The sequence below is a fragment of the Colobus angolensis genome, unplaced genomic scaffold (assembly GCF_000951035.1).
Source record: "Colobus angolensis palliatus isolate OR3802 unplaced genomic scaffold, Cang.pa_1.0 Scaffold52, whole genome shotgun sequence".
Classification (NCBI taxonomy): domain Eukaryota; kingdom Metazoa; phylum Chordata; class Mammalia; order Primates; family Cercopithecidae; genus Colobus; species Colobus angolensis.
The window spans coordinates 8,655,278-8,721,447 of record NW_012118710.1 but is presented as its reverse complement, the minus strand read 5'-3'; the positions used below and the strand labels follow the sequence as shown (position 1 = coordinate 8,721,447).

Sequence of the window (66,170 nt, the reverse complement as noted above, 5' to 3'; positions counted from 1 at the left end):
TGAGCAGTGGTTTGTAGTTCTCCTTGAAGAGGTCCTTCACATCCCTTGTAAGTTGGATTCCTAGGTATTTTATTCTCTTTGAAGGAATTGTGAATGGGGGTTCACTCATGATTTGGCTGTTTGTCTGTTATTGGTGTATAGGAATGCTTGTGATTTTTGAACTTGATTTTGTATCCTGAGACTTTGCTGAAGTTTCTTATCAGGTTAAGGAGATTTTGGACTGAGATGATGGGGTTTTCTAAATATACAAATATTGCCTATGCTTGGAATTCTCTTAAAAGCGAGACTTTCAACAGGACCAAGAATAAATTCAATGCATTTTTGTTTCTAAAACATCTCTTGATGAATTAGAGTTTGAGCTGAAAATAATAATATATAAGTAAGAGCCAGATGAGGGTTTAAATCTACTCATTGCTCAGGCTACACATAGCTTAGGTCTTAATTTGCTCAGAAAAATGGCTGACTTTTTCTAATTTTTATAACGATGCCATTGACTTGTCAAATGACATTCCCAAGTGTCCTCTTTTACCTAGAAGTCCACACACAGGGGAAAGTTTTTCTAATTTGCTTGAAGGTATTGTGCATTTAAATGCAGTTAATCATTTTTGAATGATACTTTATCACAATTACTAACTCAGGGAACAGAAAGTAGGAGAGATTGAAACACATCATGGGATTTAAGTGACACACTATGCAGCATTAAAGAAAGAACAATGCTTCCAATGCTGATGCCTAGAACTGATACAAAGGAAAACAAATGCTAGAGAAACGAACTCTGGATAAAGATCAGTTTGTTTGTTTATTCAATAATTTATTTGGAAGGAAGGTGTGATTGGCAGAGCCCTTTAGAGGTTACCTGGGTAGAAGATGGGACTGGGAGAAAGCAAGACCATGCAGATTCTAGCACCTAAATTTTATATCTCAGTTAATTCATTTCTATATGTGGCTTCTAACACTTAAAGAAACTTCTATGGCTAAGTTACATTTATTATATAATTACAATTATATAGTTATATAGCTATATTTGAAAACAACTATCTCAGAAACTTGATTATAGCTATATTCATTGTGTATTTGCTATGTGACAGGTAGTCACAAGTATTAACAATTTGATCTTCACAACAGCTCATGTAATCTTATCATCCTCTTTCTATACACGAAACAGTCTTGGAAAGGTTAAGTAACTTGCTTAATATTACCTAGTCAATGACAAGGCTAACATTTTAATGACATCTGACTTTCTTCAAAAGAGTTACTACTAAGAAATTCCATACAGTAGTTTAGCTTGATTGTAATAAAAATATACTGAATTAAGCATCTATTTTTATAAAAATAATAAAATTCTTATTAAAAAACACAATCACAAGAAATAATTTGATATCAATATAATTTCAATTAATTTGACTATAAGAGCTTTATTTATAGCTTCCTGTGGAGATTATTGATCCACATTTGTCTAGCTGTGCTTTTGTTTTTTCGACAGCATCTCCCTCTGTTGCCCAGACTGGGGTGCAGTGGCATGATCTCGGCTCACTGCAACCTCCACCTCCCAGGTTCAAATTATTCTCCTGCCTTAGCCTCCTGACTAACTGGGATTACAGGCACATGCCATTGCACCCAGCTAATTTTCATATTTTTAGTAGAGACAGGATTTCACCATGTTGGCCGTAGTTGGCCATGCTGGTCTCGAACTCCTGACCTCAGGTGATCTGCCCACCTCGGTCTTCCAAAGTGCTGGTATTATAGGCGTGAGCCACTGCACACAGTCTCTAGCTGTGCCTTCTGCCATATCACATGCAAACCTGACCCTCTGATCCCATTGAAAAACTCAATAATCTTGAAACAAGCATTTCATTTCACAAGGGTGCATTTTTGCAGTATGTTTCCTACAATAATCTCTCTATTGCCTCTCATCTGGAGAACTTTCTTACCTTCGCTGACATCTCTAGCAAGTCTATTTAGTTTCCTCCTCTTCTGTCTCTGTAGCATTTTGAATGAAAATTTTAATTATTTTGCTATATAGATACAAATATAAAAATATGACACAATTATCACTTTATATGTCTGTTAGGGAAGGATTATATATGATTCACCATATATACCCTAACATATATTGGACCTGCAGTGAAAGTTGCTTCAGTAAATGAATAAATGAATGAATGGCAACTACTGAAAATTTCCACAACTTGAAAGGGTGAGCAGTTAAATATGGTTTAAAAACAGTCTCCCCACATGGCCCATTCTTCTGTTTCCAGATCCAAGAGGACACTTTACCAACAAGGAATGCCCCAGGAGATGACTGAAGGCCAGTCCTACCTCTCTCTCTCTGGTTCATTCTTCAGCAGGTTCATACCTTCATGCTTCAGGCCTTAGCATCAGGAAGGTTTTGGCCTTTGAAACTTGGAATGACTTTCTGTTGTTGATTGACATTTACCCCTGCACGGTTCCAGTTGGAATATTAGCACAAAGGAAGCACTGGAAGTTACCAGAGAGATTCTGCACTTCTTTCCTTTCCCAATATTATTCACTCCCTTACATTATTTATATTTGCATGATTTTTGTGTTTGTCTTACTATATAATAAGTTTCTTTGGTGATGGGTACAATATCATCACCTTATTTCCTAACATCACCATTCCTTACTGGCACCTTCATGCAGGACTCAGCAAGATGTTTTGTTCACAGTGCAATCCCTGAGGCTATTAACTAAATGACTATCTTTGGTAAATATCCTTACAATATGCAATAGTGCTTACCAGTGCATTGCATTCCCCGTGGTACATCAGGCAGGACTGTGTAAGCAGTAAGTTTCAGTCTCTATTGTTAGAAGGTTTACTTCAAGTTAGTAAGGAGGTTTTTTTTGTTTAGTTTAGTTTTGTTTCACCAGGCACTTGATTGCATAATGTGCTTTTCACATGGATGACCTCACTTGAGATAAGTGGTCATGGTTATTTGCTTGCACATGGGGTGTCATACTCAGTCATGTGATGCTGTTACACTAACTCCAGTTTTTTGGATGAGAAGATCTAGGGTATACTGAAAAGTTTGGTCAGTTATCTATGAGGCAATGTGGTCAGATAATTTCAACCAATAATACTGAATAGTGACTACTTGATTCAGTTAGGTCTTTTTTTTTTGTTCTTTTACAGAATTAGGAATACAAGTAACAGAGACAGAGAAAAATGGTAGAAAGGGTTAAAAGCAGTCTTAGTAACCTTGGAGATGTGGGGAGAAAATTAGAAGAGAGAAGCAGAAATAAGAAGGCCCTGAGTCACAAGTAAGGAGAACCTCTGGAATGAAAGTAATGAAAACCAGCATTTGAATGGGCAAGACGAAAAACAGAGTGACTCTCAGTCCTAAGCACAATGGTTGAGTTTTGGACAGTAATGGCAGACTTTCCAGTTCTCCATGAGGTTTGCCCAGATGTTCCCATTATACTCTCTTTTCTCCTGTTTTTGTAGTTCATAGATTTGTTTCTCACTAGGTTACCTAAATGCCTTAGGCTTTTTCAGGTTTCTTTGTGAAATGTTATTCTGTCAATGAGCTTTTAGTTTAACAATAACAACAACAAAATTAAAGTTAATAATTTTTCAGTTAATTAAGAGCTCGCCTTCTAGTGGAAGACTTTGTATATGAGCTGAATTTGAATTTAAATAGTTCAGTATATTTGGTTAGTGTTTATGACTCAAGTAACTAACACTGAAGATGTGTGTAGAGATCCTCATTTCTAAGTCTCATCTCCGTATATCCTATGTGTTGCCATTTTTCTTAAGGTCAAATAATAAAATTTGTATTTAGGGACCAAAGAATGTCCAAGGGGATTAAAGTCAATTAATATATTTATTGTAAAAAGTGTTAACAGAGTTGGAAAGTTTCAGTATTCAATCTCAAAAAGCGAAATCTATTATGTGACTTCGGTGTGATAGAAGAGGCATGAAATATTTTTTTCAGTCCCAACAAAGAAATAGGTATATTCTTAGATATATGTATAATTTGCTCTTACTTACTCAGCTTATAGCAAAAGTTCTTGACAAAATGGTGATCAAGTACCAAAACAGTCCATTTAAGGTGTTATGCAGAGTCCATGCCTTATGATTTTTTAAGTGGGAATTACAACCATGTCTTTGATGGTTTGGATATGTAACTATTTAAGGCAGTGGACCGGATAAAATTACTTTTTGGAGATCCTCTTCTAAGCTATAATTCTGTGATCATTTATGCATTTTGTATAGCAGATGTTAAAATGTGAATACATGCAGTTTGAACAATGAAAACATTTTATCAATTGCCCTGTAGATGTGTGTTTCAATAGCTTTGTGACATGTAGGAAGCGCTTTACAGTATTAGGAAAAAAATGATACAGTATCATTAGAAAGTATAGTAATCATAGATGTGATTAAGAAAGCCCTGTGTCATGGTTGACAATAATCATCTGAATAAATTGCTATTGCTATACAGTATCCATTCTGTGCAATTATCCTGCTGGTTTCATTGAGTCTGCAGATAGTTCAAATAATCTGCAACAACAAGCAGGACAAAGGTCACTTGAATGAAGGGCACTACAAGTACAGAAACTTCATAGAAAAAGTCAGAGTTGCCCTGGCTAAGGCATCATAGCATTTCCCGCACACAAAAACTCTTCTCCCAAACCACTTGGGTGTCAACACACTTTGAAAAAGCCATTAACAATGTAAATGCTTTATTACCTCTGAGTTTTGTGAAACAAAACAAAACTCCTAGAAGGCTTTTTATTTCCTTCCTCAGTTTTCCAAAGGGGCACATACACAAATAGCCAAGATGGTCTGAAGACATTTGAACCAGTAACTTGAGGTCCCTTGGGAATGTGCGCTCACTCTGATTTACTTTCGTTTCAAATGAGAAGCAGGGGAAGATCTATTCCCATGAATGAGTTGTTAGTGACCACACCTGTTGCCTCTCCCTCACGGTTCATCTGATAATTCACTCACTCATTCACTCACTCACTCACTCACTCACACTACTCATTCATTTATTCAATGGATCCAGGTTGAGTGTATAATATATGTCAGCCTTGTATCAGATACTGGACAACTCAGAACCAGAGGGAGCTTTGACAAGAGCGAAGATTATCTTCTATAGAGAATCGTCAAGAGTTATCCTTGTAAGTAATCATTCATAAATCATCACTAAGGGCAATTGTTTAAAAAGCCAAACTCGAAGTGGTGAAGAACTTAGAGCCTGAAATGAGTGTTTCAAAGGAATATTTGAAGAAGTTCATGAAGTACCTAGACCAACAGAATATGTTTATTGAGTGGAAGACAAATGATATTCTGAGAAAACTCTGTCTGGGACCTATGGGCAGAAAACAGAAGGCCAACATAATTTTGATTGAAATAGAGATGTCCTCTTTTCTAGAGCCTCATAGCATACTAACCAAGTTTAAATTTTAAGGACATTTTCTGAGTGTTTTTTTTTTTTCCTTTTGTTCCTCTGTGATGTCGTCCCATGGGAGAAATATACATTATTAACAGTATATTTTTGCCACCGGATTCATCTTATGGATCACTGGTGCTCACACCACTAAAAGCCACTTCTTCTACACTTGTACTCAGTTAATAGTTCCCTAGTTTGTAGTTATAGTTCTGTGCCACAGGCACTAACCACCATCTCTGAATCAGGAGCTGACAGATAAGAGAAAAGTATGAACAAAACCTAAAACCTCATCGAGAGGAAAAACAGCTTCCCAGAGTCATTATAATAAAGTAAGAGTCCTCACCAACAATAAATATCATTTATTAAAAACAAAATCTATACAAAGCTTTTTGTTGGACAGTTTTCATACATTATTTCACTGAATGCTTTTCCTCAGCCCACAAGGTAGAAAGTATTTCTCTTCTTTTATAGATGAGGAAACAAGCTTAAATTGAGTAGTTTGTTTTAGACCAACCACACAGCTAGTGAGTGGGTTTAAATGGAGATTTGTCTTACCCCTCAAACCTGAATTCTTACTGACTTATGTGGTGGTAAACATCTGCTGGTGACTGAGTACTGAGCCAGGAGCACTGGAGTTATAAGTCACAGGACAGAGAATACAAAATGGCAGCCAGGAGAGGCTCTAGATTCCTCTGGAACTAACTCAAGTCCTGTCCATAGCACTTATGAGCTGTGTCACCCTAAATAAACCTTCTGAACAATGGTTTTTTTCTTGTTTAAATGGGGGTCCACAGTTGTGTAAATCTCCCAGGATCCTTGTAAATTTTAAATGAGGTGATGCACATTGCATAAGTTTCCTGTTGGTGCTTTAACAAATTACCACAAGCTTAGTGGTTTAAAACAACACAAATTGATTATATCATAGTTTGGTAGTTCAGAACTCCAAAACGGACATAGTTGGCTAAAATCAAGATGTCAGCAGAGCTGCATTTCTTCTGGAGGCTGCAGGGAAGAATCTGTTTCCTCGCTTTTCGAGCTTATGGACAATTTCCACATTCCCTCCATCTTCAAAGCCAGCAATGGCCTGTTGAGTCTTTCTCACATCTTATCGCTTTGACATTGACTCTTCTTTTGCCTTCTGCTTTTGCTTTTAAGCACCCTTGAGATTACATTGGGCCCGCCCAGATATTCTATAAATGTCTTCCTATTTTAAAGTCAGCCAGTTCCCCTTTAATGCAACCTAATTCCCCTTTGCCATGCAACAAAACATATTCCGATTCTAGTCATTCAAATGTGGACATCCTTTTTCTTTTTGTCCAGGGGTGGAGGCATTATTCTGCCTGGCAAAAATATAAAGTATCTTGTGCTTGTAGAGAACTCAATATACAATTTCTGATGTGATTATTAGTATTATTTCAATATGCAGATAATATAATTTATGAATCCATTATCCTTATGAAATGCTCAAACAGCTCAAACACACACACATAGTTATGTATATAGTTATCTGTATAACTATATACATGTACACATATATCATTATAGTTCCAAATTCCTGAATTTTACTCCCTCCAAAGGTAACATTATTAAGAGTTTAGCATGCATCCTAATATAGAGTTTTCATTATTTATTCCAAACATACAAATATTCATATATATATAAAATGTGAAATGGCATAATATGAGGTTGGTGCAAAAGTAATTGCGTTTTTTTGTTGTTACTTTTAATGCAAAAACCACAATTACTTTTGCACCAACCTAATATCATTCATATTATTTAGTAACTTGCACAATAGTTCCCCTCAGTAAGTGTATCTCTACTGTATTCTTTACTCTATGGTGTCTTACAGTGGAAATATGCTATAATTTATTAAACCATTACCTTCATGGTTTAAGGTTTATATCATTTTTGGAATTATAAACAATGCTACAATGAGCATCTTTGTGTAAATTTGCAAATGTAATCACTAGAAGAGATTTCTTGAGTAGAAAGGATGTGCTAGCTTAAAAATATTATGTAATCTATTTTCCACACACACGTACATTTCCATTGAATATATAAGTGCAATCAAATTGTACACCCCTCATCCTCTCTCATCTGCTCATATCCTCACTCTAACTACCACATTACTTCTCCATGCTAGTAACATGTTCCATCTCCAGTCTGTTGCTAAGCTTAGGTATATAGATTATAATATAATTCACTGTTACTTTGACTCATGATTCCTTGCTCATCAGCTATGTTAAACCACTATCCATATGTTTATTGGCCACTTAGATTTGCTTTTTGGTAAATTGTTCATACTGCTCACCTATCATTCTTTGAATTGGTTGTCTTCTCATTATCAATATATAAATGCTTTTTATTATAGAGACTAAACCTATGTCATCTGTGCTACTTAAACATTTTATCAGTCTATTAATCTTCTACTGACCTAGCTTTTGATATATCTTGCATTTTTTTTCTACTTTATGTTGTCCACCCTATCTTTCCTTTCTTACTGAGCTACTAGGTTTCTAGTCTTCATTAAGGAGGTCTCTTATGCAATTAGATTAGTAATATAGCTTTCCAATTGCTCAACATAGTTTAGTTTGTTTATAATATCATCCTTTCTGGAACTTATTTTTATATGTGGTGTAAAATAAAAATCCAAATATATTTTCTATGCAATATACAAGTACCATTTATTAAATAATATACCATTAAGCCTCTAAATTTAAACTATCACCATTACTGTATATTACATTTTAAAATACACTAAGATCTACTTTTGAATTTTGTTCTGTTCTACTAGGATACTTCTCTATACCACTATGAATACTATAATTCTATTTTAATGGATTTATAGTATGTTCTGATATCTGATAAGATGACTTGCCTTTATTTTTTTCCTTTTTTTGACAATTTACTTAATCTTAGACATTCTTCCATTTAAAAAGATTATTTTTATTCAATTCAAAACAAACATAATATAGTAACAAAATAAAAAACAAATAATATACCAACATCTTATTGGGAGCACAAATGAAATTGCATTCAATTAATATATTTGTTTTAAGAAAGATACTTATTTTCCCTCTTCCTTAGCCACACAAGCCTCAAATTTGAGCTAGGCGCATGGCTACTTGGAGTAAAGTCTGTGTTAACAGCCTTCTTTGCAGATGAGTGAACTCTGTGCTTAATTTCTGGTAATGTTCTCCTTACTCTCTGCAAGCATCTTGCCTAGATAGGATAAAATGGGTGATGAGAAAAAGTAGCTATGACTATTAACTTAGAGCTTGTGACTGGCTCTGGAAATGAGGACCTTTACAGCTATGGTTTATGTTCATCAATTATTTATTTCTTCCCTTTATTCCTAGTAATTTATTTAAAATACAATAGTAGGCTTAGTTCAAATCTATATCACTCTGCTGTTGAGACCCTATGTAAAAGACATTTGTCACCTGGAAAAGGGAGAAAGACACTAACGGGCACACATCATTGTCTGTGTAAATAAGTTCTCTCTGTCTCTTCGTATTCCATTCCATGTTTTTCCTTCCCAACAATTGCCCTGAGAAGCTCACTCATCTGCAAAAAGGCTATTAATACAGACTTTATTCCAAGTAGCTATGTGCCCAGATCAAATTTGAGGGTCGTGTGGCTAAGAAAGGAGGAAAATACATATCTTTCCTAAAATAAATATATTAATTGAATGCAATTTCATTCATGCTTCCAATGAGATACACCAATGAACGTCTCTCATCTCTATTTTCTTGTTTGGCTCACTCTGTGTAGACACTATCAGGAGATTAGAGGAAAGGAGAAGACATCTGCATTTATGTTGCTCAGAGTTTTTCAATGATGGTTTTATCTTAAGTTAGCTGCAACCCTCTGCTGAAGTACACTGCTCCTGCAAATAATAGCATTTTCTGTACAGCTACTCTCTGAGTTCTAGTATCTACTCCATATCCTTGCCCCTTCAGACCTAGAAGTGGTAATGGCTCCTGCCGTTGCTGTTCCTGGAATACTGCCCTATCCTTTGTTCATTTCTTTAATGTTCATTTTTTTTTTTTGAGATGAAATCTCGCTCTGTCACCCAGGCTGGAGTGCAGTGGTGTGATCTCGGCTCACTGCAAGCTCCGCCTCCCAGGTTCACGCCATTCTCCTGCCTCAGCCTCCCGAGTAGCTGGGACTACAGGTGCCCACCACTATGCCCGGCTAATTTTTTTTTTTTAAGTAGAGATGGGGTTTCACCATGTTAGCCAGGATGGTCTCGATCTCCTGATCTTGTGATCCACCTGCCTTGAAGTCCCAAAGTGCTGGGATTACAGGCATGAGTCACCACACCCGGCCAATGTTCATGCATTTTAATGGGCCATTTTACTAAACTCTTTTTAATTATCTAGTTTGAGTGTGCCATTTTTTTATTGCCAGGTTCCTGACAATACACGCAATCTGCTACAGAGAGCACCCACCCTGTGCTGATCTTGGTGCCTTCAAATACAGGTCCCTGTAAGTATCTCAGCCTCTCTTAAAGGTCTTCCTTTGGTTGGTGTATAGTTTTTTATGGTTGAGTAACAAATTAAAATAATCATTGGAAAAGAGTTCTCTGGGTAGCCTTGGAGAAATTCAACTCTTCTCCCTCTTTCTCACTTGCAGTTCTCAATGTAACTGTGGAATGTACTGGGAATGGAACACCTTGATGTAACGAGGAACTGGTAGGATCAGCCTAGAGTCTGTTCCAGTTCCCCCATAGAAACAGGACATCCTTAAGAGGGTCAGCCCAGCCAGTCTTGTGACCCTGAGGTATAAAGCCCAGGGTGGGCTGGCTGCAAGAGAGGCACATAGAGATGAGAGTCCATCCACCCTAGGCAGCTTTCCTGAGCTTTAGGGGCATGACATTCATTTAGGAGCCTGGCTCAACTTGAGTCTTAGGCTTCTATTGTTTCTTGCTGCCTATGTATAATTAACAAACCTGCTTCGTGTAACCTTGTGTGTGGGTGTTATATCTCACCTGACTCAGACTAGTCGGTAACCTGCACCCGGTGAATGCGCTTCACAATGATAGCAGTTTAATGTCCACCTATTCATTATCTCACAGTTCTGTAGGTCAGGAGTCTGGCCTTGGCATAATTGGCATAATAGTCTTCTGCTCAGCTTCTCACAAGGTCAAAATCAAGGTGTCCTCTGGCTGTCTTCTTGGGAGCTTGGGATCTTCTTCCAGGCTCATTCAGGTTGTTGGTGGAATTAAATGCCTTGTGGTTTTAGGCTGGGGTTCCATTTCCTTGCTGGTTGTTGGCTGATCCTAACCCTCTCACGACATAGTAGCTACTTCTTCAAAGCCAGCAGGGGAATTTCTCTCTAGCCCACTAAGAGGGAGTTGTAAAAAAGATAATGTAGTCCCAGGAGAGACCCTCCCATCATATTTACCACACAAGGTGACTGATATAGTTTGGGTATTTGTTTCTGCCCAAACCTCATGTTGAAATTTAATCCCCAATGTTGGAAATGGGACCTGGTGTGAAGTGTTTGGGTCATGGGGGCAGATCCATGACCCTGCTGTGATCCATGGGATCACAATGAGCGAGTTCTCATGAGAGCTTGTTTAAAGTGTGTGGAACCTTCCCCACTCTCTCTTGCTGCTGCTCTCACCATGTGACATGCCTGCTCCTGATTCACCTTCTATCATGAACGCCTCTTCAGGAGCTGAGCAGATGCCAGCACCATGCTTGTACAGGCTACAGAATGATGAGCTAATAAAATCTCTTTTCTTTATAAATTACCCCATCTCAGATATTTCTTTATGGCAATGCAAGAAGGACCCAATGCTGTTACTTAATTAAGGGAGTGATATGCCATTATATTCACACATTTTCCCCAAACTCAAGGGAAGGGACTATACAGAGTATGTGTGCCAGGGATGGGAATCCTGGGGGTCATTTGAGATTCTGCCTACTATAGTGGTGAAGGGGGTTGGGGGTATCTAACTGCTTCAGATATACCTACAACTAACTTTCCTATTTTCTTCATTATTGTACCCTCAACTATCTAAGATACCTTTGTCTCAATTACTCAGCCTTACTGTAGTTCTGTAGTATCAAATGATCTGTTGATAAGCTTTCCCAATGGTTGGCTTAGATGCAGAATTCTTGGGTCTGATAAGACTTAGTGATTTAGTTTGTCTTGAGATAAATTTTCCAGTCTCCTGCCTGAGAGTGTGGTGAGTTTACACCAGCTTGTGTCTCTTCTGTGTTTGACTGAGGAAAGAAAGCTGGAGGCCTAATAATCATCAAATAGGCAGACTTTAACTTAATCATTCTGCCTTCAGAACAGCACTTACCTTAATGATCTGCCGATAACTCCAAGTCTCTCTGGTTTATTATTTTTTTTCCAGAAAAATGACCCCTTTTCTCCTATGAAGATAGTGCAGGATGTTGCTTTTCTGCTCCAAGTGGTGTTGGAAGCTGGGATTTTCACTGTTCTCTTGTTGTCTGTAAATCCAGACTCACCCTTTTGATGTCCCACCTTGTTTTTCCACTTCAGTCTTCCCCATGCCCAGTTTCTCAGCTGCTGGGGGATTCTGCAAACAAAACCTGCTTGTTTATCTTCAGATTTACATGTTTGGGAATGAGCTCTCTTGACAACTCCTTTATTATCCTTGACTAACAACTTTTAATTTTCATCTATTGTGCTTTGAAGTTACCTCATTTCCTTGAATATAATGCTTTTGCTTCTGTGTCTACTATGATTATTGCTTGAGGATGAGTCATTTTCAATTAGAAAAGGGGACACGTGGTTTTACTCTACCACAAATACCAAAGACCAATATTATAATAATAATTACTATATTATTATTATTTTTATTTATTTATTCCTTCTTTTTGCGACAGAGTCTCACTCTATCGCCAGGCTGGAGTGCAGTGGCACAATCTCAGCTCACTGCAACCTCTGCCTCCTGGGTTTAAGTGATTCTGCTGCCTCAGCCTCCCTAGTAGCTGGGACTACCTACAGGCACCTGTCACCGTGCCCGGCTAATTTTTGTATTTTTAGTAGAGTCGAGGTTTCACCATGTTGGCCAGGATGGTGTCGATCTCCTGACCTTGTGATCCACCTGCCTTGGCCTCCCAAAGTGCTGGGATTAGAGGCGTGAGCCACTGCACCCAGCCTGGTTTTATTTTTTACTTTATTTTTTGACTGGTAACAGTGGAACTTACTCAAATGTGCCTTAACATAGGCACTGGGGCTTGTCCACGGTCCTCTTGATAATAAGACCTGGACATTCTGCCAGTTTTTCTTGAGCAATGACACCAGGAAGTTGACAGCCAGGTGAATGTTATACACAAGTTCATCGTCTGTCATCTTCACGTGACCAACAGCCACAGCCAGAGGTAACACCTTCTTCATTTGGAACATCATTGTAAACTTCACCTCGTCCACTTTGGCCACCATGTTTTCCTTGTGTGTGAGTAAGGAAAGGAACTTTCCTGCCTTATTTAGGCCTGGGCCGAGGATTCGTGGGATCTGCTTGATCAGAGACTCTGAGGCCAAAATTGCATCATACTTCTTGGCTAGCTTCTTGACCAGTTTCTTATTCTTGTTTAGTTTTTTCAGTGCCTTGATATCCATGTGGGGAATATCCACGACCTTGGGCTCCTTGTTGCTTCCCCAGGACCCACACGGAGAACTTGGGACGGGGAGTGGACTTAAGTGTGACTGTGCCTGAGAAGCGCTTGTCCTTCTGGGCATAATTCTTCAAGATGATTTGCAACTACACCGTATCCAGGAACTTGAGGCGTTTGTGCTGGTTCCGGTGCACAACTTCCCGCACTGCCTCATAAATGGTGTCGCGAGAGACTTTGCTACTCACGGCTTCTCAAGCCGAACTAACTGGAGAAGAGTCTATTATTATTTTATAATAAAGTTCATATAGCATGGCATCTACTCTGGAAGTTTGGGCTGTTCTTATGGAAAGAGGCTTAAACCCATTGTCTCTGAAGAAGTAAGAGTGCTAACAGGATGGCTCTTCATACGAGTGAAACTGAGAATTTGCATGGATTACTTGTGTTGGTTTGTTAGTCTACCTGCCCTCTGCAATGCGTAAAATCACTTTGCCAAGTTAATAAAGGCCCCTGGAGTTGCTGGAGTGATGATTAGATGGGTTTCTGCCTGCAGAGAATTCATATCAGCAATAGATCTGCTGGCAGCATTTGTGTTGTTCAACTTTTAGAAAAAAAATTAAGTAATAAACTTAAATATCAGTGGTTTGAATAAGAAATGTACAGTATGGTATTTAGGGGAAAGAATTAGCATTAGATAAATTTTCTGTGTTTCCAAAGGTAGAAATATTCTCACCATCCTCCCACTTTAATCAAGCCACCAATTGCCATTTTACCTATTTAATTACAGGCTTCCTTTCGAAAGATTGGCTGCTGAGGAATTAGATTCCAGGGTCACTGAACCCGTGTGAGCAGCCTCACCTCTGAGTGCCACAGAGGGTGCTCATTCTCAATTCAAAGGCTTGTCTACTTAGATCTCTGCTGCAAGCCCTAGGATGTAGTCAACCTGCAAAACATTGCTCAGAAAGAAAGTTACAAGTGCTCGACCAGCCCCTGTGAGGATATTGAATTCAGTTCTTATTTTTAATCATGTCTAAAGATGGGATCTCTTATTTTCATTTGTTATGATAAAACCCATCTTTCATTCTGAAAGGTAAATCAAAGCAAGAACAAAATAGTGTATTCAGTGCCTCTGACGGTTTATACATGATATGGACATATTTTAGAATTGTAAATATGAATGTGAATTTTTGTACGAGTGTAAACTGATACTGATACCAAGAAAAATTTATCCCTTCCATTGTCAAAGAGAATAGTGTTAAAGTAGTTTCTCTCTGTCTATCACTGTTCTTTTTTTCTGACATAAGTAGGTTTTAATATGTTTGTTTTAGCCTCTGAAGACTCGTAGATATGCATAAACTGATCTGGGTATCATTCTATTTCACAAATCAATGAACAAAGCTGTCCTCCTGAAAAATTATTGAAAACTCTTCATTACAAATGACAATAAAGGAAACTAGAAGAACCAGATGGAGTTCTAAATCCCAAGTGGGTTTTTTGAGCATCAGAATAGGCTGAGGTAAAATAAATAAATAAATAATAAATAAAGCCAACTCTGTTTGACTTGCAAATTTGTTATGAAATAAATATGGAATGCTTCAATGCTGGCTTAACCAGCCCTTCTTCTCTGAAATAATATTGCGAATTTATTTAGCTTCTTTCCTCCTTGAAGATTCTCAAACATTCTATAAGTTATGAGTAGAGATGTTCCCCAGAGAGACAGAAAAAGAACCTAGCAGAAAGGGGCAGTAAATATTTCCAGCCCTTCAATGATGTTAGAAACTATTTGAATTCAGGATAGTGACAATATTCCTTCCTCCAACATATGTATTAGGCAGTTTCCCAGGTTTTATAGTTGAATAGTTCATGTTGGAATAGCAAGTCACCATACCAAAAAAGTCTTTATTTAGAATTTCTTGGTAAAAAGGAAGAGAAAACTTTTATTTATACTATTAAAAAAAGGAAACAGTTTTCTAAAAAGTGACTTCTTATTGACACTATCTAATGTGAAAGAGTTTTGAAAACATTTTGGCACATTTCAATATTTCAATTGGATTGGAGAAGACATCCTTCAAATGGTAAACATATTTATTTCAGAGCCTTCCCCAAGAGGAAGGCTCACTTTGTTGTCTTGTTCTTCAGGAATTTAAGGGAGTGATACATCTTTCTGTCTTATAATCTCTGTTGATCCAAATTCACAAATATTTAGCCTATGGAATTCAGCACTATGTTTTGCTCAAATTGGATTGCAGTGAGCTTTTCTAGAACAAGTTAGATCTTTATCTCCTTCCTTTCCTGGACTTGAAGGTTTTGTAATCACTCAATTGGGTTCTTCTTGCCTGCCTGCTGCCCAGAAAAAGCTAATACACCGAGAACAGCAGGAATGCTTGCAGCAAAGAAAGAGTTTAAAGATCACAGGGCCTGCCAAGTGGAAGGATAGGAGATAATCTTAAATTTGCCTCCCAAGAATTTGGGGACTAGTGTTTTTCAAGGATAGCTTGGCAGTCAGAGGACTAGGGAATGAGGATTGCTGATGAGGTGGGTCTGGGATGAAATCCTAGGGGGTTGACACTTTCTTATTGTGCTGAGTCAGTTACTGGGTGGGGGTTACAACTACAAGATGTTAGTTGGTCTGTATAGAATGCAAGGTCTGAAAAATATCTCAAACACTAGTCTTAAAGTATTTACAGTAGTGATGTTATCCATAGGGGCAATTGAGGAAGTTAATCTTGTGACTATTGGCTGTGATACTCCTGAGTAGTAAGTAGTTTTAAAAAAAGTAAGTTATAAAACAATGACTTCTTAGAGTTTATGCCAACAAAAGAAGCAATGGCTGGTTAGAGTTTCACTATGCCTACAGCTTAGCAGAATTCAGGCCCCTACCTACTCCAATTCTAACCTTGCAGCCCTTCTTTTGTTTTACAAAGGTGGTTTCAGCCCCTGAGCAAGGAGAAGGTTAGTGTTTGGAAAGGACCTTTATGATCTTTGTTTTAGGCTTAAACTACAAATGAAATTCCTCCAATAGTTAACTAAGAATGAGCAAAGACAGTTATCTTGCAAGGTTAGAAATAAGACTGAGTCAGTTATGTTAGATTTCCCCCACTGACATAAATTTCATAAAAGTGGTTTCAGCATTGCTTTGGGTTCTTAGATCACTCTTAACCTCCTGCTGGCCTAGGACATTCTACATATACTTTTAAGCAACTCCATCAACTACTGTGTTATGTAAATGCCTGGAGTTAATTTAGTTTTGGTATTCTTTATTTCAAGGATTTATTAACATTTACATTTTGGGAACATAATAATGAGAAAGACACTCCCTGACTTCAGTGTGCTTACACACTACCAGGCAAAAAATTAAGACATGATATTAATAAAATACTTTAAAGAAAATACATATGCAAAAGCAAAGCATAAGTCATAAGTAAAGTCATAAAGAAAATACATAAGTCATAAGCAAAGCAGCATAAGGATTTACAGGGAAACTATTCTTCTGATCAAGGTAATTAGTAATTAACACTTCAACTAGACATGTAGGCAATATATCTGAGTTGGATTGTTCAGTGGCAACTCTAAGTTTAGATACAATAGGCAAGATGTTCCTGGAAATAGGTAGCTGTGAAGAGCTATTCCCATATCTAAATTTCCTTCCATAAATTCATGAGAGAGTACCACAAAGAGATTGTTACTCAGAGCATCCCATTTTTTCTTTTACATGTTAGGCTTTAATAATCTTAAATAAGCCAATGATTAAGTACAAAGAAATAAGCAACTGAGAAATCCTGTAAGATGGAGCCAGGCTAATGCAAAGCATCATTCTGATTGAGCAAGGTGATGCTGGATACTCCTTATTATACTCACCCAAGGTTCAATTCCAAGAAAACTCTGTGGGGCAGGCCAGGCAAAGTTGGTGCAGCCTCTGTTTATTCATTCCTGCTGATTCACGACCCCAAACAATGCCTATGTCTTTTCTGAGTAGTCCCAGGGTTTGCTGCAACCCTAGTATAAATATTCCAAGACAGGTCTGATTCTCTAATAAATGTAAGTAAATAGATTCTGATCTATAAGATGTGATTTATGAAACATACAAATCTTTCCTTGCAAAGCTATTACTTTCTCATCGTTTTCTCCCTATGTCCGAAATCACATACCTTCAGGAATAATATTTTAATTTAGAGATAAATTCGTTATAGGTTGACACACATATATTTCAAATAGGTTCCCCATTAAATCTAATCAGTCATTTATACCTCAGTGTAAATTAATTTAATTAGATATTTTACTCAGAGAAAAATTTAATGCAAAGTAAAAGAAGGGAAGAAATAACATTTGTTAGGACTAGACAATTAAATACATTTTTTTCAAGTAGCCCATAAACATAGTGGATTCTGCATCATTATTAAAATGGACTCTAGAGTTCAAACTGGCTCAAGTTAACCCTGCGAGTAGTAGAAGCAGTATGTATCCAGGTCTGTGTCAATATAAGTTAAATACACTTGAAGATGAGAAAGTAGGAAGAAGAGGGAGAGGGAGACATGAGGAGTCAGAGGATTCAGAGATCAGTGTTGCCAAAATTTTTGCTTACATTCTATATTTATGCAGCATACCCTGTTGGAAGAGCACCCTTGAATAAAATACATAAGTAAAATTTATTTCTGTGCAGTAGTACCTAAGGGAAATGATTATAAGCTGTATTTTGATTGCACATGATGCAATATGAACATCTGTATCACATGTAGATAGATAAACTTGAGTGATAAAGGCTAAACAAAAAATATAAAATAGCAAACAGCAACAATATTTTTTCTCCTTGCAATCTCACTCTCTTATTTGTAAATAAAACAAAAAGAATATTCATAGATTTTCACTTCGGGGACTATAAAGATGCCAGAGACTGGTTGATTCTATCATTTAGAGTAGCCATAAGTAGGTGGTAGCTTGAGTTTACCATTCAGATGAATGGTAGATATTGTGCAACTGCTCAGAATAAAACTGTTTAGAAACAGTTCTGAAAAGTAAATTTGGGGGAGCGTATTTCCAAATGAATTATTGTGCTGGCTTTTGGTCATAGAGTTGAAAGATCTCCAAAATAGAGCAGCATTTCATTGTCTTCTCTACATATGTGCTAGTTGAGACCTTGGTAATAATGCTATATTAAGAGCATAAAAAACCATTTTTTATGGTTTTTCCCATAAAAAAAGTCATAAAAACCCTGGCATTTTCCCGGGTGTTGTATGTATACTTCTGGCGTTATAGAAGATGATTGTTTTGTGCTAGTGGTGGTGGTGGTGGTGGTGTGTGTGTGTGCATATGTATGTGTATATGTAAATATATATATATGCACACACATATCTGAAGAGTTCATTATTGTACTAAATAATAAATAGGCCTTTGTTTAAAAGGAATATTCTATAAGATAAGGCTAAGTTCACTTAAGTATTCAAAGTTTGTGAGTTGATTAAAAATATTACATTAGTAGTGTAGGTGATATCCAGATGTGACAAGAATTGTGATAGTAAAACATGAATTAAATGTGAAGAAAAATAGTATCATAGTAGACAACAAGCCATTGGAGGCCAGGGAACTTAGAATCCTTATTTGCTGTCCTTTGTATAAAGCCTCGCACATAGCTGATGTTCAATAAATTTTGAATGCATTAATACTAAATGAATGTTTAAAAGTTAACTTTGCCTCTACTGTGAGTTTGTGGAAATTGTTTATTCCTTCTGAACTGTCGAGCATCAATCTATTGAAAGAAAATGATAATTAGAGTCCCCCAATTTCACAAGGCTATTGTAAAATGCAAATACAATAACATAAATAAAAGTACTTTACAAACTGCTTAATATCATACAAAATAAAATTTTATATTGTTTCTAATTCACATATCATAGGTTGACAACCTAGGTAAATTACTTACTACACCATTTCTCTTAGCGTTAGAGACCATAAATGTGTCATGAAAAAATTCAATACTCCAGGGGCATGTTAGACATTTTTATGTAAGTGCTACAAGAAATGTATCCTAGTCCCTGGTGTTTTATCCAACCACACAAAGTTTTTTAGCTTTAGAAGTAAAATGAACTTAAATAACTTAGCTACATGCATCATACACACATGAAATACGCAATTGGCTATGAGCATTAGAGACTTGCAGTGTTCATAATTGTCATTATGGAAAGTTGCTCATGTACAGCTAGATTGTCTCCATCACATAACCTTGGTGTGGTAGATTAAAGACAACCACAAATTCTTTGTTACCCTTCTCATTGAGAAGTGGACTCTAATTCTCCTTCTCTTCAACCAGGACTGGCCTTAGTGAATACTTTGACCAACAGAATATGGAGCGAGCTTCTGGGTCCACTCCTTAAGAGACCATCAGCTTCCACTTCTTATGTCTAAAAATGCTTTCTTGGGAAGTCCTGAGCCATCCGCCATGTGACACTATGATGTCCCTAAGACTGCTGTCTGTAGAGGCCATTTATTAACTCTCTGAAAGACAGTTCTGGCTGAGCCCAGCCTGATGGCTATCCTTAACAAAAACCCAGTCATGAGTATCAAGTTGTCTCGGACCTTCCAGATCAGGCTCGGTATTCTGCCAGCTGAATAGTCAGGTACCTCTGTCAACATCGTGTAGAACTGAAAAGTTCTCCAGCCCTTCTATTTCATTTTATTTATTGAGATGGAGTCTCGCTCTGTTGCCCAGACTGGAGTGCAGTGGCACCATCTTGGCTCACTGCAACCTCTGCCGCCTGGGTTCAAGTGATTCTCCTGCCTCAGGATAGTGATTCTCTCCCAAGTAGCTGGGACTACAGGCATGTGCCACCACGCCTGGCTAACTTTTGTATTTTTAGTGAAGACGGGGTTTCTCCATGTTGGCCAGACTGGTCTCAAACTCCTGACTTCAAGTGATCCACCCACTTCGGCCTCCCAAAGTGCTGGGATTACAAGTATAAGCCACTGTGCCGGGCATCCCTTCTTGATTCCTGACCCACAAAATTGTGAAATAAAATTAAGAAGTTGTTCCATTAAGTATCGGGGTAATTTGTTATACAATAATAAAAGACAAGAACACTCAGCTCACAGTCCATAAGATTTTCTTCCTCCATAATAATTCCATGTAATGTGTGTGCTATGTATATTTGCAAAAGATCTCTTATTTGCCACTTTTCTATTTCTTATATCCTATATTCATGCAAATAAATCAATGGATTGTGGAAATGCAGAAGTAGTAAAGTAGTAATTTTAATGAAAACATTACAGCTTCAAAAATAACATTAGAATGAATATTGAAGGAGATTCCAATACAAACACAAGGTTTTTATGTACTAAGGGTTTTATGTACACAGGGTTTTTATGTACATACTTTTTTATGTACTGAGATAAATGAGACTCTGAGTATGATATGTAATTGGAAAAAAGAGGTAAAATTGAAAGTATGAAAACAAATATTTTAAAATTCAGACTGGTGTGTTCACTGTTAAGAAATTTTGTCAAATGGTAGCATAGAATTTACTGAGTCTTTGTGTTATTTTCGAATGAATCAAAGTAACAACTCTAATCCAAATTAGTTTTTCTTTAACAAGTGAAAAACAATGCTTTCAAGTAAACATTATGGCCATGAAGCATCATTCAAAATTGCTCTCTTTGTAACTAAAATGAGATTTAACTTGCATTGAAACAGAAAAGCTTGTAATATCACCTGAAAAGTTATTAGCAAACATCATGCTCTGAACCTTATCCCTAAAATTCCATTTCAAGCGACAATAATGGATATTACATAATAGCAATGTCATAGAGTATAGAAATACAATTACTGGTTTGTGAATTTCTGCCAGTAGAACAGACAGTTGACCTTATATTTAGATAAGTTAAAGTACAAAACAGGAATCTGTGTGATGCCTTAAGTGATAATATATAAAAGAGATGCTCAACAACTATGCCCTTTTTATCATTGATAGTATAAGCTATATAGGGGAAAATAGTTTTGGTTTACTTTATCATTATTTTGTAAACCATGATATAGGCTCCTACCATTTCATTAGACTGAGCGGAGACTGTGTAGGTATGTCCCTGCTCTGTGTGGTATGTGCTGTTATGGAATAAACACTGCTTTACTCACAAAGAAACGTGGTGGTCAATGATACACTTCCTCATGTCTATTCAGGATGGACACGAACACTAAGCATTGGGATTAAGATTGAGTTTTAGTTATTAAGAGTTAGTACTTTTATCATGTTATTTGAAGAAACATTCCACAGTTTTGTTATACTGACCATCTAGGGAATGTTGGTTACATGTAAAGTGAGCAATTAAGAGATTTCAAATATTTATTATTAATTTTGATAGCTCAATAGTTTTATTTCAGGTGGCTTAGTCAAGTGATGATATATTCAGATTTTAAATTATGAATCACTCACTTTACAGGCAAAAAGAAAGGAAGTTTTTAACTTTAAGGCAATATAGGGATTTAATAAGACTGAATTAATTATTGTGGAAATAATTAAGTTTTTAAATGTTTTTATGTAGTTATTAAGGCAAAATAAAATGCCCATGATGTAGTAGAAATCTCTCTCTACAGTTTCTTCCCAAATCAAAACATTCAAAATTCTCCTTTTGAAAGCAAATGCTTATGGTTTTTTCATCTGACAGGATCCTGAGATTAGACTTCATGAAAAAAATTACTTCAAATTTCAAGGTCTATTTCAAAGTAAATATTCAAAATTAACTGTCAGTGACTCAAAAGCTTGTATCCATTCCAATAGCCTTTAATTATGTTGTGGGTTTCTTTTTTTATTTGGTATACATGGAATAAACACAGAAAACTTAATTGGTATCTGACCAAAATATCACCTATTCATTATTGAGTCAAATATTTTATAGGTTTTTTGGTGAAAGTTGGTGAACAATGTCACCCTTTTAGTGAAACAAAATAAAAATTTTACTAATTTAAAACTCTGTGTTCTTTTTATGGAAAGTATGTCCCATTCCTTCAGGAAAAGGCAAAATATAGGAAGAAAGAGGAAGTCAGTAGTTAGGGTGAAGAGCTGCGTGGGTGTCTGATGTAGAGGAGCAGTATGAAGACTTCTTGAAGTGTTCGCAATGCTGGGCATTCTATCAGTGGTGGTGGTTACAAGTGTGTAAGAACTCATGGCACTCTATGCCAAAAAGGGTAAACTTTTCTGTGTGTGTGTGTGTGTGTGTGTGTGTGTGTTCGTGTGTTTTTCTGAGATGGAATCTCGCTGTGTCACCTAGGCTAGAGTGCAGTGGTGCCGTCTCAGTTCACTGCAACCTCCGCCTCCCGGGTTCAAGAGATTCTCATGCCTCAACCTCCAGAATAGCCAGGATTACAGGTGCCCATCACCACAACTGGCTAATTTTTGTATTTTTAGTAGAGACGGGGTTTCACCATATTGGACAGGCTGGTCTTGAACTCCTGACCTCAAGTAACTCGCCTGCCTTGGCCTCCTTGGTGGGATTACAGACATGAGCCACTGTGCTCAGCTGTTTGTAATTTTTAAAAAATAAAATGAATCTATTTTAAAGTGATACAGAATGAAGTGTTCATATTTGCATTAAACTCTCATTGATTTGTCTGAAATATTGAAATACAATTTTTCTTTTCTCTCTTTCTTTTTTTTTCTTTTACAATAGATTTACAGAATGTATGAGTCTTTATCTCCTTATTCAGGCTATCATGAAATCCTAGAGTTTAGGTGGAAGGGAATGAGGAAAGATACTAGAAGCAATAAAAACAGAAGTAGAGCTATGAAACCCGTGGAAGAGTTGGAAGGCATGCCTGTTCTGCTGAACTAAATATAGTGAAGTTCTTCTCAGCACTGATGCCCAGGTACAAGTAAGCACATCTGGATTTGATGGTAACATGCTCACAGAAAGACACCAAGAAGCAGTGGATAAAATATTCTGTTGTCACACTCAGAATATTTTACAAAATATTCTGTCTCTACATGAAAGTTGCCTAGTATTTATTCCTGGAATTGCATTTTCTTTAGTATTCACTACTTAAATGTATTACCTTCTTTAGATAAAAACCAGGAGACTAATGATTAAAGTCCCTTTTGTCTTTCCTTCCTTCCTCAATATTCTTCTGATAAAAGAATATTTACTTAAAAAGTGCTTCAGGTACTAAAGCAATTGGTCAGATCTTAGAATTACTTCCCTAACAATTGAATTTAAAGCATCTGTTGGAAGCAATGTAACAATCGCCATAGTAAGAACGGAGCTGTGGAGAGACAGGAGATTAAGAATCATAAGGTTCCATGCTAAACCCAGTTTTGTCATTTGTGGGATGACCTTTGGTGACAATGATTATGATGATGATCATGACACTGATTTCTTAATCCCAAATCCAAGAACACTGGGATTGGGTTTGAAGATACTGGACCTGAAAATAATAGACTCTGCTCAGTTCAATGCACAGGATTATTAAACACCAAGAAAGTCATGGGTTCTGGAAATGGATACTGGTGATGACTACATAACACTGCGAAAGTATTTAGTGCCCCTGAATCGGACACTTATCCATGGTTAAAATGGTGAGTTTTATGTATATTTTGCCACAGTAGAAAAAAGACATGAAAACGGCATAGGCAAAGGATATACCTAATACAAGCCTGTTTCTCAAGTGACCCCTTTTTAATCTTTATGATTAAAAAGATTCTGTGTGGAACCCTGGAATCCAGGTGGAACCATGATAATAGTCAGCAGCTTCAGGAATCTGCCACACCTGAGAATCCCTCCAGGAGCATCTTGAGTTTTATCCTCCCCTGTGCAGAAGAGCCACCTGAATGCCCAAACACAATTTCTAGCAAGTAAGACAATAAGTTTGCCATGAGGTCAGCCACATTCCCCAGGCCTAATGTCTTGATAACAGGGCTGAAAAATTCCTGGTGCACCAAAGTTGTTCAATCTCCTTTTCCTCATCTTTGCTGCTCATTGAGAAACCTATTTTGCTTGTGTCTATGCAGCAAAACCTGGGAATTTTCACTGATGCTCATGTCAGCTTGTCCACAGTCAGGCATGATACACACACACACACATAAAACCATTACAGTGGTATGAGCTCCTTCTCCTGTCTAAAATTTTCTATGTGAAGGGAGCTTCATTATTATAACACTCTTGGTTCTTCATGCACTTTTTTTCAAGAGTAGTAGCTTAATCAGATTACTGTGTTTGGAAAAATAGAGAGGCATAAGTAGCCCAGCTTCTTGCTAATTCATCATTCTTGGAAGCAGCTTTGCTCACATAGATTATGCATTATCTTTTGCTCCTTCATATTGTCTATTTTATAGGGACCTGCCTCTAGGTGGGGAGATGTCTGAGAGCCTGAGACTGGATAATTCTGTCTAGTTTCAGGGAGCACTGTTGGCTCTGTGTGTGTGTGTATACAACATTCTTCAATATCGGCTTTTCCAGTAAATAAAGCCAGGATTTTATCCTTCCCCCAGCCCCGCTATTCTCACTCCATTTGTTTTATTTCCAAGTTAGTTCAGAACTTAGGCAGACAAGAGAGATGCTATTTACTGAGCCTATCAAAACACCCCAACATCTGCTGCATGAATTAATGAGTTTGAAAAAGAGACAATGAATAAAATGTGGAAGGCCAGAACATAGGAGAAGTAATTGAGGCTTCTTACGTGCCTTGAGTGGGAAGGTGAACTTTGGAGATGCTTCATTAAAACAAATTGGATATTCAGTTCATAATGTGCAGGCCTTGCTCTTCCTGAACAAAGGCCTCAGAAACGGCGCAGGTCTCGGAAGGCTGATTGTCTTAGCAAAGGCTTGGGCCATACAAAACAGTGAGCAAGTTTCAGCAAGGAGATTGGGCTTCAGCAAAGATTTCAGAGTCCAGACCTCAGCTAAAATGCTGGCTTCAGGCCTTAAGAGCATTATCCAAACACCAGCTGGCCCTGACTGTATCAGCAAAGGCTGGAACATTTGCACATGCAGGCCACCTGGGGGCTACAGCAAGGTTGTGTGGGAAGTGGGGTCTCTGCTCATCTCTGCTGCTCACAGAGGCCTTATAAGAAGGCTCAGGTTTTCAATTAGACAGAAAAGAGAGTTTTACTGGCCTTTTTAACTTTGGAGAAAAAGCAATGTTTGATGCTTTTAAACTGCAAAGCAGCTGACTTCTACAGAACACTGTTGAAGTTCTTGCTTTAAATTGTTACTGCCAACTGGAATGTTTATAAGTGAAATAATAAGGTGTTTTGTTTTGTTTTCAAATAAACAGCACAGTATCAGCATAAGGGCAGGAATTGATCCAACTAGATTTTTATAAAGTTTATACTTGTGGATGCAAGGAAATTGATGAATGGAAGTTAACTATATGTTTCTCTTGCTTTTGTGAATTTTAATGCCAGGTCTAGGCACGTGGTCCTAGACACTATATCCCAAGTTGCTTTCTGCATTTTAGAGCTGGTGAAAATATTGTGGGCAGTTCACGTGGATTAAAATGGCTTGTTCATGTAGTCTCGAGAATGATCTCTATAAGTTAAGTACATAGAATTGAAACTAACAACATGGCTATTCACTAGCAATATTTCAATCTGTTACCAAACAGTGTCCACCCTCAATATGTCACTGGATTGACAAAGCTCTGGTGGTCAAAGGAGGAGTTAAAATTGGAATATGCTGGATGAATAAAGGAAGACACCTAAAATATACCATCTCTGATGGACTTTATTGGTCAATAAAATTTGACATAATTTGGGAATATCAAATAAAATAGAGATCAAATTTTCAGGTTTGGGTCTGGTGTTAATTTAATAATTGATTTTTGTGAACTACTTAGGAGCTTACGGGAAAAATCTACCCTGCATATCAACAGCCCCAGGAGAACCCTTAAAAGATTTGTACTTGCTTTATGTTGGAGGGTAGTTTTATGAAACTGGGAGCACTTGTCTCCTAATAAAACACTGATCTTCTCAAAAAAGACAAAGAAGGACAGTACGTGATGGTTCTGTACAGCAAAAGAAACTATCAACAGAGTAAACAGACAACCTACAAAACAGGAGAAAAAATATTTGCAAACTATGCCTCTGACAAAGGTCTAATATCCAGAGTCTTTAAGGAACTTAAGCAAATTAACAAACAAAAAATAAACATCTCCGTTTAAAAGTGGGCAAAGAACATGAACAGACACTTGTCAAAAGAAGATATACACGTGACCAAGAAGCAAATAAAAATAAGCTCAACATCACTAAGCATTCGAAAAATACAAATTGAAGCCACAGGGAGACACCATCTCACACAAGTCAGAGTGGCTATTAATAACATGTAAAAAAAATAACAGATGCTGGTGAGGCTGAGGGAAAAAGGGAATACTTACACAATGCTGGTGGGAGTGTAAATTAGTCCAGTCATTGTGGAAAGCAGTTTGATGAATTTCTCAACTTAAAAGAGAACTACCATTTGACCCAACAATTCCAATATTGGGTATATACCTTTAAGTCGTTCTACCATAAAGACACATGCACGCATATGTTCATCGCTGTTCACAATAGCAAAGACATAGAATCAACCTAAATGCCCATCAAGAGTAAATTGGATACAGAAAATGTGGTACATATACACCATAGAATACCATGCAGACATAAAGAAAACCAAGATAATGTCCTCTGCAGCAATATGGATGAAGCTGGAGGCCATTATCCTAAGTGAACAAACGCAGGAACAGAAAACTAAATATTGCATAGTCTCACTTGTAAGTGGGAGCTAAACACTAGGTACACATGGACATAAAGAAGGGATCAGCAGACATCAGGGCATAGTTGAGGGTGGAGGATGGGAGGAGGGTGAGGATCAAAAAACTACTTATAAGGTGCTACACTTATTACCTCGATGACAAAATAATCTGCACACTAAACCTTCATGACTTGCAACTTGCTTACATAAGAAACCTGCACATCTGCCCTAAATTTAAGATAAATGTTAAAAAAACAGCAACAAAACACTGATCTTGGTAGAGAGGAACAGCCACGACTTGAGTGAACCATGAGGTTAATGATTAAGATTAATGTGTTAAAAGAACAGATAGTTCAATTGTTTGGGGAAGAATCTTACTGCTTTTTTATTTTTTATTTTTCTCCAAGATGGAGTCTCACTCTGTTGCCCAGGCTGGAGTGCAGTGGAGCCATCTAGGCTCACGGTAACCTCTGCCTCCTGGGTTCAAGTGATTCTCCTGCCTCAGCCTCCCAAGTAGGTGGGATTACATGTGCCAGCCACCACGCTCAGCTTATTTTTGTATTTTTAGTAGAGATGGGGTTTCACCATGTTGGTCAGGCTGGTCTCGATCTCCTGATCTCAGGCGATCCACCCGCCTTGGCCTCCTAAAGTGCAGGGATTACAGGTGTGAGCCACCACGCCCAGCCAAGAATCTTCTTTCCCAGGACTGGAGTTTCCTTTCATGTGGAAGGCTCTCCATTAGCATAGCTCTCCGCACCTCTCTTCCTTCACTCATTCTTTTCAACAGAGGAGAGACATCATCCCTTTAATCAGTTGGAAAAAGAACCTGGACACAAGAGGCTATGAAAACATTAGGCTGTTTTCTTCTGTCAGACACATGATAGGGTTACATTTCTCTACCCAAATAAAGTCAGACCAGTTATTCCTTCCTCTTACCGTAAGGATCAGCAGCCTGAACTATTAAGCAGGATGGTGTTGTTGAAGAGAGTTCCCAACCAACCCCTGATGGACACGTAGTATGAGTCTCTGTGAGTGGAAAGACTTGCTACCCATATTGTTACGTAGCCTATTTTCACCAATGCAGAAATTAGCTCCTAGAAATGGAGTGATGTCTTAACAAAAAATCTAAACTATGTGGTATTGCCTTAAAGACTGGGGAACAGAGAATCAGGGAAATATTAAAGCCTGGAAATATTGTGAACCATGTTTTTCATTGACATAATATTTGATAGAAGGCACCACCTGTAATAACTAGACAGGCAGATAATATATCCAATGAACTTATTGGTCTTAGTGAAGAGTTTGGAAAAAAAGGACATATTACCATAAATTGGTGCTATTTGCTCCACTTGAACAGGTTCTATAATCACAGAAAAGGCTTATGAATTTGCAAAAAGAGAATGAAAATTGGGAAGAAGCTTGAAGGTTTATAAGGCTTATTACAAAGGCAAAATATAAAACTGAGACGTTCCTTGAGTGACAAAAACTTAAAGGTTGATATAACTCAGCATTGCTGGTGAGGATAAAATCAAGGATTTTACTTATCACAACAGTTATTAAAACCTGAAAAAAATAGGTTAATATCATGCCTAGCAATTCCCCTGAGTTTGACAATATGGCTCAGGGAATTAAAGCTAAAAGTATAGTTCTCAACACAAAGTTTCACAAGCTCAAAGTATTTAGTAAGTCCAGAGAATGAGGCATGCCTCTAAAAGAAAGGTGGTCCTGGTTATTGGTATCTGGATCCTACTAGAATCAAATGGAAGTCATTCTTCTGAGTTGTACTGTCAGGGAAGATATTAAACAATACAGAAAACATTCTTTGAGACCTAAAAAAATTACTCTTGAAGTGCTAACCTTCCTGAGCAGGAAGCAAGCTAAAAAGCTGCTCTACCTCCTAAGAGGATATGTCCTCTAATATCCTCATCAGATGTGGTCAAGAAAGATAATAAACAAATAGGACTTTTCCGAAAGTCAGAACCAGTTGCCATAGAAATTATTTGACTATGGAGCCTTTTCCAGGAATGAGAAGTGAGGACTAATCAAGGAATGGTTACCTTTGCCAGAGATAGGGCCCATCCAACATCTGCTCAGTGGGATTTAGAAGTGCTATGAACTGGTAACTACATGATATCTCCTCTCCTCCAACCCACCCCTTTTCAAATGAGAATGCTGAGGTTGTCCTATTTGCCTTCCAGCATTTTATACTCTATATGTGATTGTAGTGGTTGTGGCAGGATGAGGATTTAAAAATAAAATCACTTGTTTTTGTATTTCGTAGGTGTTTAGAACAAGAAGAATTATATCTGGTCCTGATATCAACATTTTCCCCATTACCTCTTGATGCGTTGACTACAAGTTCACCCAAAGATCCTAGACCTTGACTTGATGCTTTGACTTGATGGAACTTGGGGTGGCCTTCCTTGAAAAAGTGGTGAGTCTACTTTGTGTAAGGAGGAGAGTGAAGCAAATATTTAGTGGCAAGAAGGGAGAACTATTGAGGATGTTCACAAATATGCTGCTTGTCCTTCATTCTCTGCACAGAATAGAATCAAACCTCCCTGCCTACTTCGGTTTGTTTGAACATAAGGCTTGGTTTTGTCAATACAACGTGAGAAGAACTGGTGTGTGTCACTTCTGGCTGTGTGTGTTTCACCAAGCTTCCTTTACCATTGCCACAGCTACCTGCAGGGTTCCAGATATTGGGTACTCCATCAGCTTAAGTCCTAAAGTGAGATGCATATGGACCACATGCCTAAAACTGACGAACTGTAGAAATGTTGTGTGAGCCAGGAATAAACCAATCCTGCCTGATACTATAGCCCTGGTTTACTGCTGCTCTTGGATGCCATAAGTCTTACAGGTCCAGTGATGCCTGGAAGATGTAATCAGAAAGCCCCATTGTCTAAAGATGTAAGTTAAATTTTCCAGCCTGGCCTCTATAAATAACAAGATCTTATCAGTGAATTATTTGTATTATTCTTTTTTGTATGGAAATTCAAGTATAGAATAGAAGGACTGATCTGGAACACAACAAATGCAAAATTTTTCAGCAACATTTGTCGGGCACTATTCTTACAAATCTTCACAACTACTTTAATAGGGAGGTTTTGATTATTATTCTCATATCCTTACAGATATTGTCACTATTAACAGTTTTTAAAGAAGAAGAAACTAAGATACAGAGAAGTTAATTGTTGAACAAATTAGCTTCATTTCTTTTAGTTTATGATTTATTAAAAACTAAGATGCCCAGAAAAGTGAATGAAACATTATTCTTTTTTATTTGTACAACCAAGTGAGACTTTTTGGTTGTGTCTGCATTATGCTTTGAGGAATAAAGGAATTAGGCTTTTTAAGAATAAGAAATAATTGGCTACTAAATAAATAATTTACTAAAATAGAATTCCAGGCAAGTAAAGGAATCTGAAAATTTATTTTAAAATGTACTCATTAATAGCCTGTAAGACCAGAAAATTGTAAAACTCTGTAGCAGTTCATATTGTCTATTATGGGTAATAGTACATGGTGAAAATTTGATTTCACATTGATTGAATCATTAGACAAGTTAACTTTAAACATTCTTTGAAAAGTCATATCAATATGAATAGATGGATAAGTAGATATGCTGGTTGTATAATAAAATATTTTTAGAAGTATGTAGGAATCTTTGGGGGTAAGAGGTGCTGAACTTTTAAACACCATGGATACCTGCATGGACTTCTCTAGGGGTCAACACAATTCTGGTATAATTATGCCTGCCCTTGCACTGTCAAAAGTGTCACAATATAAACAATTGATTAGTGGTTACCCAAACTACATGCTATCTTTTGATCTGCTGCATGAATCTCATACCTGCTGTGAACTGAAAATTTGTGCCCTACTCTCATTTATGTGTTGAAATCCTAACTCCCAATGTGATGATATTTGGACCTGAGGCCTTTGGAAAATAATTATGGTTAAATTAGATCATGAGGTTGGAGCCACCATGATGAGATTAGTGCCATTCTATGAAGATGAAGGGAGCAGAGTGCTCTCTTTCCACCATGTGAGGATATAATAAGAACACCACCTTCTTCAAACCAGAAAGAATTATCTCACCAGACGCTGGATCTGCTGGCCTCTTAGCATTAGATTTCCCAGCCTTCCAGAATTGTGAGAATAAATTTCTGTTATTTAAGCCACCCAGTCTATGGTGTTCTTTTATAGCAGACTGAACTGACAAAGACGGTATCTTCCTTGTATTAAAAATAATGTACTGTGGAAATATAAGAGAATAATTACCAGCTAAGAGAGAGGGAAATGCAGTTCATGGTCAATTTTCTATCAAGATAAAATAATTTAAATGCACAATATAGGTGTGTTTCTTTGATATGGTTTGACTGTGTCCCCCACTCAAATTTCATGTTGAATTGTAATCTCAAGTTTTGTGGGAGGGACCTTGTGGGAAGTAATTGGATCATGGGAGTAAATTTTCCCTTTGCCATTCTCGTGATAGTGAATGGGTTTCCATGAGATCTGTGTGTACCACTTTAAAAGTGTGTACCACTTCCCCCTTCACTCTCTCCTGCTGGCATATAAAGATGTGCTTGCTTCCTCTTCGCCCTTTGGCCATGATTGTAAGTTTCCTGAGGCCTCCCAGCCATGCTTCCTGTACAGCCTGTGGAACTGTGAGCCAATTAAACCTGTTTTCTTTGTAAATTACCCAGTCTCAGGTAGTTCTTTATAGCAGTAGAGAAAGGACTAATACGTTCTTGTAGCAAAAAGATAGAAAGTGTTAGGACAGGACCTTGTGTAGTTTTCAAGGCTGATATAATAATGCATTTGGTCAACTAGGTGAATAATGCATTTGGTCAACTAGGTTGGGAGAGGATTATTGTGTTGTTGGGTGGGGTAAGAAGTTCTTGATCTCTGTTAACCTCTATATTTTTGGTGAGAAAAAAGCAGACTCATTTACCTTATCTCCAAAAGCAATCTTCAATCTAGTTTGGATACATAGTTGATTATGACTTTTATGAGTACTTAAGCTCTCAAAGCAATCATGTATTATCACATTTTCATATAGAAAGGCTATACCCACAAGTCTATTCTCCAAATATGTCCACTTTTAACCTTATTTGTAACCTTATTTCCCAGTATAAATTTACCTTGAATTGGTCTGAAGCCAGAATTTCTGAAAGAGTCAGACAACTAATAAAGTTAGAGCTTCAGCTGCACTTACTTCTCAGGCTATAAACCCATTAAGTTATGTTAGATGGAGGGAAAGTCTTCAACGTAAAAGGATTATGCAAAGAAATGCAATTAAGTAGGTGGATGGAAGCTCGCTATATTGTAAGAGTTCCCAATGTTGGAAATTTCCATTGTTTATACAATTTTGTCCTAATTTCTACATAATAAATCTTTGAATATCTTTTTCATTGTTAATCAGAATAATGTGCTTTGATCTCGACCCCTTTTCAATCAACATCTGCTTAATGAATCAGACATGAAGATAGACCCAATAGTTTTTGTAATAGACCATTTTATATTTGATACATTCTCATTAGCATTCATGTAAATTTTTTAAAGATCAAGAGGTCTAATACATATTTCAAGTGGTATATATCAGTAATTTGATCTTTCAAGAATGAAGATATAAATATTAAGGGATCCCAGTATTTAAAAGCATATTCAAGTAAAAAAGCCCTGGTAATTCAGAAGCAACTCAGTTAGGTATATTTACTATTCTATTTCAGGTTGTTTCCAATATTAAAGCCCTTTAGATTAGTGATCTGAGGTTAGGTAAGGAAATATGTCTCTAGTTAAGCCATTGCTGATCTTTCATATTTATATGGTGACTTAATATTTCCAAATAACTTTTATATACATTAAACCATTTAATCCTTGATATAGTCATCTGAGTCAGGATTGTTATCTTCACTTTTCATATGAGAATGTTCCAGCTGAAAATCATAGTCCAAAATTACATAGCCATGAAATGACAGATCTGAGACTCAAAATAAAAGATTTTGCTTCCAAGTTCTGTGCTCTTTTCAGAAAAGCATTGTTCTGGGTTAGTTGCAATATGTGTTTATAAAATTCAATATTTATGTCTGTTTAATTTTAAATAGAGGCCTGATGCTGCTTCTGTACTCATGGAAGAGGCTGGAATATTAACTGCATGTTAACTATGTATTAACTTAAAAGTAATCCATGCATATAGTTTGTATAGGTTGCTAGAATACATTGAAATTCATGTACTTCCTTGAAGAAATTCATCCTAAGATTAGAAAAAGTAATTATTGACCTTATGTAGCCATTCAGGTGAATGCCTCTGTTTTTCATGACTACAGGTCATAAAATGGGCTCAATTATATTCAAGCCCCATGGTACAAACAACCAGTGAAGTCTCAACTCTTCAGGCTGTCTTGTTCATGGCTGGCACTCTAAACTCTTTGCCTTGACCTATCAAAAATAAGACTTTTGGAAGTGTTTCTCTTCATGGCTTGACTCTTCCCTGTACTGTCCTCATTACGATTGGTGTTGTTGTATAGCATTGCATTCTGGCTTTCTCAACTCTCACTCATTTTAAAGTATTCCATGACATTGCTTCTATATGCTCTGGGTAAAAATTCTTGCTGTCTGTTCCAGCATTTCTCTGAGTTTTACTCCAGGTCTAAGAAATGAGCCAGAAAAATGGGAAATATCAAACTTGGGAGCTTCTACTTACACAAATAAAGAAATATTGGTCACAGCGACCTATTTTAATGATCACTTAAAAGTGAGAGCATATTTCAGAAGCCTAATTCACCTCATATTAAATACAATATTCATCTCTGGCCATCTGAAAGAGCAGTAGCTATCCAGCTGCTGCATTCCATTTTAGAAATGGCTGTCATTGCAGCAGTGGATGGATTAACACTTTCTTTATATATATCACTTTAAGATCAAAATTAAAATGCTCTGTGTAAATGTAAGTTCTTAACAACCATTTGCAGGATTGAGGACTTCTCCAATATAGGTTGATGTCAGATACATTAATAGTTCTGAAGAAGCCATTACAGTTTACGGTGTCAGTGATCTGATGAGAGAATATAATAGGAACATCATCTCTGTGACCCAGCAAAATATCATTTATACCTTTGATGAGATGAAATAAAAGACATTAAACTTATGGGATATCTTAAGGTACAAAGAATGGTAAGAGAATGTTAGGTGACCTTGTGAATCAATTCTGTCACTCTTTCCAGGAAGAGTAATGAAAAATAAAATGGCAAAATATTAACTCATTTATGAAGTCCTTTGAAAATATCTGGCAAGCTTCATGGACAATTAAAATAAAATAATTATAAATCATAATATGGTAGAAACCAACCACAGCATTAATAACCACACAGAATTTCTTCAAGCCCCTGAGCTAACTATCCAGTCATAATTTCTTTTTATTTTGAATTACACTATAAGAAACAGTCCCTTACTCCAATTCCTAGTCTCATAAGATTAGATATACAGCCATTTTGTATAATATAAGTTTGAAGTTTATTTTGTATATGAGTTTTACATATGTTTATTAAACACCCTCTATATACTTATATTTGCATATGTCTATCAATATATCCTTATATTTGCATACATCTATCAACCTAGCAAACAGATTCCATGAAGACAGAGTGACGGAGAACTAGCCTTTGTACCCCCGACTCAATTGTGTTTATTTGCTCTCCTTAGCTTCCTCCAGCTTTCTTTTTGCTTCTATAAATGTTTCGTTGATTTCACTTTTGAGAATCATTTTTGAATTTCTCTCGATCTGTTTGAGTTGTGTCTCAGTAAATATCAGAGGAGTGTCAGAATCAATATACGTAAGCAGCAGCACTCATAGGAAAATTAGATCTCAGTGTAAGTGAGAAACAATTTGGAAGAAAATACAAGAAAATAAATTAAGAGAGAAAAACCCCTCCCATGGCTACAAATTGTTTCCTACTGTATTTGCATTTATTTCAACAGGAGCAAATATGCTTTCTAAATGGGGCAGGATCAGATACACCCTTAATAGGAATCAGGGATGAGAATATAATATCTGTCCAATGGCAATGTGCTGCCTAGTTGTGTTCTTGTCGTAATTCTAATAGTTTTGTCCCTTGATATTTCAAAAATTTATGCTTTTGTAAAAGGGTTATGAAGACTTTCTTGTACATAAACTCATTAGAATCTCAAAATATATCTGTAAGGTAGGAAGAAATTATTATTATCTATATCTTTGAAATAAGAATATTAGAACAAAAAGACGCTATGTAACTATATTACCATTTTCCATGGTCACATATTTCATAAGGGGCAGAGGAGAGATTTGAAACTTAATTGTTGCTTTTTTATTTTTTCTGGCAGTTGAATTTGTCATTACTCTCTTAAACTGTCTACAAACACAGTGCATGGTTAAGAGCTGGCTAAGATTCTGATGATAGTTGGGAATGCTGTCCCTTACTGAGGACATCTGAACCAGCCATCTGGCCTTTTCCTAAGACTAAATGCTACAGAAGCTAACACTGATCAATAATAACATAGAAATAGAGAGCTCTAATTATTTTATGGGGAAGGTAAAATGTAAGGAGGCTATTTCCTTGGAAGAAGTGTGGAGGCCATTACGTGATCATATTCCACAATTTCCATACCTTTACAAGTTTATGTCAATCCAAATAGTCTCCAAAGCTGCTAGGGGAGGCAAATATTAGCTATGTTCTCAGTGTCATGTTTTTTATTAGAGATGCTGATAGAGTTGGAGTGGGAATCTTGATTGCAGGGAAAATAATTGCCATTTTGATACATTAGTGCTATTGAATAATCCTTCATCAGAACACGCATGCTGCCACAGTTTGCCTGTGTTTGCGCATATACACACACGCATGTGGGTGGTATGATACAGTTCCACTAGGCTCCTCTCCACACCCCTCCCAGCAACTCTAGGTGAATACTCAATGAAGTTTCCATGTACACCAGCAGAGCTGACTAATGATTTATCGTATCACCTTTGAATAGGCAAACAAGAGCCTGGGCAATGGGTGAAGATGAAACCCTGTCAGAACAAGAGATGATCCTGCCAACTGACATAAACCAAAACAAATTCTAAATCAATGTGGCTCTTCAGCCTCATCTTATACATACATCCTTAATTAAGAGAAAGGTGGGGTAGTTATGTAATTACTTTTTTGTTATCCATACCCTCTGTAGTTATTATCAGAACAAGAGGAAGGTCTATATTCCTCTCTTTCTGTCTCTTTTTCTCTCTGTCTTTTTCTCTCCCTATATTTTTTAATTTTAATTTTTTTAAATTAAATTTAAATTTAAACTAAATTTAAAATTAAATTTAGATTTACAGGAAAGTTGCAGACATAGATAGTTTCTATTCCTGTCACCTAGTTTCTCCTATTGGTAACATCTTACCATAATACGGTACATTTGTCAAAAAACAAAATTAGCCAGGCGTGGTGGCAGGCATCTGTAGTCCCAGCTACTTGGGAGGCTGAGGAAGGAGAATGGTGTGAACCTGAAGGTGGAGCTTACAGTAAGCCGAGATCACGCCACTGCCCTTCAGCCTGGGCAACAGAGCAAGAATCCATCTTCCTCTCTCTCTCTCTCTCTCTCTCTAAATACACACACACACACACACACACACCAACATCAGTACACCACCATTAATTAAACTTCAAACTTTATTCTAGTTTTACTAGTTTTTCTCTAATACCATGTTTCTGTTCTAGAATACAATCCAGGATGCCACATTACATTTAGACATCATATCTTCTTAGTTTTGTCTAGCCTGTGACTTTTCTTGTTTTTGATGACCTTGAGAGTCTTGAGGAGTAATGATAGGGTATTTTGTAGAATGTCCATATATTGGAGTTTATTGGATGTTTTTCTCATGGTTAGACAAAGGTTATGACTTCTTGGAAGGAAATCACAGAGGTGAAGTGCCATTCTGACTACAGTATATTAAGGCTACATGTTATCAATGTGACTTCTCACTGATAGTTAACCTTCATCGTCAGACGAAGGTAGTGATTTTCAAGGTTTCTCCAGTGTAAGGTACTTTTCCTCTTTTTTCATATTCTACTGTTTGGAAGCAAGTCACTAAGCGCAGCCCACAATCAAGTTTGCTAGACAAGTGAGTTAAGCTCTACTTCCTGGAGAGTATTCACATAAATTATTCAAAATTTCTTCAGTTTGAAAATTTTTTTAAACTTTCTTATGGAGCAAGTACACTGGTGAAAAATCTCGGTTTTCATTGATCTGAAAATGTCTCCTTTGGCTTCATATTTGAAGGATATCTTTGCTGAATATAGAAACGTAAGTTAACAGGATATTTTTCTATTTGCTTACAATATTTTAAGTCTATTATTCATTTTTTTTCTGACTTATATTGTTTCTGATAAGAAGTTAGCAGTTATTCTTGTCATTATTCCTCTATAGGTAATGGCCCTTTCAAGGTTTTCTCTTTATATTTGTGTTTTATAAATGTAACTATGATCTGCATACATAGTTTTCTTTTTATTTCTTTAGATCAATTTCCCTTGAGCTTCTTGGATTTAATGCATTAATAATTACAGTCAGATTTGGAAAATTCTGGTCACTATTTTTTCTGATGCCTATTTTTACTTTATTTTCTCCTCTCTCTAGTTCTGGGAATTGAATTACAAATATTATACACCACTTTGGTGACCAGCAATTTGTTTTGTGTTGCTGTCAGTGGTGGTGGTGGTATGTGTTCTTCATTTTCATGTATTTTAATTTATATAGCTTTGTTTGACCCATCTTTAAGATTATTGATATTTTAAAATGCAGTGTTAAAGTTTTTATTTCTCTGTTGTGATTACTTATTTATTCACTCATTATGTCCATATTTCTATTTGAGGCATTGGATATGTTTCTAAGAGCTCTTTTAAAGTCTTGACCTGCTAATTTCAACATCTGCATCATCTCTATGTCTGTTTGTATGACTTGTTTTTTAAACTTCCTCTTGATTACAGATCACACTTTATTGCTTCTTGTATCTAGTAGTACTTTTTAAAATTTTGGGATGGACATGGAGAATATTACATTCTCAAGAGTGGATTGTCAACTTTGCCTTGTTCCTGTTAAGACTTGGTTTTAGGTTTTGTTGGAGTAGGTCTAGAGTAGCTTTATTCTTCATGTGAGGCCTTTTAGGAACTCAATGAAAATCTCAATATATTTAGAAAGGATTTTATACTTTGGCTGGTCAGAACTTCAATACCCTCCAGTATTGTATGATGTCCAAAATGTTCATTTGGCTCACAAATCCTCAACAGCTTTTCACTGAATGTTTTGTCTCATATTTTCCTGCATATATGCAGCTTTGCATTTGGCAAAAAGTGGAGGGAAGTCTTTAGATTTCTGGACCTCTTCATGTATGTAGCTAGCTCCTCTCTGGTGTCTTGCCCCACAAATAACCATCTCCTCAGAAATCCTGGACTTTGTATTCTAACTAATGAGAATGCTACTTTCTACTTGCAGTCCACTTCCTTGTGCTGCAGTTTCAATATTGACTTCATCCAGAAAGTCCTGGTGAATTTGCTGTTTGTATTGTATACTTCTTTTATCTCAAATATAATATGCCTCTACCGTTTGTTTTTCACTATGTAAAAAGAATTGCCTCATATATTTTGTTTAGTTTTATGGTTTCTCATGGTAAAATTATAATATCTGTTATTTTGTAATGATTAAAAGTGGAAGTCACTTACTTCGACATTTTTTAGTCATTTTATAAATTTGGTCAATGTCTTTAAATATTTAAGACTCACTGTTTTCCCACATATTACTTTAGATCCATGTCTTTCTTCCCAATGCCCACCATTCATTCATAAAAATATAAGGCTACGCAGATTCTATATTCCAAAAATATAGGGAAACTTGGACACTATCAGAATATTTTAAATGAGTGACTACTGAAATTAGTTCAGGTTTTCTTCTGTCATTTGAATCTTATCAAGGGTCAGAGATAATCCAACATATAAATATAAGGCCATTCAAAGATATTGAGCATTTTTTGGGAAAAATGTCAGATCTCTGGTTAAGACACAGGAAGAAGCAAAAGAGACAATTAGAACCTGTTGCTTTTTGGCACAACTTTTTCCAGTTTTATTTGAACTTCGGATGTCCATGTGATTGATATCAGGCTTCCAAAATATTAGCTTTAAAAGATTCATGATTATGATGCTTTAACTTTAAACTTGGTCTTCAATTAACCCTTAAGGATGAATAGACTGGTGCTTTGCTTTTTGTTTTGTTTTGTTTTGTTTCTCTGTTCTCTTATAACCACGACATGGATGTTCCCAGTACCTTTGTTGCAGACATAGATATTTGGTACAAGCACATGAGGCCAAAATAAGAGAGCTAGCATAACACTCTTTCATTCTAAGTAGTTGTAAGAACGTATACAAGTTATGATCTTCCTAAAAATCAGGTATTTTGTCCAGTAATGTGTATATATTAAGAAATAACTGTTTTGTTTGCTTAAAACATAATGTATATGAAAGCACTTTTAAATTGTAAAGTACTATTTAGAACACAAGATTATACTTAAATTGGGTGTGGTGGCTTGCGCCTGTAATCCCATCACTTTGGGAGGCTGAGATGGGCAGATTACCTGAGGTCAGGAGTTCAAGAGCAGCCTGGTCAAAGTGGTGAAACCCCATCTCTACTACAAATAGAAAAATTAGCCAGACGTGATGGTGCAGGCCTGTAATCCCAGCTACTGGGGAGGCTGAGACAGGAGAATTGCTGGAACCTGGGAGGCAGAGGTTGCAACCTGGGAGGTGGAGTGAGCCAAGATCACGCTGCTGCACTCCAACCTGTGTGACAGAGTGAGAATCTATTAAAAAAAAAAAGAAAAAAGAAAAGAAAAAATAAGGGTGCTTTTGTGGTACAACTTAAGGAACATTGAAAAGCATCAATACATATCCCTCGTTAGATATTAATAATGCCTAGAAGTCACATTATTTGAGTCTTTCCTCTTATTTAAGATACTGACTTCCAAGATCATCAATAGGAATGCATGAGAAATTAGTTTATGTGACTAGCATTGTTCACTAAACAGTGGACTAAAGAGAAGGGAAAACAGAGAAGTTTTTTTTGTTTGCTTGTTTTTTGTTTTCTGTTTTTGTTTTTGTTTTTTTTGTAGGAGAAGGGATTGGGAAGTTCTGACACATGGTGTACTATTGGTATGAAAAAACCTAGAATGGAGAAGTGGTCTGAGAAGCAAGGAAAAGCATAAAGCAGAATGGGACACTGAAAAGAAGAAAGAAAGAATCGTGAAGCAAAAACTGCTCATTGTACTTTGGTTTAAAACCTACCTCTCCTGGCCGGGCGCGGTGGCTCAAGCCTGTAATCCCAGCACTTTGGGAGGCCGAGACGGGCGGATCACGAGGTCAGGAGATCGAGACCATCCTGGCTAACACAGTGAAACCCCGTCTCTACTAAAAAATACAAAAAAACTAGCCGGGCGAGGTGGCGGGCGCCTGTAGTCCCAGCTACTCGGGAGGATGAGGCAGGAGAATGGCGTAAACCCAGGAGGCGGAGCTTGCAGTGAGCTGAGGTCCGGCCACTGCACTCCAGACTGAGCGAGAGAGCGAGACTCCGTCTCAAAAAAAAAAAAAAAAACAAAAACAAAACAAAAGAAAAAAAAAAACCTACCTCTCCTAGAAGTTTTTGATAGGACTCAACTCATCGATCTTTGCAATAGCCCTGAAGTAGAAGTTAATAGTTGTACAAAAGAAAATACATTAGAGAATATTAAAGATAATTTAATTTTAGTTCAACGATTAATATATCAAATTTTCTTTTAGTTTTGTGGCCAAGAATATAAAATAACTCTCCAACACAGAGCTTGTTAGTATTTGATTGAGGTCAAGACCTAAAGGCCCCTTGTTTTTGGCCCTTTGTTCTCTCTTCATCTTTTTCTCACTTTTTCTTTTTCTATTTACGGGCATTATAAGTGAAGACTGACTTGCCTACAATCACAGCACAAACCAAAGAGGCTACATTAAATTTCTGCCAAGAATTCGAAATGCATGCTCATACTCTCAGGTGTTTCCAAACCTCTCTAAGCATGCTGTAGTAAAGTTTGCATAGAAATATGGATATATGTTTCAATCTTCAGACTGATCTATTCTTATAGTATATATCATTGTTTTCCATAATCCTGTGCTGGCATCGCTATTACCCAAGAGGTTGAAAAGATTGATGCATAACCTGGAGCTCTTTCCATTAGAAGGATAAATACATGTTGCAAAATTTTCTTCTGGACTTAGTAATTGCCAAAGCCTGTGATTCTCGAGATTGCGTGGGCACAGTACATATAATTTAGCATATTCTACATCTAAACTATGTAAAATAAGTAATCATATATGTTAATGAGAAGAATGAGAAATGGAGCCAGGTATTAACAACTCAGATTCATTTTCTTTATGTCTAAGGTAAGACTATCTGGGAATTACTCCCAATTTATTTATAGTTTAATTTATAAACATAGAATAATGAGATTCTAAAAGTGCAACTCCTTATTTTTATAAATGAGAAAAATATAGATGCCAAAGGTTAAATGACTCACTTAAGGCCACACCAGAGAGTTTTTGGCAAAGCTACAATGCAATCTGTGCTCAAAGACTTAGTCCAGTGGTCAGGGATCCTACAAGAATTTTTACTGTTCCAGTGGAGAAAACCGAAGTCAGGGAACTATCTTGAAGAAATTAGTTTTTAATATTTCAAAAACAATGAAACAGAATATTACATGATATTGTGTTCAAAATGTGTGTCTTTTATTGGATACCATGTTCATGATCAGACATACAAACTCAGACACATACAACATTCACTCAGAAACCTATTCTGAAAAAAAATTGGGTAAATTTTCTGAATTGCTGCTATCTTGGCCACTGGTATCATCAAATATTTTTAATCTCTTTTCTGAGCACAACTCAGATATTCAACAGCTGGGAATAAATAAGCAATATAAATCTCTATTTCTTGAAAACAGAAATGAAGTCTATACCTTTCAGATAACTTAATAACTTCTAGCATCAGTAATAAATATCCAGCTTTCTGTATAAATTACATTGGGACTTGGAATATTGTACTCAGCCCTGAATTATTTGTTTCATATATCGTATCTGTAGGTATACAAATTAAAAAGAAATGCTTTGGAATGCGATAAAATTATGATCGGAGGGAGGCGTAGGCTGGCAATACAACGCTGTGAAGTGTTCCTCTCTGTAGATTCCCTAGTTCTTTGTTATAATTGCATTTAATTAAATAAATGCTCTAGAATTTCGGAATAAGGCATGCATTCTTAGTGTCAAGAGGAACCAGCTAGCCACCCTGATGTGAAACAGTCTAACCTTGCCCTGTAAAGGGAAGTTTCAACAATTGACAGTCATAAATTCTCATTAGTTGTTTCAGCCTTTGTAGAGAGCCAGGGTCAGAGACAAGCATGGCAAAGTTCAAACAGTTCTATGATTCAGGTTGAGCTGTGGTGCTTTGTTTGTGTTCCACTAATGACTAGACCTGCTGCATGGCCAATCTGGTCTCTTCACCTGTCGTCCAGGCAGATATTGATCATCACAATCACTCTCAGTTCAGAACCGATTTTAATCAGGGTCCATTCTTTCATGACTATCTGTCAGCAGTAAGAAACATGTCATTACAGAGCTAAAGGTGATGAGTGGGTCTCCTTCTCAGAAAGGTCTTGAAAAATAGACATGAATTGTTATTGTGAAGTCAATAAACTTAGACACTGACTAAACTAAACCCTGATGTTCTGGGAGAAACTGCTGAAGATTATTTGGGCAGCACATTCATTATCAGTTCAACACTTCATTTTAATCAAATGCGTTCTGCAAACATCTAATATCTGATATGCAGAACAATAACTTTATATCTGCCTGTACATAGACCCATGCATAAAAGATGCATCACACCCTATTTGTGTAAATCACTGTCTCCTGGAGTCACATATTTCATTATATAAAAATCTCGTTATGAATTTTGCTTGAATCACTATATTCTTGACTTTTTTCAGCAAAACAATTTAAGTTCAACATAATATTTTAGACAATACATGAAAGATGTTTGGGATGAAATTAAATCTATGTCATATGTGTGTATCCATATAAGTTGAATTGAATATAAGTTGGTCTTATGTCTTTTTCCTGTAGATTTTTGATAGGGTTCATAATAATTCAGAAGGCTCTAAGTTAAAATGTCAGAGCTTTCAGTTTTGTAGATAGATGGCAAGACAGCTAGATAATCTTGCATAGTACAATGTACATGTTTATATTTCAAGTTTGTAACATGGCAGTAACAGCCCGTGGCTTCATTCTGATATTTGGCACTGTCTGGGCATGTCAGGCACACTGAAGGAACAGTCTTGGCTAATGGTCATTTACACGAGGCTCTAGAAATCTCTTAGACAAACTCATCTGTGGAAAGGAGGAACAAAACAAAACCAAAAGCTATTCATTGCTTGCCTTGTCCCCTGGATACCTCATGGTGTTAGGAATAGATGCAATTTGAAAAAATAATTATGATATTTTTCTGATCTTTGTATTACATTGGAGCACAAATGTATACTATTTTGTGGATCCCTCTAACATAGTGTTACAAAAAGGGACATTCTTCTTTCTCAGTATAATCATAGATCACTTTTGACTTTGATACCTTATGTTACCGCTTCATAAGACAAACTGGGGTGTCTAGTGGTGGATGGCGTAACAATAATCATTTCACTATTCACAATTTCTTTCATAAGAGAGGAATTTGGGGAATAAAAAAACCGACGAGGAAAAGAGACTCATGTCTTCCAGTTTGACCACCAATTTCCCAAGTGATTAACCATTTGAATTTGGATTATACATTATCAGTGAGAAAGCTAAGAATCCTTATTACTTCTTTTATTCTAAGGTGTTCATATTACTCACCAGTGTGACTGAGATTTAGGATGGTTAACATGTATGCAACAGACGGATTGGTAATAGCATTATAATAGCTTATAATGGTCTTTCAGTATGACTTTTTGATTCCAACAGATATGGCAAAAAGCTTATATTATGCTGCAATTTGATAATCATTATATAATATTAATGGTTAATAATATAGTCTTTTATTTATTTATAATTTTATTTTCAACTTTTATTTTAGGTTCAGGGATACATGTACAGGTTTGTTATACAGGAAAGTTGCATGTCACAGGAGTTTGTGTAAAAGTTATTTTATCACCCAGGTAATAAGCATAGTATCTGCTAGGTAGTTTCTAATTCTCACCCTCCTCCCAATCTCCCCCTCTCAAGTAGGCCCCAGTGTCTGTTTTTCCCTTTTTTGTGTCCAAATGTACTAAAAGTTTAGCTTCCACTTAAAAGTGAAAATGTGGTATTTGGTTTTCTGTTCCTGATTTACTTTACTTACGATAATGGCCTCCAGCGCCATCAATGTTGCTGCAAAGGACATAATCTCATTCTTTTTTAGGACTGCATAGTACTCCATGGTGTATATGTACCGTATTTAATATATCCAGTCTGCCATTAATGTGCACTTAGGTTTATGCTGTATCTTCACAATAGTGAATACTGGTATGATAAACATATGCATGAATGTGTCATCATGGCAGAACAATTATTTATATTCCTTTGGGTATGTACTCAATAATGGGATTAGTGGGTTAAATGGTAATTCTGTTTTAAGTTCTTTGAGAAATCCCCAAACTGCTTTCCACATGGCTGATCTAGTTTATATTCCCACCAGTAGTGCATAAGCCTAAATGTTTCCTTTTTTCAACAACCTCGCAAGTATCTGGTATTTTTTCACTTGTTAATTATAGCCATTCTTTCTGACTGGTGTGAGATGGTATCTCATTGTGGTTTTGAGTGGTATTTCTCTAATAATTAGTGATGTTGAATATTTTTTCATATGGTTGTTGGCAACATGAATGTCTGCTCTTGAAAGGTGTAAGTTTATGTCCTTTGCCCAATTTTTAACAGGTTTGTTTTTTTGCTTGTATATTTAACTTCTTTATAGATACTGGATATTAGACTTCTGTTGGATACATAGTTTGTGAATAATTTTCTCTCATTTTGTATACTGTCTGTTTAATCTGTTGGTAATTTCTTTGGCTGTGCAGAAGCTCTTTAGTTTAATTAGGTCCTATTTGTCAATTACTCTTTGTTGCAATTGCTTTTGGCATCTTTGTCATGAAGTCTTTGCCAGGTCCTATGTCCATAATAGTATTTCCTAGATTTTCTTCTAGGGTTTTTTTTTTTTTTTTTTTTTGAGACGGAGTCTCGCTCTGTCGCCCAGGCTGGAGTGCAGTGGCTGGATCTCAGCTCACTGCAAGCTCTGCCTCCCAGGTTCACGCCATTCTCCTGCCTCAGCCTCCCGAGTAGCTGGGACTACAGGCGCCCACCAACACACCCGGCTAGTTTTTTGTATTTTAGTAGAGACGGGGTTTCACCCTGTTAGCCAGGATGGTCTCGATCTCCTGACCTTGTGATCCTCCCATCTTGGCCTCCCAAAGAGCTGGGATTACAGGCTTGAGCCACCGCTCCCGGCCTCTTCTAGGGTTTTTATTGCTTCTCATTTTAAATTTAAGTCTTTAATCCATCTTGAGTTAATTTTTGTATGTGGTTTAAGGAAGGGGTCTAGTTTTAATCTCCACATGGCTAGCCAGTTATCTCAGAATCATTTATTGAACAAGGAGTCCTTTCTTTATTGCTCATTTTTATCAATTTTATCAAAGATCAGATGGTTGTAGGTGTGTGGCATTATTTTGGGGCTCGCCATTCTGTTTCATTGGTCTATGTGTCTACTTTTGTACCTTTACCATACTGCTTCATTTATGGTAGCCACGTAGTATAGTTTAAATTTGGTTAGTGTGATGTCTCTAGCTTTTTCCTCTTTTCTTCAGACAGTCTTGGTTATTTGAATTCTTTTTTGGATCCATATGAATTTTAAAATAGTGTTTTCTAATTCTGGGAAGAATATCTTCAGTAGTGTTATAGGAATAGCATTGGATCTATTCATTGCTTTGGGCAGTCTGGCCATTTTGACAATATTGATTATTTTTTTCCATGAGCAAGGAATGTTTTTCCATTTGTTTGAGTTATCTCTGATATGTCTCAGCAGTGTTTTATTTTCTCATTGCAGAGCTCTTTCACCTCCTTGGTTAGCTATACTCCTAAGTATTTTATTCTTTTTGTGGCTATTGTGAATGGGACTGCATTCTTGATTTGGCTCTCAGCTTGGATGTTGTTCGTATATAGGAATGCCGGTGATTATTGTACATTGATTTTGTATCATGAAACTTTGCTGAAGTTGTTTGTCATATCAAGGAACTTTGGGACAGAGACCATGGGGTTTTCTTGATATAGAAGCATATCATCTGCAAACAGACATAGTTTGAGTTCTCTTCCTATTTGGATGCCTTTTATTTCTTTGTCTTGCCTTATTGCTCTAGCTAGAACTTCCAGTACTATATTAAATAATGGTGGTGAAAGATGACATTCTTGCCTTGTTCCAGTTTTCAAGAGGAATGCTTCCAGCTTTTGCCCATTCAGTATGATGTCACCTGTGGGTTTTTCATAAATGGCTCTTATTATTTTGAAATATGTTCCTTCAATGCCTATTTTTCAGGGTTTTTAACATGAAGGGATGTTGAATTTTACTGGAAGACTTTTCTGTATCTATTGAGATAACCATGTGTTTATTTTTATCTGTAGTTCTGCTTATGTGGTGAATAACATTAATTTGCATTATGTTGAACAAACCTTGCCTCCTGGGGATAAAGCCTACTTGGTCATGGTGTATGAGCTTTTTGATGTGCTGTTGGATTTGGGTTGCTTGTTTTTTTCTGTTATTTCCCTTTTCCTTTTTTTTTTTGAGATGGAGTCTTGCTCTGTCACCCAGGCTGGAGTGCAGTGATGCAATCTTGGCTCACTGCAACCTCCACCTCCCAGGTTCAATTGATTCTCCTGCCTCAGCCTCCCAAGTAGCTAGGATTATAGGTGTGCGCCACCACAACCAGCTAATTGGTGTATTTTTAGTAGAGACAGGGTTTCACCATGTTGGCCGGGCTGGTCTTGAACTCCTGACTCCCAGGTGATCAACTGGTCTCGACCTCCCAGAGTGCTGGGATTACAGGCGAGAGCCACAATACCTGGCCAGGATTGCTTGTATTTTCTTGAGTATTTTTGCATCCTTTTTCATGGAAGATATTGCCCTGAATTTTTCTTTTTTTGTGTGTGTTTCTGCCAGGTTTTGTTATCAGGATGATGCTGGCCTTACAGACTGAATTAGGAAGGAATTCTTTCTCTTCAATTTTTTGGAATAGTTACAGTAGGAATGGTACCAGCTTTTCTGCATACGTCTGCTAGGATTCGGCTGTGAATCTGTCTGTTGGGCTTTTTCTGGTTGGTAGGCTTTTTTTTTAATTTAAATTTTATTTTTTGAGATGGAGTCACACTCTGTTGTCCAGGCTGGGGTGCAGTGGCACGATCTTGGCTCACTGCAACCTCTGCCTCCCAGATTCAAGCAATTATCCTGCCTCAGTCTCCTGAGTAGCTGGGATTACAGGTATGGGGCACCACGCCCAGCTAATTTTTGTTGTATTTTTGGTGGAGATGGGGTTTCACTATATTGGCCAGGCTAGTCTCAAACTCCTGACCTTGTGATCCGCCCACCTGGGCCTCCCAAAATGCTGGAATTACAGGCACCTACCACCATGACCGACTAATTTTTATATTTTTAGTAGAGACGGGGTTTCACCATGTTGGCCGAGCTGGTCTTGAACTGCTGACCTCAAGTGATCCACCCGCCTCCACCCCCAAAGGGATTACAGGTGTGAGCCATCATGCCTAGACGGTACGCTTTTTTAAAAATTTTTTTGAGAGACAGAGTCTCATACTTTCATGCAGGCTGGAGTGCAGTGACATGATCTTGGCTCACTGCAACCTCTGCTTCTCAGGCTTAAGTGATCATGCCACCTCAGCCTCCAGAGTAGCTGGGGCTACAGGCATTTGCCACCATGTGTGGCTAATTTTTGTATTTTTTATAGAGACGGGGTTTTGCCCTGTTGCTCACACTACTGTTAAAGTCTGAGGTTCTAGTGGTCCACCTGCTTCAGCCTTCAAAGATATGGGATTAAAGGCATGAGTCACTGAGCCAGACCTGATAAACTTTTTATTACTGATTTAATTTTGGAAACCATTATTGGTCTGTTCAGGGATTCAATCTCTTCCTGATTCCACCTTGGGGGGTTGTATGTTTCCAGGAATTTATCCATTCCTTCCAGGTTTTCTAGCTTGTGTGCATAGAGGTGTTCATAATAGTCTCTGAGGTGTGTGTGTGTGTGTGTGTGTGTGTGTATTTCTGTGGGGTCAGTGGTAACATCCCCTTCATCATTTCTGATTGTGCTTACTTAGATCTTCTCTCTTTTATTTTCTTTATTAGTCTAGCTCGAGGTCTGTGCATTTTATCGTTTCAAGAAAACAGTCTGAATTCATTGATTTGTGTGTGTGTGTGTGGTTTTCTAAATCACAGTTTTCTTTAAATCAGCTCTAATTTCGGTTATTTCTTGTCTTCTTCTAGATTTGTGGTTAGTTTGCTCGTTTCTCTACTTCCTCTAGATGTGATGCTAGGTTGTTAATTTGAGATCTTTCTATAGTAACTTCTTGATGGGGGTGTTTAGTGATATAAACTTCCCACTTAACACTGCTTTCACTATGTCCCAGATTCTGGTATGTTGTAACATTTTTCTCAAGAGTTTCAAAGAATATCTTGATTTCTGCCTTAATTTCATTATTTACCCAGTAGTCATTCAGGAGCAGATTGTTTAGTTTTATTCAATGTTTTGAGTGATTTTCTTAGCATTGATTTCTATTTTTAGTGTATTGTGGATTAACAGTGTGGTTGGTATGATTTTTTTTTTAATCTGCTGAGGTTTGTTTTATGCCCGATTGTGCAGTTATTTTAGAGTGTGTGCCATGTGCTGGTGAGAATGTATATTCTGTTGTTTTGGGCTGGAGAGTTCTGTAGATGTCTATTAGGTCTATTTTGTGAAGTATTGAGTTAAGGTCCTGAATATTTTGTTAGTTTTCTTCCTCAATGATCTAGCTAATACTATCACTGGGATTTTTTTTTTTTTGAGACAGAGTCTTGGTCTGTCCGTCCAGGCTGGAGTGCAGTGGCACGATCTCGGCTCACTGCAAGCTCCGCCTCCTGGGTTCACGCCATTCTCCTGCCTCAGCCTCCCACGTAGCTGGGACCACAGGCACCTGCCACCACGCCTGGCTAATTTTTTTTGTATTTTTAGTAGAGACGGGGTTTCACCATGTTAGCCAGGATGGTCTCCATCTCCTGACCTTGTGATACGCCTGCCTCGGCCTGGTCACTGGGATCTTAAAGGATTCCACAATTATTGTGTGGTTATCTAAATATTTTCAAAGGCTCTAAAAACTTACTTTATGTATCTGAGTGCTCCTGTGTTGGGTGTATATATATTTAGGATTGTTAGATCATCTTGTTGAATCGAGCCCTTTTCCATTTTGTAATGCCCTTGTCTTTTTTGAACTTTGTTGGTTTAAAGTCTGTTTTGTCTGATTTAGAATAGCGATCCCTGCTTTGATCTGTTTTTCATTTTCTTGTTAGATTTTTCTTCATCCCTTTACTTTGAGTCTATGAGTATCACTACATGTAAGATGGGTCTTTTAAGACAGCATACCATTGGGCTTTGCTTCTTTATCCAATTTGCCACTCTGTGCCTTTTAAATGGGGACATTTACCCGATTTTTATTTAAGGTTGATATTAATATGTGTGGATTTGGTTCCGCCATCATGTTGTAAGCTGGTTATTGTGCACACTTGTTTGTATGGTTGTTTTATGGTGTGACTGGTCTAGGTACTTAAGTACGTTTTTGTAGTGGCTGGTAACAGTCTTTCCTCTTTCCATATTCAGCGCTCCCTTCAGGACCTCTTGTAAGCCAGGTAGGTGGCAATGAATTCTCTTAGCATGTGCTTCTCTGAAAACGATCTTATTTCTCCTTTGCTTATAAAGTTTAGTTTGACCAGATATGAAATTATTTGTTGAAAATTCTTTTCTTTAAAAATGTTGATTTCAGACCCCAAATCTCTTCTGGCTTGCAGGGCGTCTGCTGACAAGTGTGCTGTTAGCTTGAGGATGGTTCCCTTTGTAGGTGACCTGCCCCTTCTCTCTAGCTGCCTTTAACATTATGTCTTTCATTTCAGCCTTAAAGAATCTGATTACTATGTGTCTTGGGGATGGTCTTCTTGTGAAGTATTTCTCAGGGGTTTTCTACATTTCTTAAATGTAAATGTTGGCCTCTCTAGCAAGCTTAGGGAAATTTTCATAGATGACATCCTGACATATGTTTTCCAAGTTTCTTGGTTTCTCTCCCTGTATCTCAGGCACACCAATGAGTCATAGTGTGAGTCTCTTTACATAATCCCATATTTCTTGGAGGTTTTGTTCATTCTTCTTTATTGTTTTTTCCCTTTAATTTTTTTGACTGAGTTATTTCAGAGAGTCAGTCTTCAAGCTGTGAGAGTCTTTCCTCAGGCTGATCAATTCTGCTGTTAATACTTGCTATTGCACTATGACATTATTGTAGAGCATTTTTCAGCTCTATGAGATCAGCTTGATTCTTTTTTATAAAGGCCATTTTGTCTATCAGCTCCTGTATCATTTGACTGTAATCCTTAGATTCCCTGGATTGACTTTCAACTTTCTGTTATATGTTGATGATCTTCATTCCTATCCATATTCTGAATTCTGTTTCTGTCATTTCAGCCATCTCAGCTGGTTAGGAAACATGGCTGGAGAACTAATGCGGTTGTTTGGAGGTAAGAAGACATTCTGGCTTTTCCAGTTGCTGAACCAGTTACAAGAACCAGTTGCTTGCACTGGTTCTTTCTAATATTTGTGGGCTGATGTTCCTTGAATCCTTGAAGTTGCTGACCTCTGGATGATTTTTTTTTTTTTATCCTATTTGATGTCTTTGATGATTCCATGTTTGCTATTGTTTCTTGTTAATATACATGTAGGTCTTTGCATTGAAGGATTGGTTATTTAGCCTTCTCTTTCTGGCTTGTTTTGGTTTTTATTATGTTTGCTTACACATTCTCTATAACTTATCTGTTGATTTTCTTTATTTCTTTGATTTCTTACTAGGTTGCTGCCTCATATTTGACACTATGTGGCACCTTAATCCCAGGTTTGCTTCAGTTCTAATAAACAATCAGATAACTACCCGTCCTGAATGGGGTGGAAGGAGGATCCAAAAGGGGGTTGATACTTCTGTGGTGTGGGAAGTCTGGCTAAGGATTTTTGTCAGGGGACCTGTGAAAAAATCTGCATAGTGATGCTGAAGAACTATTCTGATATGGCATCTCTTTTGTTATAGAATGGAGTTTCCAGGGATGGGGATGGTAGTCTTGCCTCCCTCCTTTGTCTTCTGCTCTCAGACATCTTTCTCCTTTCAGGTGCTCCCAATGTTCCCTATGTGTTAAGGCAGATACAGTTCTGCAGTAAGGGAATGCAAGATGGTGAAGAAGCTGATTGTCTACCTCATCTAACTTCTCCAGTATGGAAACAGCGAGTTGGAGGGATATCTTTTACATGCTTGGTGAGGGGCAGATTGAGGAAAGGGGAACTGCAGCTATGGAAGTCTGATTCTCTGACCATCTGCTTGGATATTTTTATGTCTCTGTGACCCTGGGAATTGTCTCATCCTCAATATTCGAGTTCAGGGATAGTGTTGGTGATAATTTTTATGCTGTATATTTGTTTTTGGTTTTCTATGGGGAAGAGTAAAGTCAGCTTGCTTCTATGCCACCATTTTGGAACCAGATTCCCTCTTTTAAATACTAATTTAATTATAGAGTCAGAGACCCTGGGATTATAATTAAGCTTTTAAAGTTATTAGTTATATGATCTTAGGCAAGTTAACTAACGCTTCTATTGCTTGGTTTCATCAACCTAAAATGTTTATTAAAACACTTCTATATTTAGAGCTGTTGTAGAGTTGAATGATTAATACAAAGTGATTTAAATAGTACTTGATATACAGAAATATCTTAATAAATATTCATTCTCAATATCATGGAAAGAGAAAATGAAAACATGAGAACAGATGTCTGAACATTATGCTGACCAAGGAATGCTGGTTTGTTTGGAAACTTGATGTTTAGCATTTTCGGAACTGTCAAACTATTTTCCAAAGTGGACACTTTTTACATTTCCACAATTAGTGTTTGAGGGTTCCTATTTCTCCACATTGCCACCAATATTTCTTATTGCCTGTTTTTCTTAATATACCCATACTCATAGGCATAAAATTATATCTCATTGTGGTTTCGACTGGCGTTTTCCTAATTACTAATTGTTTTGAGCATTTTTTGATGCACTTATTAGTCATTTGTGTAGCATCTTAGAAGAAATTTCTATTGAAATTCTTCATTTATTTTTAATTGGGTTATTTATCTTTTTGCATATTCTGGTTATTAGATCCTTATCAAATTTATGATATGTATATATTTTCTATATTTTTTGCCTTTATAATTTTTGATAGTGTCTTTGAAGTACAAACATATTTAATTTTGATTATATCCAATTTATCTTTCTTTGGTTGATTATACTTTAGATGTCATATGTGAGAAATTATTACCTAATTATATTATCTTAAACTCATCACAAACATTAGTAAAGTGATATTGTTTATTCTAATTGTATTTGATTACATTTCGAGATCTAGGACTAAATAAGGCAATTCATCTTGCAATCTTCAGTAATGATAATAAAACTTGTTGTTTTAAAAAAAGCAAATTATTGCCTCATCCAACATCACAAAGATATATACCTATGTTTTCTTCTATGAGTTTTACAATTTTATCTTTTCCATTAATGTCTTTGATCCCTTATGAGTTAATTTTTGAACATGGTATGAAACAGTAGTTTGACTTCATTCTTTCACATGTGGCTACCCACTTATCTTTGTACCATTTGCTTGAAAGGCTATTCCTTCCTCTTGAATTGTCTCAGCACAATTGTCAAAAATCTGCTGAGAATAAACATATGACCTCATTTCTAGATTCTCAATTCTATTCCATTGATCTATTTTTCTGCTATTATGTGAGTGCCTCATAATCTTGATTAGTATAGTTTTGTAGTAAGTTTTGAAATCAGGAAGTATAAGTCCTTTGACTTTGTTCATATTTTTTAAGGTTGTTTTGGCTATTCTGAGTCACTTGCATTTCCTCATGAACTTTAGATTCAGCTTATCAATTTTGGAAAAAATGTCAAGAGGGATTTTGATAGGGTTTTTTGAAAAATGTAGATCAATTTGGCAAGTATTAAATCTCAAAAGCATTGTTTTTTTAACCATGAATATAGTTGTTTTTTCATTTATTGGTTCTTTATTTTTTAAATTATATTTTATAAATTTTAGTGTATACATTTTAAATTAAAAATTATGCCTAAATATTTTATTGTTGATGCTATTGTAAATAATGATCATTATAATTTTGTTTTGGGTTGTTTATTGCTAGTGTATAGAAATACAACTGAGTTTTAAATATAATCTTGTATCTAGATACGTTGCTGAATTTGTTTATTAGATTTAATAACTTCTTTGGTAGATACCTTAAGATTTTCCATATTCAAAATCCAATAAACTGCAAGTAGAGATAATTTTACTTCTTTTTCAATCTGGGTGCCTTTTATTTATTTTTCTTGACCATTTGCCCTAGCTGGAAACTCCATTACAGTGTTGACTAGAAGAATCAGGAGTGGACGCCTTTGTCTTGTTCTTCATCTTAATGTGAACAGTTTTGGTTTTCTATGTCTTTTGAGCTGATCATGTGGTTTTTGACCTTTATCCATTTAATAAAGCATATTGTATCGATTGATTTTTATATGTTGAACAAATCTTGCTCTCTAGAGATAAATCTCACTTGGTCTTGTTTCTTTTTTAATATATTGTTGGGTTCAGTTTGTTTTGTCAATAATTTTTGAAGCTATAATCATAAGGGATAACAGTCTGTAATATTCTTGGGATCTTACTCTCTGATTTTGCAATAAATATAATACTGGTCTTATAAAGTGACTTGGAAAGTATTTCCTGCACTTCTGTTTTTGTCGCTGTTGTAGTAGCTAGAAGAGTTTGCAAATGATTGGCATTAAATATTGTTTAAACATTTGGTAGATTTCATCAATGAAACATCTGTTCCTGGGCTTTTTTGTGTTTTGATTATTAAATAAATATTTTTACATGCTATAAATCCATTTACATAATCCATTTCTTCTTGAATCAGTTTTAGTAGTTTGCATCATTTTTAGAAATTTTAGAAAGTTTTATAAATTTATGCAAATTTATAGACAAATTATTTATCATATTTTCTTATGATTATTTTTATTTCTATAATTTAATTAGTAATTTCTCCTCTGTCCTTGATTTTAGTAATATGAGTCTTTATTCTTTCATCTTAGTTGGTCTAAAGATTTGTTAATTTTGTTGATCTTTTCAAAGAACCAACATTTGTTTTGACTAGTTTTTAAAATTGTTTCTATATTCTTACTCTCATTGAATTTCATCTGATCTTTATTATTTCCAGAACTTTGCTTTCTTTGGATTTAGTTTGTCCTTATTTTTCTAGTTTCTTAGGGTGGGGTGTTGGGCTTTTGAGTTGAGATTTTTCTTGTTTCTTTTAATATAGGTGTTTCAAATGATAATGTTTTTTCTACGCATCATTTACCTGTATTACATAAATTAATATAGTTTATGTTTTTGTTTTCATTAATCTCAAAATATTTCCTAATTTCCCTTGTGATTTATTCTTTGACTCGTTGGTTGTTTTATTGTGTGTTGCTTAATTAACATATTTCTACTTCTTATTGACATTTAATTTTATTTCAGGGTTCTCAGAGAACATACTTTGCATGATTTTAATATTTTAAGTTTTCTTGAGATATATTTTATGGCCTAACATATGATCTGTTCTAGAGAATGTGATAGCACTTGAGAAGAATGTATATTCTCCTGTTGTTGAGTGTAGTGTTTCATAGATATTTGTTAGTTCTAGTTGTTTTATAGTATTGTTCATATCTTTTATTGTCTCATTGATTTTCCTGCTAGTTTTTCTATTATTCAAAGTGAAGTATTGTAGTCTAGAAGTACTATTATAGAATTCTCTATTTCTCTATTCAGTTCTTTCAGCTCATACTTCATATATTTTCAGCCTCCATTATCAGTTTTCTATGTGTTTATAATGATTATATCTTCTTAATGGATTAATCCTTTATTATTATAAAATATTCTCCTTTGTCTGTATAACAATTTTTGTTTTAACATCTATTTTGTCTCATATTAATACAGTCATTCCAGCACGTTTTTGTTACTGTTCATATGGCATATAATTTCCCTCCTTTTACTTTCAATCCATTTGTGTCTTTGAATCTAAAGTGTCTCTAATGTAGACACCACATAGTTGTATGATTTTTAAAAAGTCTCTTCTCCCAAACTGTACGTTACATTATGGAGTGCTCAATTCACTTACATTTATTTATTTTTTATTTATTTTATTTTTATTTTTATTTTTTTTGAGACCGAGTCTCGCTCTGTCCCCCTGGCTGAAGTGCAGTGGTGCGATCTCGGCTCACTGCAAGCTCCGCCTCCCGGGTTCACGCCATTCTCCTGCCTCAGCCTCCTGAGTAGCTGGGACTACAGGCGCACACCACTGCGCCTGGCTAATTTTTTGTATTTTTAGTAGAGACGGGGTTTCACCGTGGTCTCGATTTCCTGACCTTGTGATCCGCCCGCCTCGGCCTCCCAAAGTGCTGGGATTACAGGCGTGAGCCACCGCACCAGGCGACTTCACTTACATTTATTATAATGACTTGCAAGGTAAGAGTCATGTCTGCCTTACTATTTGTTTTCTATATTGGCTTATGTCTTTTTTGTTTCTTTGTTCTCTTAAAATTTTTGCATGTTAAATAGATACATTATAGCTTACCAGTCATTTCCCTATCATTTATTTTACTATGTGTTTTACAGTTATAATCTTAGTGATTGATTTGCTCTGGGATTACAATGAATATCTTAATTTATAACAATCTAGTTTGGATTAAAACAAACAAAAATTCAATGGTATAAAAAGCCTATATATGTATCTTTCTGTTTTGTTCCCATTCTTTGGTGCTATTTTCATAAAAATCAGATCTGTATACATTGTGTGCCCATCAAAACAGATTTTAATGGGTGTTGTTTAAATTAGACAGGAGGAAAAACAGAGTAAAAAAAATACCTTTATAATGTCTTTTATATTTACCTAGTAGATATTTTTAATAGTTTTGTATTTCTTCATGTTTATTCTCATTATTGTCTGGTATACATTTCTTTCAACCTGGAAGAGTCTCTTTAGTATTTCCTGTTGAGTTAGTATTCTATCAAAAATTTCTCTGTTATTCTCTGAGTATCTGATAATGTCTTAGTATTTACTTTTAAAGAATAATTTTTCTGGCTATAAAATTACTGGTTGATGATCTCTATTTTAGCACCCTTGAATATATCATCCAACTGCCTACTGGCCCTTATGGTATCTGATGAGAAATCAGGCACTGATCTTATTGTGGATTGCCTAAATAAAATGTGTCACTTCTCTCACCACTTTTATGGTTCTCTTTGTCTTTGACAATTTGACTATAATGTATCCAGGTATGGATCTCTTTAAGCTTATCCTATCTGGATTTGCTGAACCTACTTAATGTATAAATTGAAGTTTTTTAAAATCAAATTTGGGAAGTTGTGGTGATTATTTCCTGTAATATTCATTATACTAGTTCACTCTCTCCTTTGGGACTCTGATTATGCCTATGTTGCTGTACCTAAGGTCCCCCACAGGTCTCTGAAGCTGTGTTCATTTTTCTTCATTCGTTTTTTCTTTCTGTTCCTCAGACTAGATAACCTTAATTCATCAATCTTTAAGTTTGCTCAGTCATTCTTCTACTATTTAAATCTTCTCTGAGCACCTCTAATACATTTTTAATAGAAATCATTAGACATTTAAATTCCAGAATTTTTATTTGGGTCTTTCTTCTGTCTTTATTAATATTCTCTATTTGGTGAGGCATCATAATCACGCATTTCTTTGGTTCTTTCAACATAGTTTTCATTAGTTCTTGAACATACTTAAATAGTTCATTTAAACTTTTTGTCTAGTGTGTCTGGACTGGAGAAAAATTTAGTCAATGAATTTTTAAAATGTCATTGTCTGGTCTCCATAAGGCACAGTTACCATTGATAACCTGCTCCCTCCGTGTGTACTGGCTGCACTTTCTTGTTTCTTTATATGTCTCATAAATTTTTGTTGAAAATTATACATTTAAAATAGTATAAAGGTAATTACTGGAAGTCAGGTTCTCCTTACTTCCCCTTGTTCCCCCAGTGTGTGTTGATGTTGCTGTATGTTGTTTATTTGGTAACTTTTCTGAACTATTTCTGCAGTTTCTTTGTCATATGTAATCACTAAAGTCTTAATAATTCAATGGAAATTCTTAAAATGGCTGAAGCCAGTAAGTCTCACTCTGCTGAAGTGTGTGTTGTCACATGTCTTTAATACCTAACCAGATATTATACAAGTCTGCATTACGCTTCCTGCTTACACAGAGACTCAAGTTTAGCTAGATGTGAGAGCTTGGATTCTTCTCTAGTCTGTCCTGATTGTGCTATATGACCCTACACATGAACATGGATTTCTAGATTCCCAGGAATATGCCATAGCTTTTCAAAGACCCCTATAGACAACTCATTTTCAGGATTTCTTCTTTTGAACTCTTTCATTAGCCTATTATTTGTCCATTTTTACTCAGTGCTTCAGGCAGCTGCAATGTGAAATAATTTTCTGTGATTGTTTTTGACAAACACACTAACAGAAAGGCTTTTTACACTCGTGAATTATGACTTAGGTTAAACAAAGAAAGTTTTGTGAATGGAGTCTTCCAAGGAATCATCAAATGAGTATAATAATGGCAATCTCTGGAAATGAGGCATTGAAAGAACCCCAATCCTGCTCTGCCCCTTTCAGTGATTGGCAAGCTGCTGATTTTCACTGTTATTGTAAGCTATTGGTTGCTTTCCAGAGTTCTAAAAATGCTGTTTTAGTTTACCAGTGTTTTCATTGCTTACATAAAGGAGGAAGTTTTGAAGGTCTTTGGTATTTGTTACCGCAGTCCTAGAAATCTAATATGGCATTATTATTATTATTATTATTATTATTATTATTATTATTCATCAGTTGGAGATACTCCTGGTTCTTGGCATGATGAGTTATTTTTAGTTGAAATCTGGACATTTTGTTGCTGTTGTTGTGTTATGAGACTCGAATCTCTTTAAAGCTTCTGTTTTATCTGGCTTCCACTGCCTTTGCTCTACCAAAGGAAAGGGAAGTTCACCTCCATGTAGAGGTAGAATTCTATGTCTGCCAATCAGCCTCTGTTGACACCTGAGGAGGTACTTCTCTTCACTGAGTGTCCTGGCTCTCTTCTAACCCTCCACTGGTAGCTTTCTGAGGGTATAAGCACATAACTACTGCTCCCCACATGGCCTCCATTGAGATCATGGGGAGGAATGGTCTCCTGACCACTAGGAGTGGTGAGACTCTGTCTCTATGAGACACCTGAGAAGAGACATAAGGGTCATCTTGTTACCACCACATGAAGGAAGAAGTTCAGGCTCCCTGCAGGGTCTCCACTGACACTGCATTGGTGGGCCCTTGTTACAATCTAGCAAGGATCAAGGTCTCAGCTGTCTATTTTACTTTTCTGATACAAACCCACAACAAAGCAGGGGCAACATTTGGGTGCCTTGTTATAGTCTGGTGAAGGTGAAATTCTAGACTTCCCATTTGACCTTTCCTGGTTTGGGTGTGAGAAGGGCTACAGTTTTGTATTCTGTTCTATTTGGCTAGAGTAGAGCAGTTTATTGTCTTGCTAGGCTGCCCCTTTTCTGTGCCTTTGGCTAAAGAGATTAGGCTTTTGTGCATGTCTCTTTTGATCTTTGCCTTTTGATGTTTCCTGCTTGCTGACTTCTTTACCTTCAAGTTGGGATACATGAGACAAAAAAAAAAAAAAAAAAATCCAGATCATTTACCACGGGGTAAATTCAGGCCTTGAGTCCCTAGCCAGTCTTCCTTCTCTTCCTTCTCTTTCAGAGTCTTCTCTGTTTGTTTTATCTAAAAACAAAGATTTTAGTGGGAGGAATGAGGAAAAGTATGCCTATGCCATCTTCCTAAAAGTAGAAGTTGGATATATTTTTAAGCATGACAACCACTTTAATTGTCAATGCAAGAAATTTAGAAATGCCAAACTCAATTTGAGCACTCTAGATATTAAAATTCTGTATCACACAACATACCCATGAAACAAACATGCACATGTACCCCCAAATCTAAAATAAAATATGAAATTATTTTAAAACATGAAATATAAACAATTCTCATTATGCTTTATATTTAAGAAAAGAAATCTGATTTGTTTGTTTTTGAGTTAACGGCCATGTTGCCTTGTTTAAAAAAAAAAACAACAACAACTGGTATGTGGATTTTCTGTGCATTAAGAATGATTGCATATTACATTACTATAAGGTTAATCAAAGCATTGTAGCTCTTGAGAGGTTCACTAGACTCCAACTAGTCACCAGTCCTTCACAACTATAATTTGTAAACAAAAGCAAACTTAAAGAGTCTCAGGTCTGAAGGTATTAGAAGTTAAAAATTGACTTAAAGCTACTACTAATAGCCAATTTTTGTTGTGGAATGCTTTTAAGAAAAGGAGTATAGTCTGTTAGCGCAAACAGGATTGGGCACCAAAGCACCTGAAACAATATCTGATGATGATAAAGTAAAAACATAACCAACTCAAGAGTGTGAAGAACTGGATTTGAGTCCTACTTCGGCCTTTAATCTGCCATGTAAACTTACTCAAATTAATTAAACTTCCCAAATCACTGCCACTGTGGCTGTTTAGGGCTGAATGAACTTATTCAGTAGACTAGAGAGAACTGATATTATTATTACTATTCTCTTTGTATTTACATTTTGGGAGATGCATCTTCGTGTACTAATATTGGGGGAGGCATAACCATCAGTGTTTTTGAAAGCCCCCTCTCCAGCTGACTGTAATGCTGCAGGGTTGAGACTCTTCAGTCTAGACAAATATCTCCAGTTCTGACTCAAGATGTCACTCAACCTGAATGATTCAAGTGATCAGCCAGGTTTGGGTACCATTGACCTAGTAATTTTCAAAGCAGGGTTGGGGAAGAGGGCTAGTTTAGGAGAAATTTCTGACTTGTTTACCCTTCTCCTTATCCCTCAAGATGACCATTTTGAAAATGTTCCCTAGTGATTCTGATACCTGACTTGGACTTTCACACTCCCCAGCTTACTGCCATTTTTGTCTCCTCTGATCTTCCAGTTGAGAGTTGTCTTGATGTAACTGTACTTTCAAAGCTTGAGTGCTCTCTGCAACATTGCTACCAGCTTCCGTTTGAACATCATCTATAACAAAAATCTCACTAGCTCTTGGGCAACTAATTCTGTCTCTTGAGAGTCTCAATAAGGCAAAAGATACAATAAGTTACCTGGGTAAGGTGAGGTAATGAGGAGACAGGTTACTGTTCACTGTAAAGAAGATTGCATGTGCTATTTTAAAAATAAGTCACAACTCAAGTTATAGTCACTTTGGAAAATTGCTAAGTTTCAAAATAAATAATATATTTCACTTACTAAGTCTCTTACCCTAAAAAATTCCTGTGGAAATGTTATAATCTTCATTTTTTGAAAATAAAAAGAAATTTTCTTGTTACAGATGAGAAAGCTGAGTTATATGAAGATAAGTAAATTAACAGAGTCAGCTGGTACATAATCACGTGGGATTTGAACGATGGCAATTACCCTCACAGACACACTCTGACATAAGGCTTCCGTTAGTGAACAGGTTGATTTTGCTCCCTTCCCCACCACCACACACATACAACATGAAGTGGTGATGCTCTTTCAGTCATGTGCACGAAACAATGTTTTCCAGATCAGTCCATATATATGAAGAAATGTCAGATAGGTGAAAGGAGGAAAGGGACACTGTTGTGACCAATCTGAAGAATAGGCTACAGACAGGACCCTCAGAATCAGTCTGAGAATCATGTGATGGAAGACAGCATTAGCAAAGGCAATGTGCATGAACCCAGCTTGCTTTTCTCTTGGCTACTGTTTTCAGCTAAGTGTGAACTCAGGTCATTTCCTGCATTTAAAGGCAAAACCTGTCACTCCCAAAAAGAGCTCTCTGTACTGACCGGTTCACTAATTTACTGCTGACTGGGCTTGTCTGGTAAGGGAACACATTAAATATTTAAACCTTGTCCTTCCTCAGATGCAGAGCAGCAAAGATGATTTTCCACGGAATTTAGCATTAAACTCGGGCAATTTGTACAGCTGTGCATATAAATGGCTTTTCACATAATCTCTAGAGGCTAGGGTCAATGGTCCTCGTACATTTTAATACTGTAGATGACATAGCAACATCCTTCCAATTTATGTTCCCTCGTAATTGAAAGGGGCTTAATAAAAGTGAGGAAGAGCCAATATGTACACAGCAACATCGATTTCTGCTGACAGTTGAGCGGAAGTTAATTGTAATTTTAATGTAATTTGTTCCATGGGTGATGTTGAGCCCTAGAACGTACCTAAATCCATTTTTAAAGAAATTGTGTGTGTGCATGTGTGTGTGTGCATGCATTATAATATTAGAATGACCTAATTATACAGCTGTCATGAAAACACCAAATATAACTTGCCTAGATGAATAATTATTTTTCACACAGATATATTTGTTTAAATAAATGGAAACTGGGTCCTTATTGTCAATACGGAATTGTGCCTGATTAGATTTAGGGGTGACATAGATGTTATGTTGCATAAAATAAATGCAGACTTTATTTGTCAGAGTAAGAGTACAACACAATCCTAATTGCTAAATTAAGCTTATCTGCATGAACTGTAGTTAATATTTATTCTGGGTGAAACAGTTTTTTATTAAGTTATTTTTTCATTTAGTAGACCAAGAACATGCTAATAGTTTTGTTGGTAGTTCAAACATTTCCTGGTGTGGGTAAAAACAAATGTAAAACTGAAGAATGATGGTGTTCCCTGGCTCTGAAATTTGCTAATTGCAGAGCTATTCAATTATAGGTAATATCCTTTTATTGCTAATAAGATTACTGTGTGTCAACACAACTGCAGTTCTGAAATGGAATTTGCCCAATTTGCCTTGTATGGAATTTAAAACTGTTCTGTGTAAGAGACTTTAGAAAATTAACACTGAAATATAAATGACAAAGAGAAGAAATCAGCAAAATGTCTAATGAATTTTTTCCCCATGCAGATGCTTTTATTTTGGGACAGTTTCACAATGGATATTTTGTCACCAAAAAAGGGAATAAATAAACAAAAGGCAATTGTATGATCGAATATATTGCCCTCTAAGTTAAAAATTGTTTAAGTAGTTTATGATTTGTTTTAATACAATTTAGTATTTTCCAAATATCCCTCCACAAGCCAGGGTTTAATATTGTGTTCAGTACACAATAAGCAAAGAATGAATGTAATTTTAACACAGGTAAAGAATCAAGAAAATAGCCAAGTCACCTGGCGGGGAGAAAAAGATGTGTAAATTGTGTATTCTTGAATTTCACTTCAGCGCAATTAAATCAGACTCTTAGACTATAGAGTACAAGAATGTCCATGTTGAACCGATCCCCATGTGCTGCTTATACACCTGGAGTTTGAGGACTACTGGGTTGATGAGATCATTCCAATGCCTGAGTAATGGTGACAGTGCTTGTCTGGTGTCCCTAAGTCATGGTCTTTGGCTGCAAAGGCTGTAAAATGGCTTTGGATCTTATATTAAAGGAAAAGACGAGTTATCCAGTTCCTGCCAAATACATGTGAACAGAGGCCACCAGAATGATGATTATCTTTAAATCAGATATTACTAATGATGCCAGCAGATACAGGTGCCAGGCTCCTCTGGATGTAGTAGGACCCTGTAAGAGCATACAAGAGAGACTCCTTGGGAAGTCTCTCTTTCTTAGAAATGCTTTCTAAAAGTGTAAACTATGATCTATGTGTGTCAGAATAATTTAGGACGATATTAACAGTATGTGTTCTGGAGTCTCATGCCAGACCTATTCAATCAAAATCACAGAGAATGGGTCCAGAAATCTGTATGTCTTAACATGTCACATCAAAACTACACCCTTACCTCTTTCCACCAAAAAAAAATTGTGTCACTGGCATTTGGTGATCTTAGGAGAGAACTTTCTTCACTTTTCTCTGGATTTAGGACAAACCAAGGTGAGCAATTATCTCAGTTTGCCTGACTTTTCCAAGTTTAACACTGTAAGTCTCATGTCCTAGGAAACTCCTCAGTCCTGGGCTAATCAGAACAGTTGTTCCCCTAAGATCTAATTTCACATCTTGTTCTACCATATACTAGCTATAGTGCTTTCAGCATTGCACTAAACCATTTTAAGATCCAATTTCCTCATCTGTAAAATGTCTATAATAACCATTTCACAGAGATATTGTGTGGATTAAATGAAATTAGATGTGATTACATATATGAAGCACCTAGCAAGCAGACATTCCGTAAATGTTATTTCCTCTTTCTACCATTGGAAAAGTTGTATTCTCAAGCCCAAGGGGAGGATCATGTTACACACAACAAGACAGTGGATGTCATTTAATTTATTTCACCTTAAAAAAAAAGAAAGAGAGATACCTTTTTGTCAATAAATAACAGGTTGCCATATGCTGTTTTCAGGCAGATTTCGTTTTGATTTTTTTTCTTCAATTTGCAAATACGCAAATCAAGAGTCATGATTCACTTCATTTCCATGAAAAATTAAATAACTATAAAATTCTGGATATAAGCAAAAAAGAAAGAAAAAAGATGAGTTCAAAATATAGAGTCCTAAGTCCTAGAATTTAGGCAAGACATTTGGAGTCATATAAATCAAAGCAGGTATTGCTTCTACACTTTGAGTAGATATGTGGACAAAGCCCTCAGGGCAGGCTATGTTCCTACCACTGGCTTTATTTTATTTTATTTTAAGATGGAGTTTCACTCTTGTTGCCCAGGCTGGAGTGCAGGGCACAATCTCAACTCTCTACAACCTCTGCCTCCCAGGTTCAAGCAATTCTCCTGCCTCAGTCTCCCAAGTAGCTGGGATTATAGGCATGCACCACCACACCCAACTCGTTTTCTGTTTTTAGTAGAGACACACTTTTGCCATGTTGGCCAGGCTAGTTTTGAACCTCTGACCTCAGGTGATCCACCTGCTTTGGCCTCCCAAAGTGCTGGGATTATAAGCTTGTCTGGGCTGGCTTTAATAAGGTATATGAATTTAGATAGGTCTCAGCTTTTCTGGACCTTAGATTTCACTTATAGAATGGAGGTTGGAGTAGTATATTGAATTGATATATAAAATTCTTTCAAGTTTTATGATTTTATTCCAGATAAATTATTTTGCTTTGATTTGAATTATCTTAGTAAAAGGGAGCTGACTGCTTTTGGGCAATTGATGTCATAGTAGAAAGATTAATTTTAGATTGTCCTTTATTTTGGATCAAAATCTTCTCTCTATAACTTACTCCTGCTAATCTTAAATCTCTCTCGGAAAAACTCAGAATCACTCTATTTTCTTTTTCATGGATTTGTTCTTCAACTATTCGCAATGAATGACCACATTAAGCCTTGGTAAATCGTATTTCTAGCTCTGCCAGAAGTGGTATTGACATGGCTGTGTTTAACCATGATGGGCTTGATTGAAGCTCTGAGGACTTATCAGGCCAGGTGAGACTGTCCTAACCAAGCATCAAAGTTGATAACTGAATGAAAGGGTTCACCCTTACTTATTAGTTAGCTTATAACATGAAGGTCAGAATTTAAAGGTAAGAGTGAATTAGAAGAAGATTAAATTGGCAGGTGCTCAATCATAGAAAGATTTTGGAACAGGTAAATTTGGTGAGGAGGTGTCTGGGTAAAGGCTGAGAAACAGAAGTGTTTAATTGGTAGCAATATCCTGAGTTGTAGTTGAGAGGATAGAGGGCTTAATGAACATTAGAGAAATCATTCATTTCTTCAGTCATTAATTCACCAAATATTTGAGTACTCACTATGTGCCAGGCATGATTTGGGCCCTGAGATATTTCAGTGAGCCAAGATAAGCCTAGCTCTTGTCCAACATGGCATGGGGCACCAAACTGACCACCTGTCAAATGCCTCCCATTAGTCCATTAATGATCTGAGATTCCCTGTGCATGTTGAAACATACAGATTTCTGGATCCATTCTCAGTGTGATTGGATGGGTTTGACAAAGGACCCAGGAGCATACACTTTTTAATAAACTTCCTAGATTATTCTGAAACATAAGGCCCACAGGTTACATTTATATTAAGATCATTTTAAAAGGAGAGATCAGATTTCCCAAGCAGTTGGTCCTTTATATGCTTAAAGGGTCCTAAGATACCCCGAAGGGTCCAGATGTCTATATTTGTGGAAGTACTTTCTACTTATCGATAAAATGGCACTGACGACCTGTTTCTCTTTCTATGTGTCTTGACAGCTTCCTGATTTCCACCACATGTTAGGGATCTGGAGATTGACTCTCACTTACCAATGTTATTCTTTAAGAATAAAGCCCAGAATTATCCTTAGTGTGCTGGATATGTTACATCAGCCAGTGGGTATATTCGCTTTGGCAGGGCAGTGAATTTTTATTGACACAATCAAAGAATACATTGTCTTCTTTAGTGGAGTCATATTTTCAGCTTTTATTGATCTGATAGTCAGTTAGAACCTTCACATCTTTCATACATTTCTCAAGTGAAATTGTGTCATCCAATCACCTCTGAGCTTTTGCGAGTCAACTTCTTTACTCAGGGACAAAACTGAATTCTCAGTCTCTAGTTAGTCCATGTTTTGCTGCATTGACCCTTCCCCAAGGGCCATGAACAGCCGCTTTAGGGTATTCAATCACTTTTCTGATTTCTGGAATTAATCCACTGTGCTTGTATCCTTGGATATCAATAGAAATCCAAGTTTCAATACCATACAGCATAATACAAATGATTATCCCCCTACAATTGTTTACATTTAGTGATCAGATCTTAACTCTCAATGCTCCACCTTTTTCAAATCCTTCAGTACCTTTTGGAATCACTGTCACAAGCATACTCTATTCTGTTCTCAATCCCTTCTTTGAATGATCACTTTATCTTCTTGCTTAACTGAAATGTGGCTGCACTGAAAATACATCTCTATAACCCCTTGAATGGAGACCTGTTTTTTCTTCTACA

The 66,170-nt window shown here is 36.5% G+C and overlaps 1 pseudogene; it reads right to left on the bottom strand.

Moving 5' to 3' along the window:
- Nucleotides 1-5,612: 5,612 nt before the first annotated feature.
- LOC105525214 lies at nt 5,613-35,196 on the bottom strand (annotated as a pseudogene).
- Between the last annotated feature and the right edge of the window lie 30,974 nt (nt 35,197-66,170).